General features: G+C 44.9%; 1 protein-coding gene across 2 annotated transcripts; it reads left to right on the top strand.

Annotated features, from left to right (window-relative positions):
• The first annotated feature begins 1,140 nt into the window (after nucleotides 1-1,140).
• ubr7 (ubiquitin protein ligase E3 component n-recognin 7) lies at nucleotides 1,141-36,491 on the top strand. 2 transcript variants are annotated; one of them, XM_038727028.1, is made up of 12 exons: nucleotides 1,141-1,248; nucleotides 28,567-28,692; nucleotides 30,985-31,118; nucleotides 31,332-31,392; nucleotides 32,869-32,964; nucleotides 33,066-33,119; nucleotides 33,285-33,390; nucleotides 34,579-34,658; nucleotides 34,746-34,910; nucleotides 35,157-35,322; nucleotides 36,056-36,117; nucleotides 36,211-36,491. In XM_038727028.1, exons 1-12 carry the CDS (start codon nucleotides 1,156-1,158, stop codon nucleotides 36,301-36,303), a joined length of 1,236 nt encoding a protein of 411 aa, XP_038582956.1. In that variant the 5' UTR covers nucleotides 1,141-1,155; the 3' UTR covers nucleotides 36,304-36,491. The 2 variants fall into 2 exon arrangements, with proteins under 2 accessions (XP_038582956.1, XP_038582957.1); XM_038727029.1 differs by lacking the exon at nucleotides 1,141-1,248 and adding an exon at nucleotides 1,786-1,945.
• The last annotated feature ends 35,598 nt before the right edge of the window (nucleotides 36,492-72,089 follow it).

Here is a 72,089-nt window from a genome sequence, read left to right on the forward strand (position 1 = left end):
TGGTCTCAGTGACCCCGCTAACAGGACCCACGTGGTCTCTGTAGTAGACTTTCTTCGCTCTGGCCCTCTATCGGCTTCACAGAAGTCCCGTTTGAAGCGGAGTTTCCAGACGGAATCACGGCGACATCTCCTGGCAAACTGGATGACGACCTGTCTCCCTTCTTCTGGTCTTCCGAGGCGGTGCACGGTATCGACCGCCGTGTTCGTTTCCCACAGCCTGGTTCAGCATGTTGGGTTAAAGGTCATTCGAGGGCCCAGCTTGTTCCTCACAGCCAAAACTCCACCGTACCATTTTAAATCGCTCGAAAGTTAACACAAAAGTTCAGGAGCTTACAAAGCGCAGCTTGCCCGGTCCGCCTTCTGGCCAGAACCCTGTCCTCCTCAAAGTCTGGATCCAGCACGTCGCAGCAGTTTCTGTTTCTGCAGCTGGACAGAGGAAACATTTACGAAGCTGACAGAGTTCCTGCTGAGTTTAGTTTAGTTTGTTGTCGTCCGAACACAAGAAGCTGGTTTGCTTTTGATGATCATAAAAAAAAAAAAAACTAATAAAGCCAGAGGTCCAGAGCAACGAGGGGTTAAGAGTCCAGCTCAGGGACACGTCACAGTGGGAATCAAACCCCGGTCTCTCACACCAGAGCCATGTGTCTCATCCACTGCACCATCGCCACCCCACAATAAATCCATCTAATAAATGGGCCAAATGTTTGTCTCTTACTTTTAGTCCAGGTCGGGCTGGTGGAGTCCCGGAGACCGCCGCGTTCAGAGCCTGCTCCTCTTTATGTAAAGAGGTTTAGAAGATGTCGTGGACTCTCCTGGTCCAGGTGTTCCGCAGATGTTCTGAACTTGTTGTCAGGGTAACCGTGTGGATCAGCTTTAGATGCTGCACTTCCTCATTTTTTCAGCGCTTTCAGCAGTACGAAGATGGCAAGACGGCGTTACTGTCCGTGATGCGTCGACACGTCAGCGTGACGCAGAGAAGCAGAGCTCCAACCGTCTGGATGAAATCTGGCGGTGATCAGCACGATGACCTGCTCGCTGTGGGTCTGCTGAAGGGTCTGTGTTGTTGTTGTTTGTTCTCCCTCTGTTGGTGGTCTGTGTGAACAACATGTCGTTCAGCTCCACTCTCGTGTTCGACCCTTCTGCCTGTAGAGAGCGATGAACTTCAGCCTGGGTGTCCTGGGGGGTCAGAGCGTTCTGCAGAGACCACGTTGTGATCAGCGGGACATGAGCTCGGTCGTTTGCATCAAGGTGTCAAAGAATTTCTTCAAAGTATGAGAAATTGCTTTTATGATTGTGACGAGATGATGATGACGTGGAACAATTTGTTTTCAGAGAAGTTTACCAAAGCGCTGTTTGTCTTCTTTTCCATTGTTGTTATTTATAAGTATTCATTATTGTTGTTGTTATCAGTACTACTAGCAGCAGGCTTATGGGGGGACACTCCATCTTTTCTGAGGCCGTTGAAAAGGATCTGACAGTTTGTGTTTCGGGTTGGATTTGACATGAAATGCAGCAACACAGTGGAGTGATCGCTGATCTGGGATCATCACACTGCGGAGGTGAGTTGTGATTTCCGGGGAGCACTTGAATGCACCACGGAGCCTGCTGCTGTACTTCGTCGCGTCGTTAAAGTTTGCTTTCATTAAATTTTCTTTTCGGCCGCTGTAAAACTCAGGGTATCTTCCTTCTGGCTCTGTAAAATGTTTGTGTTGATTTTGTTTCTCTTTTTTTAACCCCGTGACCTCTGACCCCCCCAGTGCCGCCAAATACAATCTGCGGAAGTAAAGCGGAAGTTGTCGTGAGAAGTGGCAGCAGCTAACGTTAGCCGCGGACCGACAACAAAGATCCGATCAGACTGTTATTATCGATCATCGGCCGCTTTCCTCTCAGGTCAGACGGCGTAAACAGAGCCGTTAAAGTCCCGCCGCGGTCCTTCTTTCACTCGGTAAGTGCGTGTTTTTATTCACGCAGCAAACACTGATAGCATTAGCACGGAGCGCATTTAACGTTCACTTCTACCGATAAGCTAATAATGCTAACTGACGCTAACGAATGCTAACTGAGGCGGATCAGACTGATGGCGCGTGATCAATACTGTCTGATAGTAGACCCGCAGTAGAGACAGGGACAGACAGTAACATCAGAAACCCGCAGTAGAGACAGGGACCCGCAGTAGAGACAGGGACAGACAGTAACATCAGAAACCCGCAGTAGAGACAGAGACTGGCAGTAGAGTCAGACAGACAGTAACATCAGAGACAGACAGTAACAGTAGAGACCCACAGTAGAGTCAGACAGACAGTAACAGTAGAGACAGACAGACAGACAGTAACATCAGAGACAGACAGTAGAGACAGAGACAGACAGTAACATCAGAAACCCGCAGTAGAGACAGGGACCCGCAGTAGAGACAGGGACAGACAGTAACATCAGAAACCCGCAGTAGAGACAGGGACCCGCAGTAGAGACAGGGACAGACAGTAACATCAGAAACCCGCAGTAGAGACAGGGACCCGCAGTAGAGACAGGGACAGACAGTAACATCAGAAACCCGCAGTAGAGACAGGGACCCGCAGTAGAGACAGGGACAGACAGTAACATCAGAGACCCGCAGTAGAGACAGGGACCCGCAGTAGAGACAGGGACAGACAGTAACATCAGAGACCCGCAGTAGAGACAGGGACAGACAGTAGAGACAGAGACCCACAGTAGAGACAGGGACAGACAGTAGAGACAGAGACCCACAGTAGAGACAGGGACAGACAGTAGAGACAGGGACAGACAGTAGAGTCATACAGTAACATCAGAGACCCACAGTAGAGACAGGGACAGACAGTAGAGACAGGGACAGACAGTAGAGACAGAGACAGGCAGTAACAGTAGAGTCAGACAGTAACAGTAGAATCAGACAGTAACATCAGAGACAGACAGTAGAGACAGACAGTAGAGACAGGGACAGACAGTAGAGACAGAGACAGTAACAGTAGAGACAGACAGTAACAGTAGAGACAGACAGTAACAGTAGAGACAGACAGTAACAGTAGAGACAGGCAGTAACATCAGAGACCCACAGTAGAGACAGAGACAGACAGTAGAGACAGACAGTAACAGTAGAGACAGACAGTAACAGTAGAGTAAGACAGTAACATCAGAGACCCACAGTAGAGACAGAGACAGACAGTAACATCAGAGACCCACACTAGAGACAGAGACAGACAGTAGAGACAGAGACAGGTAGTAACAGTAGAGACAGACAGTAACATCAGAGACCCACAGTAGAGACAGAAACAGGTAGTAACAGTAGAGTCAGACAGTAACATCAGAGACCCACAGTAGAGACAGAAACAGGTAGTAGAGACAGAAACAGGTAGTAGAGACAGAGACAGGCAGTAACATCAGAGACCCACAGTAACATCAAAGACCCACAGTAACATCAGAGACCCACAGTAACATCAGAGACCCACAGTAGAGACAGGGACAGACAGTAGACACAGGGACAGACAGTAGAGACAGGGACAGACAGTAGAGACAGACAGTAGAGACAGAGACAGGCAGTAACAGTAGAGTCAGACAGTAACATCAGAGACCCACAGTAACATCAGAGACCCACAGTAACATCAGAGACCCACAGTAGAGACAGGGACAGACAGTAACATCAGAGACCCACAGTAGAGACAGAGACCCACAGTAGAGACAGACAGTAACAGTAGAGACAGACAGTAACAGTAGAGTCAGACAGTAACATCAGAGACCCACAGTAGAGACAGAGACCCACAGTAACATCAGAGACCCACAGTAGAGACAGGGACAGACAGTAACATCAGAGACCCACAGTAGAGACAGAGACAGACAGTAGAGACAGAGACAGGCAGTAACAGTAGAGTCAGACAGTAACATCAGAGACCCACAGTAGAGACAGTAACAGTAGAGACAGAGACAGTAACAGTAGAGACAGACAGTAACAGTAGAGTCAGACAGTAACATCAGAGACCCGCAGTAGAGACAGAGACAGGCAGTAACATCAGAGACCCACACTAGAGACAGAGACAGACAGTAGAGACAGAGACAGGTAGTAACAGTAGAGACAGACAGTAACATCAGAGACCCACAGTAGAGACAGAAACAGGTAGTAACAGTAGAGTCAGACAGTAACATCAGAGACCCACAGTAGAGACAGAAACAGGTAGTAGAGACAGAAACAGGTAGTAGAGACAGAAACAGGTAGTAGAGACAGAGACGGGTAGTAGAGACAGAGACAGGCAGTAGAGACAGAGACAGGCAGTAACATCAGAGACCCACAGTAACATCAAAGACCCACAGTAGACACAGGGACAGACAGTAGACACAGGGACAGACAGTAGACACAGGGACAGACAGTAGAGACAGAGACAGACAGTAGAGACAGACAGTAGAGACAGAGACAGGCAGTAACAGTAGAGTCAGACAGTAACATCAGAGACCCACAGTAACATCAGAGACCCACAGTAGAGACAGGGACAGACAGTAACATCAGAGACCCACAGTAGAGACAGAGACCCACAGTAGAGTCAGACAGTAACAGTAGAGTCAGACAGTAACAGTAGAGTCAGACAGTAACATCAGAGACCCACAGTAGAGACAGAGACCCACAGTAACATCAGAGACCCACAGTAGAGACAGGGACAGACAGTAACATCAGAGACCCACAGTAACATCAGAGACCCACAGTAACATCAGAGACCCACAGTAGAGACAGGGACAGACAGTAGAGACAGACAGTAGAGACAGAGACAGGCAGTAACAGTAGAGTCAGACAGTAACATCAGAGACCGCAGTAGAGACAGAGACAGACAGTAGAGACAGAGACAGACAGTAGAGACAGAGACAGGGACAGACAGTAGAGACAGAGACAGGCAGTAACAGTAGAGTCAGACAGTAACATCAGAGACCCACAGTAGAGACAGACAGTAACAGTAGAGACAGACAGTAACATCAGAGACCCGCAGTAGAGACAGAGACAGGCAGTAACATCAGAGACCCACACTAGAGACAGAGACAGACAGTAACATCAGAGACCCACAGTAACATCAGAGACCCACAGTAACATCAGAGACCCACAGTAGAGACAGGGACAGACAGTAACATCAGAGACCCACAGTAACATCAGAGACCCACAGTAGAGACAGAAACAGGTAGTAACAGTAGAGTCAGACAGTAACATCAGAGACCCACAGTAGAGACAGAAACAGGTAGTAGAGACAGAAACAGGTAGTAGAGACAGAGACGGGTAGTAGAGACAGAGACAGGCAGTAGAGACAGAGACAGGCAGTAACATCAGAGACCCACAGTAACATCAAAGACCCACAGTAACATCAGAGACCCACAGTAACATCAGAGACCCACAGTAGAGACAGGGACAGACAGTAGAGACAGGGACAGACAGTAGAGACAGGGACAGACAGTAGAGACAGACAGTAGAGACAGAGACAGGCAGTAACAGTAGAGTCAGACAGTAACATCAGAGACCCACAGTAACATCAGAGACCCACAGTAACATCAGAGACCCACAGTAGAGACAGGGACAGACAGTAACATCAGAGACCCACAGTAACATCAGAGACCCACAGTAACATCAGAGACCCACAGTAGAGACAGAGACCCACAGTAGAGACAGAGACCCACAGTAGAGACAGAGACCCACAGTAGAGACAGACAGTAACAGTAGAGTCAGACAGTAACAGTAGAGTCAGACAGTAACATCAGAGACCCACAGTAGAGACAGAGACCCACAGTAACATCAGAGACCCACAGTAGAGACAGGGACAGACAGTAACATCAGAGACCCACAGTAACATCAGAGACCCACAGTAACATCAGAGACCCACAGTAACATCAGAGACCCACAGTAACATCAGAGACCCACAGTAGAGACAGGGACAGACAGTAGAGACAGACAGTAGAGACAGAGACAGGCAGTAACAGTAGAGTCAGACAGTAACATCAGAGACCCACAGTAGAATCAGACAGTAACAGTAGAGTCAGACAGTAACATCAGAGACCGCAGTAGAGACAGAGACAGACAGTAGAGACAGAGACAGGCAGTAACAGTAGAGTCAGACAGTAACAGTAGAGTCAGACAGTAACATCAGAGACCCACAGTAGAGACAGACAGTAACAGTAGAGACAGACAGTAACATCAGAGACCCGCAGTAGAGACAGAGACAGGCAGTAACATCAGAGACCCACACTAGAGACAGAGACAGACAGTAACATCAGAGACCCACAGTAACATCAGAGACCCACAGTAACATCAGAGACCCACAGTAGAGACAGGGACAGACAGTAACATCAGAGACCCACAGTAACATCAGAGACCCACAGTAACATCAGAGACCCACAGTAGAGACAGACAGTAACAGTAGAGACAGACAGTAACAGTAGAGACAGACAGTAACAGTAGAGTCAGACAGTAACATCAGAGACCCACAGTAACATCAGAGACCCACAGTAACATCAGAGACCCACAGTAGAGACAGAGACAGACAGTAGAGACAGACAGTAACAGTAGAGACAGACAGTAACAGTAGAGTCAGACAGTAACAGTAGAGTCAGACAGTAACATCAGAGACCCACAGTAGAGACAGAGACCCACAGTAACATCAGAGACCCACAGTAACATCAGAGACCCACAGTAACATCAGAGACCCACAGTAGAGACAGAGACCCACAGTAACATCAGAGACCCACAGTAGAGACAGACAGTAACAGTAGAGACAGACAGTAACAGTAGAGACAGACAGTAACAGTAGAGTCAGACAGTAACATCAGAGACCCGCAGTAGAGACAGAGACAGGCAGTAACATCAGAGACCCACAGTAGAGTCAGACAGTAACAGTAGAGTCAGACAGTAACAGTAGAGTCAGACAGTAACATCAGAGACCCGCAGTAGAGACAGAGACAGGCAGTAACATCAGAGACCCACAGTAGAGACAGACAGTAACAGTAGAGTCAGACAGTAACAGTAGAGTCAGACAGTAACATCAGAGACCCGCAGTAGAGACAGAGACAGGCAGTAACATCAGAGACCCACACTAGAGACAGAGACAGACAGTAGAGACAGAGACAGGCAGTAACATCAGAGACCCACAGTAGAGACAGAGACAGGTAGTAACAGTAGAGTCAGGCAGTAACATCAGAGACAGACAGTAGAGACAGAGACAGACAGTAGAGACAGAGACAGGTAGTAACAGTAGAGTCAGACAGTAACATCAGAGACAGACAGTAGAGACAGAGACAGACAGTAGAGACAGAGACAGGTAGTAACAGTAGAGTCAGACAGTAACATCAGAGACCCACAGTAGAGACAGAAACAGGTAGTAGAGACAGAAACAGGTAGTAGAGACAGAGACAGGCAGTAACATCAGAGACCCACAGTAGAGACAGAGACAGACAGTAGAGACAGAGACAGGTAGTAACAGTAGAGTCAGACAGTAACATCAGAGACCCACGGTAGAGACAGAGACAGGCAGTAGAGACAGAGGCAGGCAGTAACAGTAGAGTCAGACAGTAACATCAGAGACCCACAGTAGAGACAGAGACCCACGGTAGAGACAGGGACAGGCAGTAACATCAGAGACAGACAGTAGAGACAGGGACAGGTAGTAACAGTAGAGTCAGACAGTAACATCAGAGACCCACGGTAGAGACAGAGACAGGCAGTAGAGACAGAGGCAGGCAGTAACAGTAGAGTCAGACAGTAACATCAGAGACCCACAGTAGAGACAGAGACCTACAGTAGAGTCAGACAGTAACATCAGAGACAGGCAGTAGAGACAGGGACAGGTAGTAACAGTAGAGTCAGACAGTAACATCAGAGACCCACGGTAGAGACAGAGACCGGCAGTAGAGACAGAGAAAGGTAGTAACAGTAGAGTCAGACAGTAACATCAGAGACCCACAGTAGAGACAGAGACCCACAGTAGAGACAGAGACAGGCAGTAGAGACAGGGACAGGCAGTAACATCAGAGACCGGCAGTAGAGACAGAGACAGGTAGTAACAGTAGAGTCAGACAGTAACATCAGAGACCCACAGTAGAGACAGAGACTGGCAGTAGAGTCAGACAGACAGTAACATCAGAGACAGACAGTAACAGTAGAGACAGACAGACAGACAGTAACATCAGAGACCCACAGTAACATCAGAGACCCACAGTAGAGACAGAGACCCACAGTAGAGTCAGACAGTAACAGTAGAGTCAGACAGTAACAGTAGAGTCAGACAGTAACAGTAGAGTCAGACAGTAACATCAGAGACCCACAGTAGAGACAGAGACCCACAGTAACATCAGAGACCCACAGTAGAGACAGGGACAGACAGTAACATCAGAGACCCACAGTAACATCAGAGACCCACAGTAACATCAGAGACCCACAGTAGAGACAGGGACAGACAGTAGAGACAGACAGTAGAGACAGAGACAGGCAGTAACAGTAGAGTCAGACAGTAACATCAGAGACAGACAGTAGAGACAGAGACAGACAGTAGAGACAGAGACAGACAGTAGAGACAGAGACAGGGACAGACAGTAGAGACAGAGACAGGGACAGACAGTAGAGACAGAGACAGGCAGTAACAGTAGAGTCAGACAGTAACATCAGAGACCCACAGTAGAGACAGACAGTAACAGTAGAGACAGACAGTAACATCAGAGACCCGCAGTAGAGACAGAGACAGGCAGTAACATCAGAGACCCACACTAGAGACAGAGACAGACAGTAACATCAGAGACCCACAGTAGAGACAGAAACAGGTAGTAGAGACAGAAACAGGTAGTAGAGACAGAGACGGGTAGTAGAGACAGAGACAGGCAGTAGAGACAGAGACAGGCAGTAACATCAGAGACCCACAGTAACATCAAAGACCCACAGTAACATCAGAGACCCACAGTAACATCAGAGACCCACAGTAACATCAGAGACCCACAGTAGAGACAGGGACAGACAGTAGAGACAGGGACAGACAGTAGAGACAGGGACAGACAGTAGAGACAGGGACAGACAGTAGAGACAGAGACAGGCAGTAACAGTAGAGTCAGACAGTAACATCAGAGTCAGACAGTAACAGTAGAGTCAGACAGTAACATCAGAGACCCACAGTAGAGACAGAGACCCACAGTAACATCAGAGACCCACAGTAGAGACAGGGACAGACAGTAACATCAGAGACCCACAGTAACATCAGAGACCCACAGTAACATCAGAGACCCACAGTAACATCAGAGACCCACAGTAACATCAGAGACCCACAGTAGAGACAGGGACAGACAGTAGAGACAGACAGTAGAGACAGAGACAGGCAGTAACAGTAGAGTCAGACAGTAACAGTAGAGTCAGACAGTAACATCAGAGACAGACAGTAGAGACAGAGACAGACAGTAGAGACAGAGACAGACAGTAGAGACAGAGACAGGGACAGACAGTAGAGACAGAGACAGGCAGTAACAGTAGAGTCAGACAGTAACATCAGAGACCCACAGTAGAGACAGACAGTAACAGTAGAGACAGACAGTAACATCAGAGACCCGCAGTAGAGACAGAGACAGGCAGTAACATCAGAGACCCACACTAGAGACAGAGACAGACAGTAACATCAGAGACCCACAGTAACATCAGAGACCCACAGTAACATCAGAGACCCACAGTAGAGACAGGGACAGACAGTAACATCAGAGACCCACAGTAACATCAGAGACCCACAGTAGAGACAGAAACAGGTAGTAACAGTAGAGTCAGACAGTAACATCAGAGACCCACAGTAGAGACAGAAACAGGTAGTAGAGACAGAAACAGGTAGTAGAGACAGAGACGGGTAGTAGAGACAGAGACAGGCAGTAGAGACAGAGACAGGCAGTAACATCAGAGACCCACAGTAACATCAGAGACCCACAGTAACATCAGAGACCCACAGTAGAGACAGGGACAGACAGTAGAGACAGGGACAGACAGTAGAGACAGACAGTAGAGACAGAGACAGGCAGTAACAGTAGAGTCAGACAGTAACATCAGAGACCCACAGTAACATCAGAGACCCACAGTAACATCAGAGACCCACAGTAGAGACAGGGACAGACAGTAACATCAGAGACCCACAGTAACATCAGAGACCCACAGTAGAGACAGAGACCCACAGTAGAGACAGACAGTAACAGTAGAGTCAGACAGTAACAGTAGAGTCAGACAGTAACATCAGAGACCCACAGTAGAGACAGAGACCCACAGTAGAGACAGAGACCCACAGTAACATCAGAGACCCACAGTAACATCAGAGACCCACAGTAACATCAGAGACCCACAGTAACATCAGAGACCCACAGTAACATCAGAGACCCACAGTAACATCAGAGACCCACAGTAGAGACAGGGACAGACAGTAACATCAGAGACCCACAGTAACATCAGAGACCCACAGTAACATCAGAGACCCACAGTAACATCAGAGACCCACAGTAACATCAGAGACCCACAGTAACATCAGAGACCCACAGTAACATCAGAGACCCACAGTAACATCAGAGAAAGACAGTAGAGACAGACAGTAACAGTAGAGACAGACAGTAACATCAGAGACCCACAGTAACATCAGAGACCCACAGTAACATCAGAGACCCACAGTAACATCAGAGACCCACAGTAGAGACAGAGACAGACAGTAGAGACAGACAGTAACAGTAGAGACAGACAGTAACAGTAGAGTCAGACAGTAACAGTAGAGTCAGACAGTAACATCAGAGACCCACAGTAGAGACAGAGACCCACAGTAACATCAGAGACCCACAGTAACATCAGAGACCCACAGTAACATCAGAGACCCACAGTAACATCAGAGACCCACAGTAACATCAGAGACCCACAGTAGAGACAGAGACCCACAGTAACATCAGAGACCCACAGTAGAGACAGAGACAGACAGTAGAGACAGACAGTAACATCAGAGACCCACAGTAGAGACAGAGACAGACAGTAGAGACAGACAGTAACAGTAGAGACAGACAGTAACAGTAGAGTCAGACAGTAACATCAGAGACCCGCAGTAGAGACAGAGACAGGCAGTAACATCAGAGACCCACAGTAGAGTCAGACAGTAACAGTAGAGTCAGACAGTAACATCAGAGACCCGCAGTAGAGACAGGCAGTAACATCAGAGACCCACAGTAGAGTCAGACAGTAACAGTAGAGTCAGACAGTAACAGTAGAGTCAGACAGTAACATCAGAGACCCGCAGTAGAGACAGAGACAGGCAGTAACATCAGAGACCCACAGTAGAGACAGAGACAGGTAGTAACAGTAGAGTCAGGCAGTAACATCAGAGACAGACAGTAGAGACAGAGACAGACAGTAGAGACAGAGACAGGTAGTAACAGTAGAGTCAGACAGTAACATCAGAGACAGACAGTAGAGACAGAGACAGACAGTAGAGACAGAGACAGGTAGTAACAGTAGAGTCAGACAGTAACATCAGAGACCCACAGTAGAGACAGAAACAGGTAGTAGAGACAGAAACAGGTAGTAGAGACAGAGACAGGTAGTAGAGACAGAGACAGGCAGTAACATCAGAGACCCACAGTAGAGACAGAGACAGACAGTAGAGACAGAGACAGGTAGTAACAGTAGAGTCAGACAGTAACATCAGAGACCCACGGTAGAGACAGAGACAGGCAGTAGAGACAGAGGCAGGCAGTAACAGTAGAGTCAGACAGTAACATCAGAGACCCACAGTAGAGACAGAGACCCACGGTAGAGACAGGGACAGGCAGTAACATCAGAGACAGACAGTAGAGACAGGGACAGGTAGTAACAGTAGAGTCAGACAGTAACATCAGAGACCCACGGTAGAGACAGAGACAGGCAGTAGAGACAGAGGAAGGCAGTAACAGTAGAGTCAGACAGTAACATCAGAGACCCACAGTAGAGACAGAGACCTACAGTAGAGTCAGACAGTAACATCAGAGACAGGCAGTAGAGACAGGGACAGGTAGTAACAGTAGAGTCAGACAGTAACATCAGAGACCCACGGTAGAGACAGAGACCGGCAGTAGAGACAGAGAAAGGTAGTAACAGTAGAGTCAGACAGTAACATCAGAGACCCACAGTAGAGACAGAGACCCACAGTAGAGACAGAGACAGGCAGTAGAGACAGGGACAGGCAGTAACATCAGAGACCGGCAGTAGAGACAGAGACAGGTAGTAACAGTAGAGTCAGACAGTAACATCAGAGACCCACAGTAGAGACAGAGACTGGCAGTAGAGTCAGACAGACAGTAACATCAGAGACAGACAGTAACAGTAGAGACAGACAGACAGACAGTAACATCAGAGACCCACAGTAACATCAGAGACCCACAGTAGAGACAGACAGTAACAGTAGAGACAGACAGTAACAGTAGAGTCAGACAGTAACAGTAGAGTCAGACAGTAACATCAGAGACCCACAGTAGAGACAGAGACCCACAGTAACATCAGAGACCCACAGTAGAGACAGGGACAGACAGTAACATCAGAGACCCACAGTAACATCAGAGACCCACAGTAACATCAGAGACCCACAGTAGAGACAGGGACAGACAGTAGAGACAGACAGTAGAGACAGAGACAGGCAGTAACAGTAGAGACAGACAGTAACATCAGACACAGACAGTAGAGACAGAGACAGACAGTAGAGACAGAGACAGGGACAGACAGTAGAGACAGAGACAGGCAGTAACAGTAGAGTCAGACAGTAACATCAGAGACCCACAGTAGAGACAGACAGTAACAGTAGAGACAGACAGTAACATCAGAGACCCGCAGTAGAGACAGAGACAGGCAGTAACATCAGAGACCCACACTAGAGACAGAGACAGACAGTAACATCAGAGACCCACAGTAACATCAGAGACCCACAGTAACATCAGAGACCCACAGTAGAGACAGGGACAGACAGTAACATCAGAGACCCACAGTAACATCAGAGACCCACAGTAGAGACAGAAACAGGTAGTAACAGTAGAGTCAGACAGTAACATCAGAGACCCACAGTAGAGACAGAAACAGGTAGTAGAGACAGAAACAGGTAGTAGAGACAGAGACGGGTAGTAGAGACAGAGACAGGCAGTAGAGACAGAGACAGGCAGTAGAGACAGAGACAGGCAGTAACATCAGAGACCCACAGTAACATCAAAGACCCACAGTAACATCAGAGACCCACAGTAGAGACAGGGACAGACAGTAGAGACAGGGACAGACAGTAGAGACAGGGACAGACAGTAGAGACAGACAGTAGAGACAAAGACAGGCAGTAACAGTAGAGACAGACAGTAACAGTAGAGACAGACAGTAACATCAGAGACCCACAGTAACATCAGAGACCCACAGTAGAGACAGGGACAGACAGTAACATCAGAGACCCACAGTAACATCAGAGACCCACAGTAACATCAGAGACCCACAGTAACATCAGAGACCCACAGTAACATCAGAGACCCACAGTAACATCAGAGACCCACAGTAACATCAGAGACCCACAGTAACATCAGAGACCCACAGTAGAGACAGAGACAGACAGTAGAGACAGACAGTAACAGTAGAGACAGACAGTAACAGTAGAGACAGACAGTAACAGTAGAGACAGACAGTAACAGTAGAGACAGACAGTAACATCAGAGACCCGCAGTAGAGACAGAGACAGGCAGTAACATCAGAGACCCACAGTAGAGTCAGACAGTAACAGTAGAGTCAGACAGTAACAGTAGAGTCAGACAGTAACATCAGAGACCCGCAGTAGAGACAGAGACAGGCAGTAACATCAGAGACCCACAGTAGAGTCAGACAGTAACAGTAGAGTCAGACAGTAACAGTAGAGTCAGACAGTAACATCAGAGACCCGCAGTAGAGACAGAGACAGGCAGTAACATCAGAGACCCACACTAGAGACAGAGACAGACAGTAGAGACAGAGACAGGCAGTAACATCAGAGACCCACAGTAGAGACAGAGACAGGTAGTAACAGTAGAGTCAGGCAGTAACATCAGAGACAGACAGTAGAGACAGAGACAGACAGTAGAGACAGAGACAGGTAGTAACAGTAGAGTCAGACAGTAACATCAGAGACAGACAGTAGAGACAGAGACAGACAGTAGAGACAGAGACAGGTAGTAACAGTAGAGTCAGACAGTAACATCAGAGACCCACAGTAGAGACAGAAACAGGTAGTAGAGACAGAAACAGGTAGTAGAGACAGAGACAGGTAGTAGAGACAGAGACAGGCAGTAACATCAGAGACCCACAGTAGAGACAGAGACAGACAGTAGAGACAGAGACAGGTAGTAACAGTAGAGTCAGACAGTAACATCAGAGACCCACGGTAGAGACAGAGACAGGCAGTAGAGACAGAGGCAGGCAGTAACAGTAGAGTCAGACAGTAACATCAGAGACCCACAGTAGAGACAGAGACCCACGGTAGAGACAGGGACAGGCAGTAACATCAGAGACAGACAGTAGAGACAGGGACAGGTAGTAACAGTAGAGTCAGACAGTAACATCAGAGACCCACGGTAGAGACAGAGACAGGCAGTAGAGACAGAGGCAGGCAGTAACAGTAGAGTCAGACAGTAACATCAGAGACCCACAGTAGAGACAGAGACCTACAGTAGAGTCAGACAGTAACATCAGAGACAGGCAGTAGAGACAGGGACAGGTAGTAACAGTAGAGTCAGACAGTAACATCAGAGACCCACGGTAGAGACAGAGACCGGCAGTAGAGACAGAGAAAGGTAGTAACAGTAGAGTCAGACAGTAACATCAGAGACCCACAGTAGAGACAGAGACCCACAGTAGAGACAGAGACAGGCAGTAGAGACAGGGACAGGCAGTAACATCAGAGACCGGCAGTAGAGACAGAGACAGGTAGTAACAGTAGAGTCAGACAGTAACATCAGAGACCCACAGTAGAGACAGAGACTGGCAGTAGAGTCAGACAGACAGTAACATCAGAGACAGACAGTAACAGTAGAGACAGACAGACAGACAGTAACATCAGAGACCCACAGTAACATCAGAGACCCACAGTAGAGACAGAGACCCACAGTAGAGACAGACAGTAACAGTAGAGACAGACAGTAACAGTAGAGTCAGACAGTAACAGTAGAGTCAGACAGTAACATCAGAGACCCACAGTAGAGACAGAGACCCACAGTAACATCAGAGACCCACAGTAGAGACAGGGACAGACAGTAACATCAGAGACCCACAGTAACATCAGAGACCCACAGTAACATCAGAGACCCACAGTAACATCAGAGACCCACAGTAGAGACAGGGACAGACAGTAGAGACAGACAGTAGAGACAGAGACAGGCAGTAACAGTAGAGTCAGACAGTAACATCAGAGACCGCAGTAGAGACAGAGACAGACAGTAGAGACAGAGACAGACAGTAGAGACAGAGACAGGGACAGACAGTAGAGACAGAGACAGGCAGTAACAGTAGAGTCAGACAGTAACATCAGAGACCCACAGTAGAGACAGACAGTAACATCAGAGACCCGCAGTAGAGACAGAGACAGGCAGTAACATCAGAGACCCACACTAGAGACAGAGACCCACAGTAACATCAGAGACCCACAGTTACATCAGAGACCCACAGTAACATCAGAGACCCACAGTAGAGACAGGGACAGACAGTAACATCAGAGACCCACAGTAACATCAGAGACCCACAGTAACATCAGAGACCCACAGTAACATCAGAGACCCACAGTAACATCAGAGACCCACAGTAGAGACAGAGACAGACAGTAGAGACAGACAGTAACAGTAGAGACAGACAGTAACAGTAGAGTCAGACAGTAACATCAGAGACCCACAGTAACATCAGAGACCCACAGTAGAGACAGAGACAGACAGTAGAGACAGACAGTAACAGTAGAGACAGACAGTAACAGTAGAGTCAGACAGTAACAGTAGAGTCAGACAGTAACATCAGAGACCCACAGTAACATCAGAGACCCACAGTAACATCAGAGACCCACAGTAACATCAGAGACCCACAGTAGAGACAGAGACCCACAGTAACATCAGAGACCCACAGTAGAGACAGAGACAGACAGTAGAGACAGACAGTAACATCAGAGACAGACAGTAACATCAGAGACCCACAGTAGAGACAGAGACAGACAGTAGAGACAGACAGTAACAGTAGAGACAGACAGTAACAGTAGAGACAGACAGTAACAGTAGAGACAGACAGTAACAGTAGAGTCAGACAGTAACATCAGAGACCCGCAGTAGAGACAGAGACAGGCAGTAACATCAGAGACCCACAGTAGAGTCAGACAGTAACAGTAGAGTCAGACAGTAACATCAGAGACCCGCAGTAGAGACAGAGACAGGCAGTAACATCAGAGACCCACAGTAGAGTCAGACAGTAACAGTAGAGTCAGACAGTAACAGTAGAGTCAGACAGTAACATCAGAGACCCGCAGTAGAGACAGAGACAGGCAGTAACATCAGAGACCCACACTAGAGACAGAGACAGACAGTAGAGACAGAGACAGGCAGTAACATCAGAGACCCACAGTAGAGACAGAGACAGGTAGTAACAGTAGAGTCAGGCAGTAACATCAGAGACAGACAGTAGAGACAGAGACAGACAGTAGAGACAGAGACAGGTAGTAACAGTAGAGTCAGACAGTAACATCAGAGACAGACAGTAGAGACAGAGACAGACAGTAGAGACAGAGACAGGTAGTAACAGTAGAGTCAGACAGTAACATCAGAGACCCACAGTAGAGACAGAAACAGGTAGTAGAGACAGAAACAGGTAGTAGAGACAGAAACAGGTAGTAGAGACAGAGACAGGTAGTAGAGACAGAGACAGGCAGTAACATCAGAGACCCACAGTAGAGACAGAGACAGACAGTAGAGACAGAGACAGGTAGTAACAGTAGAGTCAGACAGTAACATCAGAGACCCACGGTAGAGACAGAGGCAGGCAGTAACAGTAGAGTCAGACAGTAACATCAGAGACCCACAGTAGAGACAGAGACCCACGGTAGAGACAGGGACAGGCAGTAACATCAGAGACAGACAGTAGAGACAGGGACAGGTAGTAACAGTAGAGTCAGACAGTAACATCAGAGACCCACGGTAGAGACAGAGACAGGCAGTAGAGACAGAGGAAGGCAGTAACAGTAGAGTCAGACAGTAACATCAGAGACCCACAGTAGAGACAGAGACCTACAGTAGAGTCAGACAGTAACATCAGAGACAGGCAGTAGAGACAGGGACAGGTAGTAACAGTAGAGTCAGACAGTAACATCAGAGACCCACGGTAGAGACAGAGACCGGCAGTAGAGACAGAGAAAGGTAGTAACAGTAGAGTCAGACAGTAACATCAGAGACCCACAGTAGAGACAGAGACCCACAGTAGAGACAGAGACAGGCAGTAGAGACAGGGACAGGCAGTAACATCAGAGACCGGCAGTAGAGACAGAGACAGGTAGTAACAGTAGAGTCAGACAGTAACATCAGAGACCCACAGTAGAGACAGAGACTGGCAGTAGAGTCAGACAGACAGTAACATCAGAGACAGACAGTAACAGTAGAGACAGACAGACAGACAGTAACATCAGAGACCCACAGTAACATCAGAGACCCACAGTAGAGACAGAGACCCACAGTAGAGACAGACAGTAACAGTAGAGACAGACAGTAACAGTAGAGTCAGACAGTAACAGTAGAGTCAGACAGTAACATCAGAGACCCACAGTAACATCAGAGACCCACAGTAGAGACAGGGACAGACAGTAACATCAGAGACCCACAGTAACATCAGAGACCCACAGTAACATCAGAGACCCACAGTAGAGACAGGGACAGACAGTAGAGACAGACAGTAGAGACAGAGACAGGCAGTAACAGTAGAGTCAGACAGTAACATCAGAGACAGACAGTAGAGACAGAGACAGACAGTAGAGACAGAGACAGACAGTAGAGACAGAGACAGGGACAGACAGTAGAGACAGAGACAGGCAGTAACAGTAGAGTCAGACAGTAACATCAGAGACCCACAGTAGAGACAGACAGTAACAGTAGAGACAGACAGTAACATCAGAGACCCGCAGTAGAGACAGAGACAGGCAGTAACATCAGAGACCCACACTAGAGACAGAGACAGACAGTAACATCAGAGACCCACAGTAACATCAGAGACCCACAGTAACATCAGAGACCCACAGTAACATCAGAGACCCACAGTAGAGACAGGGACAGACAGTAACATCAGAGACCCACAGTAACATCAGAGACCCACAGTAGAGACAGAAACAGGTAGTAACAGTAGAGTCAGACAGTAACATCAGAGACCCACAGTAGAGACAGAAACAGGTAGTAGAGACAGAAACAGGTAGTAGAGACAGAGACGGGTAGTAGAGACAGAGACAGGCAGTAGAGACAGAGACAGGCAGTAACATCAGAGACCCACAGTAACATCAAAGACCCACAGTAACATCAGAGACCCACAGTAACATCAGAGACCCACAGTAGAGACAGGGACAGACAGTAGAGACAGGGACAGACAGTAGAGACAGGGACAGACAGTAGAGACAGAGACAGGCAGTAACAGTAGAGTCAGACAGTAACATCAGAGACCCACAGTAACATCAGAGACCCACAGTAACATCAGAGACCCACAGTAGAGACAGGGACAGACAGTAACATCAGAGACCCACAGTAACATCAGAGACCCACAGTAACATCAGAGACCCACAGTAGAGACAGAGACCCACAGTAGAGACAGACAGTAACAGTAGAGTCAGACAGTAACAGTAGAGTCAGACAGTAACATCAGAGACCCACAGTAGAGACAGAGACCCACAGTAACATCAGAGACCCACAGTAGAGACAGGGACAGACAGTAACATCAGAGACCCACAGTAACATCAGAGACCCACAGTAACATCAGAGACCCACAGTAACATCAGAGACCCACAGTAACATCAGAGACCCACAGTAGAGACAGGGACAGACAGTAGAGACAGACAGTAGAGACAGAGACAGGCAGTAACAGTAGAGTCAGACAGTAACATCAGAGACCCACAGTAGAATCAGACAGTAACAGTAGAGTCAGACAGTAACATCAGAGACCGCAGTAGAGACAGAGACAGACAGTAGAGACAGAGACAGGCAGTAACAGTAGAGTCAGACAGTAACATCAGAGACCCACAGTAGAGACAGACAGTAACAGTAGAGACAGACAGTAACATCAGAGACCCGCAGTAGAGACAGAGACAGGCAGTAACATCAGAGACCCACACTAGAGACAGAGACAGACAGTAACATCAGAGACCCACAGTAACATCAGAGACCCACAGTAACATCAGAGACCCACAGTAGAGACAGGGACAGACAGTAACATCAGAGACCCACAGTAACATCAGAGACCCACAGTAACATCAGAGACCCACAGTAGAGACAGAGACAGACAGTAGAGACAGACAGTAACAGTAGAGACAGACAGTAACAGTAGAGTCAGACAGTAACATCAGAGACCCACAGTAACATCAGAGACCCACAGTAGAGACAGAGACAGACAGTAGAGACAGACAGTAACAGTAGAGACAGACAGTAACAGTAGAGTCAGACAGTAACAGTAGAGTCAGACAGTAACATCAGAGACCCACAGTAGAGACAGAGACCCACAGTAACATCAGAGACCCACAGTAACATCAGAGACCCACAGTAACATCAGAGACCCACAGTAACATCAGAGACCCACAGTAACATCAGAGACCCACAGTAACATCAGAGACCCACAGTAACATCAGAGACCCACAGTAGAGACAGAGACCCACAGTAACATCAGAGACCCACAGTAGAGACAGAGACAGACAGTAGAGACAGACAGTAACAGTAGAGACAGACAGTAACATCAGAGACCCACAGTAGAGACAGAGACAGACAGTAGAGACAGACAGTAACAGTAGAGACAGACAGTAACAGTAGAGACAGACAGTAACAGTAGAGTCAGACAGTAACAGTAGAGTCAGACAGTAACAGTAGAGTCAGACAGTAACATCAGAGACCCGCAGTAGAGACAGAGACAGGCAGTAACATCAGAGACCCACAGTAGAGTCAGACAGTAACAGTAGAGTCAGACAGTAACAGTAGAGTCAGACAGTAACATCAGAGACCCGCAGTAGAGACAGAGACAGGCAGTAACATCAGAGACCCACACTAGAGACAGAGACAGACAGTAGAGACAGAGACAGGCAGTAACATCAGAGACCCACAGTAGAGACAGAGACAGGTAGTAACAGTAGAGTCAGGCAGTAACATCAGAGACAGACAGTAGAGACAGAGACAGACAGTAGAGACAGAGACAGGTAGTAACAGTAGAGACAGACAGTAACATCAGAGACAGACAGTAGAGACAGAGACAGACAGTAGAGACAGAGACAGGTAGTAACAGTAGAGTCAGACAGTAACATCAGAGACCCACAGTAGAGACAGAAACAGGTAGTAGAGACAGAAACAGGTAGTAGAGACAGAGACAGGTAGTAGAGACAGAGACAGGCAGTAACATCAGAGACCCACAGTAGAGACAGAGACAGACAGTAGAGACAGAGACAGGTAGTAACAGTAGAGTCAGACAGTAACATCAGAGACCCACGGTAGAGACAGAGACAGGCAGTAGAGACAGAGGCAGGCAGTAACAGTAGAGTCAGACAGTAACATCAGAGACCCACAGTAGAGACAGAGACCCACGGTAGAGACAGGGACAGGCAGTAACATCAGAGACAGACAGTAGAGACAGGGACAGGTAGTAACAGTAGAGTCAGACAGTAACATCAGAGACCCACGGTAGAGACAGAGACAGGCAGTAGAGACAGAGGCAGGCAGTAACAGTAGAGTCAGACAGTAACATCAGAGACCCACAGTAGAGACAGAGACCTACAGTAGAGTCAGACAGTAACATCAGAGACAGGCAGTAGAGACAGGGACAGGTAGTAACAGTAGAGTCAGACAGTAACATCAGAGACCCACGGTAGAGACAGAGACCGGCAGTAGAGACAGAGAAAGGTAGTAACAGTAGAGTCAGACAGTAACATCAGAGACCCACAGTAGAGACAGAGACCCACAGTAGAGACAGAGACAGGCAGTAGAGACAGGGACAGGCAGTAACATCAGAGACCGGCAGTAGAGACAGAGACAGGTAGTAACAGTAGAGTCAGACAGTAACATCAGAGACCCACAGTAGAGACAGAGACTGGCAGTAGAGTCAGACAGACAGTAACATCAGAGACAGACAGTAACAGTAGAGACAGACAGACAGACAGTAACATCAGAGACCCACAGTAACATCAGAGACCCACAGTAGAGACAGAGACCCACAGTAGAGACAGACAGTAACAGTAGAGACAGACAGTAACAGTAGAGTCAGACAGTAACAGTAGAGTCAGACAGTAACATCAGAGACCCACAGTAACATCAGAGACCCACAGTAACATCAGAGACCCACAGTAGAGACAGGGACAGACAGTAACATCAGAGACCCACAGTAACATCAGAGACCCACAGTAACATCAGAGACCCACAGTAACATCAGAGACCCACAGTAGAGACAGGGACAGACAGTAGAGACAGACAGTAGAGACAGAGACAGGCAGTAACAGTAGAGTCAGACAGTAACATCAGAGACCGCAGTAGAGACAGAGACAGACAGTAGAGACAGAGACAGACAGTAGAGACAGAGACAGGGACAGACAGTAGAGACAGAGACAGGCAGTAACAGTAGAGTCAGACAGTAACATCAGAGACCCACAGTAGAGACAGACAGTAACAGTAGAGACAGACAGTAACATCAGAGACCCGCAGTAGAGACAGAGACAGGCAGTAACATCAGAGACCCACACTAGAGACAGAGACAGACAGTAACATCAGAGACCCACAGTAACATCAGAGACCCACAGTAACATCAGAGACCCACAGTAGAGACAGGGACAGACAGTAACATCAGAGACCCACAGTAACATCAGAGACCCACAGTAGAGACAGAAACAGGTAGTAACAGTAGAGTCAGACAGTAACATCAGAGACCCACAGTAGAGACAGAAACAGGTAGTAGAGACAGAAACAGGTAGTAGAGACAGAGACGGGTAGTAGAGACAGAGACGGGTAGTAGAGACAGAGACAGGCAGTAGAGACAGAGACAGGCAGTAACATCAGAGACCCACAGTAACATCAAAGACCCACAGTAACATCAGAGACCCACAGTAACATCAGAGACCCACAGTAGAGACAGGGACAGACAGTAGAGACAGGGACAGACAGTAGAGACAGGGACAGACAGTAGAGACAGGGACAGACAGTAGAGACAGACAGTAGAGACAGAGACAGGCAGTAACAGTAGAGTCAGACAGTAACATCAGAGACCCACAGTAACATCAGAGACCCACAGTAACATCAGAGACCCACAGTAGAGACAGGGACAGACAGTAACATCAGAGACCCACAGTAACATCAGAGACCCACAGTAACATCAGAGACCCACAGTAGAGACAGAGACCCACAGTAGAGACAGAGACCCACAGTAGAGACAGACAGTAACAGTAGAGTCAGACAGTAACAGTAGAGTCAGACAGTAACATCAGAGACCCACAGTAGAGACAGAGACCCACAGTAACATCAGAGACCCACAGTAGAGACAGGGACAGACAGTAACATCAGAGACCCACAGTAACATCAGAGACCCACAGTAACATCAGAGACCCACAGTAGAGACAGGGACAGACAGTAGAGACAGACAGTAGAGACAGAGACAGGCAGTAACAGTAGAGTCAGACAGTAACATCAGAGACCCACAGTAGAATCAGACAGTAACAGTAGAGTCAGACAGTAACATCAGAGACCGCAGTAGAGACAGAGACAGACAGTAGAGACAGAGACAGGCAGTAACAGTAGAGTCAGACAGTAACATCAGAGACCCACAGTAGAGACAGACAGTAACAGTAGAGACAGACAGTAACATCAGAGACCCGCAGTAGAGACAGAGACAGGCAGTAACATCAGAGACCCACACTAGAGACAGAGACAGACAGTAACATCAGAGACCCACAGTAACATCAGAGACCCACAGTAACATCAGAGACCCACAGTAGAGACAGGGACAGACAGTAACATCAGAGACCCACAGTAACATCAGAGACCCACAGTAACATCAGAGACCCACAGTAACATCAGAGACCCACAGTAACATCAGAGACCCACAGTAACATCAGAGACCCACAGTAACATCAGAGACCCACAGTAGAGACAGAGACAGACAGTAGAGACAGACAGTAACAGTAGAGACAGACAGTAACAGTAGAGACAGACAGTAACAGTAGAGTCAGACAGTAACATCAGAGACCCACAGTAACATCAGAGACCCACAGTAGAGACAGAGACAGACAGTAGAGACAGACAGTAACAGTAGAGTCAGACAGTAACAGTAGAGTCAGACAGTAACAGTAGAGTCAGACAGTAACATCAGAGACCCACAGTAGAGACAGAGACCCACAGTAGAGACAGAGACCCACAGTAACATCAGAGACCCACAGTAACATCAGAGACCCACAGTAACATCAGAGACCCACAGTAACATCAGAGACCCACAGTAACATCAGAGACCCACAGTAACATCAGAGACCCACAGTAACATCAGAGACCCACAGTAGAGACAGAGACCCACAGTAACATCAGAGACCCACAGTAGAGACAGAGACAGACAGTAGAGACAGACAGTAACAGTAGAGACAGACAGTAACATCAGAGACCCACAGTAGAGACAGAGACAGACAGTAGAGACAGACAGTAACAGTAGAGACAGACAGTAACAGTAGAGTCAGACAGTAACATCAGAGACCCGCAGTAGAGACAGAGACAGGCAGTAACATCAGAGACCCACAGTAGAGTCAGACAGTAACAGTAGAGTCAGACAGTAACAGTAGAGTCAGACAGTAACATCAGAGACCCGCAGTAGAGACAGAGACAGGCAGTAACATCAGAGACCCACAGTAGAGACAGACAGTAACAGTAGAGTCAGACAGTAACAGTAGTGTCAGACAGTAACATCAGAGACCCGCAGTAGAGACAGAGACAGGCAGTAACATCAGAGACCCACACTAGAGACAGAGACAGACAGTAGAGACAGAGACAGGCAGTAACATCAGAGACCCACAGTAGAGACAGAGACAGGTAGTAACAGTAGAGTCAGGCAGTAACATCAGAGACAGACAGTAGAGACAGAGACAGACAGTAGAGACAGAGACAGGTAGTAACAGTAGAGTCAGACAGTAACATCAGAGACAGACAGTAGAGACAGAGACAGACAGTAGAGACAGAGACAGGTAGTAACAGTAGAGTCAGACAGTAACATCAGAGACCCACAGTAGAGACAGAAACAGGTAGTAGAGACAGAAACAGGTAGTAGAGACAGAGACAGGTAGTAGAGACAGAGACAGGCAGTAACATCAGAGACCCACAGTAGAGACAGAGACAGACAGTAGAGACAGAGACAGGTAGTAACAGTAGAGTCAGACAGTAACATCAGAGACCCACGGTAGAGACAGAGACAGGCAGTAGAGACAGAGGCAGGCAGTAACAGTAGAGTCAGACAGTAACATCAGAGACCCACAGTAGAGACAGAGACCCACGGTAGAGACAGGGACAGGCAGTAACATCAGAGACAGACAGTAGAGACAGGGACAGACAGTAGAGACAGAGACAGGCAGTAACATCAGAGACCCACAGTAGAGACAGAGACAGGTAGTAACAGTAGAGTCAGGCAGTAACATCAGAGACAGACAGTAGAGACAGAGACAGACAGTAGAGACAGAGACAGGTAGTAACAGTAGAGTCAGACAGTAACATCAGAGACAGACAGTAGAGACAGAGACAGACAGTAGAGACAGAGACAGGTAGTAACAGTAGAGTCAGACAGTAACATCAGAGACCCACGGTAGAGACAGAGACAGGCAGTAGAGACAGAGGCAGGCAGTAACAGTAGAGTCAGACAGTAACATCAGAGACCCACAGTAGAGACAGAGACCTACAGTAGAGTCAGACAGTAACATCAGAGACAGGCAGTAGAGACAGGGACAGGTAGTAACAGTAGAGTCAGACAGTAACATCAGAGACCCACGGTAGAGACAGAGACCGGCAGTAGAGACAGAGAAAGGTAGTAACAGTAGAGTCAGACAGTAACATCAGAGACCCACAGTAGAGACAGAGACCCACAGTAGAGACAGAGACAGGCAGTAGAGACAGGGACAGGCAGTAACATCAGAGACCGGCAGTAGAGACAGAGACAGGTAGTAACAGTAGAGTCAGACAGTAACATCAGAGACCCACAGTAGAGACAGAGACTGGCAGTAGAGTCAGACAGACAGTAACATCAGAGACAGACAGTAACAGTAGAGACAGACAGACAGACAGTAACATCAGAGACAGACAGTAGAGACAGACAGTAACGGTAGAGTCCGACAGACAGTAACATCAGAGACAGACAGTAGAGACAGAGACAGACAGTAACATCAGAGACAGACAGTATCTCTTAAGATCTCAGTCTGGTTACCAATTCTCATCAGAAAGCGGAGGAGCCCACGGTGTCTCTGCTGGTCTCTAACTAGACTTCCTGTCCTGTGCTGGTTTGTAGTCTCTGAGGATGTCGGAGGAGCCCACGGTGTCTCTGCTGGTCTCTAACCAGACTTCCTGTCCTGTGCTGGTTTGTAGTGTCTGAGGATGTCGGAGGAGCCCACGGTGTCTCTGCTGGTCTCTAACTAGACTTCCTGTCCTGTGCTGGTTTGTAGTCTCTGAGGATGTCGGAGGAGCCCACGGTGTCTCTGCTGGTCTCTAACTAGACTTCCTGTCCTGTGCTGGTTTGTAGTCTCTGAGGATGTCGGAGGAGCCCACGGTGTCTCTGCTGGTCTCTAACCAGACTTCCTGTCCTGTGCTGGTTTGTAGTGTCTGAGGATGTCGGAGGAGCCCACGGTGTCTCTGCTGGTCTCTAACCAGACTTCCTGTCCTGTGCTGGTTTGTAGTCTCTGAGGATGTCGGAGGAGCCCACGGTGTCTCTGCTGGTCTCTAACCAGACTTCCTGTCCTGTGCTGGTTTGTAGTCTCTGAGGATGTCGGAGGAGCCCACGGTGTCTCTGCTGGTCTCTAACCAGACTTCCTGTCCTGTGCTGGTTTGTAGTCTCTGAAGATGTCGGAGGAGCCCACGGTGTCTCTGCTGGTCTCTAACTAGACTTCCTGTCCTGTGGTGGTTTGTAGTCTCTGAAGATGTCAGAGGAGCCCACGGTGTCTCTGCTGGTCTCTAACCAGACTTCCTGTCCTGTGCTGGTTTGTAGTCTCTGAGGATGTCAGAGGAGCCCACGGTGTCTCTGCTGGTCTCTAACTAGACTTCCTGTCCTGTGCTGGTTTGTAGTCTCTGAGGACGTCAGAGGAGCCCACGGTGTCTCTGCTGGTCTCTGTGTTCTTTAGCCAGACTTCCTGTCCTGTGCTGGTTTGTAGTCTCTGAGGATGTCAGAGGAGCCCACGGTGTCTCTGCTGGTCTCTAACTAGACTTCCTGTCCTGTGCTGGTTTGTAGTCTCTGAGGATGTCAGAGGAGCCCACGGTGTCTCTGCTGGTCTCTAACCAGACTTCCTGTCCTGTGCTGGTTTGTAGTCTCTGAGGATGTCAGAGGAGCCCACGGTGTCTCTGCTGGTCTCTAACTAGACTTCCTGTCCTGTGCTGGTTTGTAGTCTCTGAGGATGTCGGAGGAGCCCACGGTGTCTCTGCTGGTCTCTAACTAGACTTCCTGTCCTGTGCTGGTTTGTAGTCTCTGAGGGTGTCAGAGGAGCCCACGGTGTCTCTGCTGGTCTCTAACCAGACTTCCTGTCCTGTGGTGGTTTGTAGTCTCTGAAGATGTCAGAGGAGCCCACGGTGTCTCTGCTGGTCTCTAACTAGACTTCCTGTCCTGTGCTGGTTTGTAGTCTCTGAGGGTGTCAGAGGAGCCCACGGTGTCTCTGCTGGTCTCTAACTAGACTTCCTGTCCTGTGCTGGTTTGTAGTCTCTGAGGATGTCAGAGGAGCCCACGGTGTCTCTGCTGGTCTCTAACTAGACTTCCTGTCCTGTGCTGGTTTGTAGTCTCTGAGGATGTCAGAGGAGCCCACGGTGTCTCTGCTGGTCTCTAACTAGACTTCCTGTCCTGTGCTGGTTTGTAGTCTCTGAGGATGTCGGAGGAGCCCACGGTGTCTCTGCTGGTCTCTAACTAGACTTCCTGTCCTGTGCTGGTTTGTAGTCTCTGAGGGTGTCAGAGGAGCCCACGGTGTCTCTGCTGGTCTCTAACCAGACTTCCTGTCCTGTGCTGGTTTGTAGTCTCTGAGGATGTCGGAGGAGCCCACGGTGTCTCTGCTGGTCTCTAACTAGACTTCCTGTCCTGTGCTGGTTTGTAGTCTCTGAGGGTGTCAGAGGAGCCCACGGTGTCTCTGCTGGTCTCTAACTAGACTTCCTGTCCTGTGCTGGTTTGTAGTCTCTGAGGATGTCGGAGGAGCCCACGGTGTCTCTGCTGGTCTCTAACTAGACTTCCTGTCCTGTGCTGGTTTGTAGTCTCTGAGGATGTCAGAGGAGCCCACGGTGTCTCTGCTGGTCTCTAACCAGACTTCCTGTCCTGTGCTGGTTTGTAGTCTCTGAGGATGTCAGAGGAGCCCACGGTGTCTCTGCTGGTCTCTAACCAGACTTCCTGTCCTGTGCTGGTTTGTAGTCTCTGAGGATGTCAGAGGAGCCCACGGTGTCTCTGCTGGTCTCTAACCAGACTTCCTGTCCTGTGCTGGTTTGTAGTCTCTGAGGATGTCGGAGGAGCCCACGGTGTCTCTGCTGGTCTCTAACTAGACTTCCTGTCCTGTGCTGGTTTGTAGTCTCTGAGGATGTCAGAGGAGCCCACGGTGTCTCTGCTGGTCTCTAACTAGACTTCCTGTCCTGTGCTGGTTTGTAGTCTCTGAAGATGTCAGAGGAGCCCACGGTGTCTCTGCTGGTCTCTAACCAGACTTCCTGTCCTGTGCTGGTTTGTAGTCTCTGAGGATGTCGGAGGAGCCCACGGTGTCTCTGCTGGTCTCTAACTAGACTTCCTGTCCTGTGCTGGTTTGTAGTCTCTGAAGATGTCGGAGGAGCCCACGGTGTCTCTGCTGGTCTCTAACCAGACTTCCTGTCCTGTGCTGGTTTGTAGTCTCTGAAGATGTCAGAGGAGCCCACGGTGTCTCTGCTGGTCTCTAACCAGACTTCCTGTCCTGTGCTGGTTTGTAGTCTCTGAGGATGTCGGAGGAGCCCACGGTGTCTCTGCTGGTCTCTAACCAGACTTCCTGTCCTGTGCTGGTTTGTAGTCTCTGAAGATGTCAGAGGAGCCCACGGTGTCTCTGCTGGTCTCTAACCAGACTTCCTGTCCTGTGCTGGTTTGTAGTCTCTGAGGATGTCGGAGGAGCCCACGGTGTCTCTGCTGGTCTCTAACCAGACTTCCTGTCCTGTGCTGGTTTGTAGTCTCTGAGGATGTCGGAGGAGCCCACGGTGTCTCTGGTTGATGTTCTGGAGGAAGATGAAGAGTTGGAGGAAGAAGCTTCAGCCGTGTTGGCAGGAAGTGACTCTGACCACTGCTCCTATCCTCAGGTTAGTACTTTTGTACTTTCACACTTAACGGTTCTCCAGATCCACGACCCACCTGCGTTTTATTAACTCTCCCAAGAGTCACAGTCGTCCAACTGCAGATCAGGACCGGACCAAAAACATCAGGTGACACAATAAATCAGGTGCACCACATCCAGCCTCAGCTGGCTTCACGTAAACACTGTTTCCCATGTAGAGTTCGCTTGGGCCCCTCGCCCAGGGCCGTTAACGGCGGCCCAGGTGGACTAACGGCGGCCCAGGTGGACTAATGGCGGCCCAGGTGGACTAACGGCGGCCCAGGGCCCCAGGACATAACAATTTCAGTGCAAGATAATTTGAGTTATGGCATTAAATAAAATCATGTAACATCATCAGGTAGGCGACAGGAAACAGGGACGCAGCCAAATGAAAAACTTTCCTCAACACCCAACAAGTACATTCACATTTATTTCTTTAACCGCTGCATAAATGAAACCATCAGAATGAGCTGTTTCCTCAGTGTTTCTATGGTGGGGGGTCCGGGGCCCGAGAGGGTCCGGTAAAGTACATGAGCCCGTTTCCTTTTAATGGACACATGTGTTTCCTCCTCGCGCTAAATTCATCCAGTCCGACCCGGTTTTAAAAATAATGTTGTAACATGAAGACTTCACAGCCTGTCTTCATACTAAAGAGACAAACTGACAGGATAAAGTCTCTAACCTGCCTGGCAGCTCGCTCTGGGCCGCTTCACTTACCGTAAAGGCTGGAATACGTGTGCACTCGGAGTGTAGGCGCGGCTAGCTTAATCTCCTTCTCACAGACGAGAGACGGAAACACTCAAAGCGGTTCTTTTCAGCCACAGATAGAGCAGATGTGCTGGAGACAGTTCAGCAGAACAGCGTCTGCAAACGGCTCGGACTCTTTAAAATGCTTCCACACTGCCAACATGTTAAAACGTAGCTGTTCCTTAAAATGTATTCGGACTTTTGACGTATTAGGCTGTCCGATTAATCTCGGTGGCCGAACGTTCAGTGCATCCAACAGAAAGGGCTCAAACGCACAGTCCAACCACCAATGAACGAGTCCTTATCTCAGTTCTCATCTCCACAAGAGTCAAAAACCTCCTTTTCTGGATCCTAGCAAGCAAACAGAAGAACCACCCGGGCTGTCACTCAGGACAGACTGGGCCTCTTCTGTGTGAAGCGCCGTCACACGAACTCCCTGAGCTGACTGCTGGCTGTCGTCGATCACCACAATACGCTAACCGTACTACCTGTGTCTTTCTGTGGTGCATTTGTCTGTCCGCCAATGTGGCGGATGGCCTGACGATTTCACCCGCGACCGCAAAGGCTTGACCCGCATTTGGCGGGTGCAAGTTAGATTTACATTCAGTCCTTTAGCGGACGCTTTTACCCAGAGCGACCTACAGCTGCTGTAAATGTCCGAGGTCGCACCCCTCTGCAGCAGCGACGGGTTAAGGTTAAGGCACGTGTCTCATCCACTGCGCCACCATGCAGAGCATTTTCTAATTTAAGAATTTAAAAGAAACCCACAGAAATGAAACAGCTGTCTTGTCCTACTTACTAACATTTTACTTTATTATTTAATGTTATAATTTTCTCTTACTTACCAACTCTCCCACCTTCCACAGTTTCTGTATCCACTTTAGTTAGCTGGGTTTAATTTATTCAAGCGAGATACATTTAGTTTATCAAACAATCAGAAGTAGATAAAGTAATTTTACCGTCCGTGTTACTGCAGTGACGTGTGACTGCAGTAACCGGACGCTGACCAGCAGAAAGCGGCAGGGTTGTTATTGGTCATGACCAGGCTCAAAGGCCGTGACAAAAAGTGGGAAAAGACACGGCGCTTCAATTAACGAGGTTCATTGTAACATAAGATAACATTTAAATTATGGGATGGGTTAGTCAGCAAGATGTCTGTGAAGGTTCTCAGTCATCCAGGTCAGAGTTATCCAACGAAGGTTCAGGTCAAGGACAACAGGACTTGGTTGAAGATAGTAGAAGTCAGCAACATCAGTAGTGTAAGTGTGGATGGGTGATTGTGGTGTGAAGCGTTGTGGTGTCCAAATAATGCCAACGTGGAACAAAAACCCAAAAGCACTGGCAGGGAGGATGAGAGAGAGAGACATGATCTTGGAGGTGGAGCACTGGGACCAGGTGTTCCCGATCCGGGAGGGACCACTGCAATCAGCTCCTCAAACAGAAATCACCGCTGCAGTACAGACAGACATACACAGTCAAGCCACACAGGTGTGTCTCACATATTATTACAGCGTGTGTTTCTGTGTTTCAGGGCTACGTGAAGCGGCAGGCTCTGTACGCCTGCAGCACCTGCACACCGAAGGGCGGCGAGGCAGCAGGAGTGTGCTTGGCCTGTTCATACAAATGTCACGAAGGTCACGACCTCTTCGAACTCTACACCAAGAGGTCAGCCCTCACTGTAAACATACCGATTATCCAAGATGTTAATAAATGTATAAAGGCTATATTATACAGACCCTGATGGATCAATCAGCCTCTATCAACAGTCCACCGATTTATAGAGATTATTAATAAAAGTGATCATTTGATCAGGATCTAATGATCTGATATTAAACATTCCTGTAACTCTTGTTGACAAGACTATTGTGTTTTCTGCAGGAACTTCCGCTGTGACTGTGGAAATGGGAAGTTCACAGATCTGCAATGTAAACTCTACCCTGTGAGTCCACCACATATTATCTGCCTGTTATCCGCCTGTTCACTGCTTGTTCACCACACGTTCACTGCCTGTTCGTCACATGTTCACCACATGTTCGTCACATGTTCACTACCTGTACACCGCCTGTTCACCAAATGTTCACATGTTCACCACACATTCACCTCTTGTTGACCGCCTGTTCCCCAACTTGTTCACCGCCTGTTCACCATCTGTTCACCACCTGTTGAGCACCTCTTCACCAAATGTTCACATGTTCACCACACATTCACCGCTTGTTGACCGCCTGTTCACCACACGTTCACCACATATTTGTCACATGTTCACTATATGTACGTCACATGTTCACTACCTGTATACCACCTGTTCACCAAATGTTCACATGTTCACCATTTGTTCACATGTTTGTCACATGTTCACCACTTGTTCACCGCCCCTTCACCACACGTTCACTACATGTACGTCACATGTTCACTACCTGTACACCGCCTGTTCACCAAATGTTCACATGTTCACCAATTGTTCACATGTTCGTCACTTGTTCACCACTTGTTCACCGCCCCTTCACCACTCGTTCACTACATGTACGTCACATGTTCACCACCTGTACACCGCCTGTTCACCATCTGTTCACCACCTGTTGAGCACCTCTTCACCAAATGTTCACATGTTCACCACACATTCACCTCTTGTTCACTGCCCGTTCACCAATTGTTCACCACATGTTTTATAAAAAATTATGTTTATTTAACAAAAAACTCTGTAGCACATATTAAAATAAGTTTTATGTGAAATTTGAAAACTAGTGCTGGGCAACGATTTTCTGCGATGAATCGCAATTATCCGCAAGATTGAATAATGAATTCTAAAGTAGTGTATTGTGCACTTTTGATTTAAATGTACTGCTATATACACAAACGTACAATAACGTGGTTTGCAAACACTTACCACTTACCAGCAGTATTCCCTTTACACAATAGCAATAAAATATTTCTTGTAAATCTCAACTTCATCATTAATGTAATTAAATCAAATATTAAACCAAAGCTGTTTGCCGCTGCCAGGCCGTTACCTTTTTATCCAGAGTCCAGAGCCACGATCAGAACATCGGAACAGGCTCCTACTGAGCAACAGGTGAACAGATAGAAATCTGTCTCCAGGGAGCAGCAGAAATGGTCTGTGTTCAGCAGCAGGTGTCCCTGTTAGAGTGAGGGGAAGTGCTCGGAGCAGTTTAGAGATGCAGCCTAAATCACCATGGCAACAGCCCTCGAGTAACAGCTATCCACCTTTCGTAGTACGGGTTAATCAGTAAGTTACTCCTAAAGATACCTGGATAAGCCAGGTGTACCTCACTTTGTAGTAAAGGCCTCTGGTCCTGTAGAGTCACTGCAGGTGTTTCTGATGAGGTCATGTTCAGGCCAGGTGTCCTCGCCGTGTCATAAAGGTGTGTGTTAGATTCACGCTGTCTGTGTGTTTCAGGAGAAGGAGGAGGTCAACAGTCTGAACAAATACAGTCATAACTTCTTTGGAGTGTATTGTACTTGCAGCCGGCCTTACCCAGACCCAGACGACCAGGTGAGACACACACCTGAACCTCACCTGAACCGTGTCCACCAAGTGTGCTCTGATTCCTTTTAAACTTGATTCTTACTGTGATTGGCCGGTTTTCTGTGCAGGTGGAGGATGAGATGATTCAGTGTGTGGTATGTGAGGACTGGCTGCATGGCAGGGTGAGTCCCAGAGAAGAACTTGACACAGGTGACACTGACACAGGTAGGGCCGGTCCACCTGGCACAGGTAGGGCCGGTCCACCTGGCACCGGTGGCGCAGGTAGCGCCTGTTGAGGCGCCCCCTGCAGGCTGACCGTCACTGAACTCACCTGTATGTGTTTGCAGCACCTGGGCTGTGGGGTTCCAGACTGTGTGGAGCTGCAGGAGATGATCTGTGAGTCCTGTATGAACAGAAACCCTTTCCTCTGGACCTACGCCGCTCACCTGGCAGGTAAGCACTCCTGTCCATCAGCCAGCTCAGATTTATTTATGTAGCCCAGGATCACACATTCATTCTGAGTTTTACAATTTAAGCACATTTAATCATCAGTGTGTAACCATCTGGTGGAGAAAATGTTGAAATGTAATCAATGTCTATGAATCTGTGCATATAGATGTGTGTTCAGATGGATGTAAATTATTGGGGACAGTTCACAATGAATGTGTTGTTGCTTCGTACCGTACATGTCCCCTTTTAAATGGCTTATTACTTCATCACTGATCATTTCTTCTCCTGGATTTGGCTCCACAGCCTCAACATAGCTTTTATAATGCAATATCTGACTCCGCCCACACAGACACGAAGTCTTCAACAAGCTTGTGTCTCGCATCTGCCGATGTGGTTTAGGGTTGGGCTAAATTTCCATCAGATGATTTCTACACTGAAACATCGGGATGGACGATGGCACTGGGGGAGGGGGGGATAACGGTCGTCTTATGTGCGTGTGTTCACTCGCACAGACTTCACTCGGTTAAAAACTAGTCTACGACGCGGTGGAAATTTTCCCAGCACGGAGCAGGGGAAGCAGCAGTGAAGCAGATGGTGGTTTCGGTTGTTTGATAGGCTGCGTCATTAACAAGCAGCTCACCTGCTGCCCTGATAACGGATCGTGGGTGGAAAAAAGACGAGTTCTGAGTCTTTTAGGCGACTTTATAAAACGTACTGCCGATGGAGAAAGTGGAGCGGAGGGCGAGGGGGGAGACAGAGAGAGGCGGGGCCATCCTGAGCTGTAGGCCTCCTGTGTGTCTGAGTGTGGCGAGAAGAGAATTCAGAGGAAGGTGCAAAGCATATTTAAAATGTATAATAACGTTTGTGGGGATCAACCAATGACCATCTGTCAGCCGGACGATGGCGTCGTCTGTCGGCCCAACCCTAATGTGGTTTCACTTTCTCTAGCTAGCACGCTGACTTTCTTCAGTATAACGGCGAAAAAATTACCAGAATGCAGAAAATGAACTGTTTAATACTCAAAATGTTCGATTTCTTAAAATTAGTGTTAAATGCTTGACTTGTGAGCTGAGTGTCTCGTCTCACCTTTACTTATTACCATCAGAACATTTCACCACGGTGTAAAGTAACCTGTACCTGTTCTCCAGTTCATCTCATACTTCCTGTCTCTGTGACGCACTTCCTGTTCAGTTCCGGGTGCAGCAGTGCAGGTGAAGGAGGAAACGGGAGCCGACGAGTCAAACGCAAACCCTTCTAACAAAGAAGAAAAGGTCAGAGGGTTTAACTGATTAGTTTACATCTGCACCATGAATTCACTCTGATCAATGTGATTGGCTAATAAATCAATGATCTGTCAGGGTGATGATGTCATCCAGCCCAGCTGTAAGCGGAGCCGTGAGGAGGAGGAGCCAAGCTGCAGGCTGAAGGAGCTGCAGATCATTGGTCAGAAAAGACTCCAATCGGGAGCCGTGTTCTGGCCGTCAGGGTGGCGCTCCAAACTCTGCTCCTGCAACACCTGCCAGGTAAAATTCACCTGTCACTGATGATGCAACTGTGAGGTCATGTGTTTGTTCAATATCTGATGTCTAATCCCCCTTAACTCCTAAAACGAGTCTGTCAAAGACCAGGGAGAACCGCGGAGTCTGTCAAAGACCAGGGAGAACCGCGGAGTCTGTCAAAGACCAGGGAGAACCGCGGAGTCTGTCAAAGACCAGGGAGAACCGCGGAGTCTGTCAAAGACCAAGACTGACGAGTCTTTGTGTCCTCAGGAGCGTCTCTATGGAGCCAGTCTCTCCTTCCTGTTGGACGAGTCGGACACCGTCCTCGCCTACGAGAACAAAGGAAAGAGCAGCGAGCAGAGACAGCAAGGACACGACCCTCTGATGTCAGCGCTGGACAACCTGAACCGAGTGCAGCAGCTGGAGATCATTCACGGTACACACACCTTCAAGTACTACACAAGAATTACAAAAAGTACTACACGTAGAACCACACAAGTGCTACACGTAGAACCACACAAGTGCTACACGTAGAACCACACAAGTGCTACACGTAGAACCACACAAGTGCTACACGTAGAACCACACGTAGAACCACACAAGTGCTACACGTAGAACCACACAAGTGCTACACGTAGAACCACACAAGTGCTACACGTAGAACCACACAAGTGCTACACGTAGAACCACACAAGTGCTACACGTAGAACCACACGTAGAACCACACAAGTGCTACACGTAGAACCACACGTAGAACCACACAAGTGCTACACGTAGAACCACACGTAGAACCACACAAGTGCTACACGTAGAACCACACGTAGAACCACACAAGTGCTACACGTAGAACTACACGTAGAACCACACAAGTGCTACGCGTAGAACCACACAAGTGCTACGCGTAGAACCACAAAAGTGCTACGCGTAGAACTACAAAAGCACTACGCGTAGAACTACAAAAGCACTACGCGTAGAACCACACAAGTGCTACGCGTAGAACCACACGTAGAACCACACAAGTGCTACACGTAGAACTACACGTAGAACCACACAAGTGCTACACGTAGAACCACACAAGTGCTACACGTAGAACTACACGTAGAACCACACAAGTGCTACGCGTAGAACCACAGTTGTAGCTTGTTGTCTGACGCCAGTTTTTCTTTCAGGATACAACGACATGAAAACGGAACTGAAGGACTTCCTGCAGACGTTCGCAGCAGAGGGGAAGGTGAGTGAGGCCTGAAGACGGCCTTTGACCTTTGACCTGACGTGTAGTACACGAGTACAGAATTAAAACGCGCCGCTGTCTGGCCTCTGATAGGTTGTGACTCCTGATGACATTCGTCAGTTCTTCGAGCAGCAGAAGAGTCGAAAGAGAAGACGAGACGACGCCGGGCCCTTCTACTGCACCTGATGACCTTTGATCTGCCGCGACCTCGGAATGACCTTTGACTTTTCTTCCCGGGACGATCCATCTGTATCTCCTTCCTGTTTTTATCTGCTGTGTTTTAAAGCGCTCCCGTGTTCAGTGGTTCAGAGCTCGCCATCGTTAACGTGTTTCCTTTGTAATGAAAACTAATAAAGCTGAATCAGCAACAGTCAGTCTGCTCGTATTCCTCGACCAATCAGAGGTGAATATTGAAGATCAGATCACAGTGACTGATTTGAATGAAAGCCTGTCTGAAGGAGTCAGAGCTTAGAGAGGTCCTGATCAATACAGACCCCTCCTGGAGGCCCCGTGTCACCTGTTGCCTTGGATACGACACCTCAGTGGGCTGTAGGCCGGATCACCATCATCAGGACTAAACCCAGAATCCTCCCGAACGGGCCGAGGCGTTCCTCCTGTTCACTGGTCCTGCAGCGTTATCCCGCCCACACTGTGTGTGTGCACGTTTACCAGCTGCTGGAAAGTGAAGCGGGTCATTGGGTTGTGGTCGATGAGGACGCACGCTACAATACATCAGCTTGAAGCCTAATTTATACTTCTGCGTCTAATCGATGGCATAGCCTCTGCGTAGCCCTGTAGCCTACGCCTGAGTGCACCTCATCAAAAATCTACCAACACGTGGATCTGAACCCGTCCCCCCTCATGTTTGTCCTGATGTGGATCTGAACCCGTCCCCCCTCATGTTTGTCCTGATGTGGATCTGAACCCGCCCCCCCTCATGTTTGTCCTGATGTGGATCTGAACCATTTGTGACCACTGTCTGATGGCAAAAATTTCTATACAAGATGTCTGTCTGATAGTGCTGTAGCTAAATTTAAGGATGCGATTCCATCAGCTCTAAATTCATTATCAAGTCACAAAGTAACGGAGGACTCCTATGCTAATTTCAGTCCCTCCCAAATCGATCATCTTGTTGATAGTGCTGCAGGCTCGCTGCGAATGACACTCGACTCTGTAGCCCCTCTAAAAAAGAAAATACTAAAACAAAGACGGTTAGCTCCATGGTATAATACTGAAACTCGCAAATTAAAGCAAATATCGTGGAAACTTGAGAGGAATTGGCGTTCCACCAAAGTGGAAAATTCTCGTTTAATCTGGCAAGATAGTCTTAAAACTTATAGGAAGGCCCTCCGTAATGCCAGAGCAGCGTACTACTCGTCATTAATAGAGGAAAATAGGAACAAGCCCAGGTTTCTTTTCAGCACTGTAGCCAGGCTGACAGAGAGTCACAGCTCTATTGAGCCAAGTATTCCCATAGCTCTCAGTAGTTACGACTTCATGAGCTTCTTTAATGATAAAATTCTAGCTATTAGAGACAAAATTCACCAAGACCTGCCCTCAATTGGCACCGACTTATCTCTAAACTCAGGAACCTTAGAAACAGCTGTAGAACCAGATACATGTTTAGACTGTTTTGCTTCCCTCAATCTTTACCAACTAACTTCAATAATTTCTTCATCCAAACCATCAACCTGCCTCTTAGACCCCATCCCGACTAGGCTGAAAATATTTTTTTTCCTAATCATATTTTTTTGTGATTTCATACCTGTTCAGGGTTAAAAAACATCCTACAATCCACACATTTTTTTTATTTTTTATTTTTATTTTACAGCATGTCCACTGTAGTAGACGACGGGATCATTTGAGTACGAAAACAGACACATTTGGTAGATACAAATTTTACCAGATTATAGAGGTTTTTTTTAACTAAGAATACATACATTTTGGGCTGTAAATTGACTATTATACAAGAATGCAGACATTTTGATTATAAAATAGACACATTTATCATTCTTGAACACTATCTTTACTATTCAATCCTTTTATTGGTCCCCTTTAATCCTTGAGTTATTTGAACAATGAACATAGAACTAATGTGAAACTGATTTTTTGGGGGATTTATTTCTTCTGTCAAACTGAATCCAATCTAGTTTTTCTTCACTCTTCATTTTGTTCTTAGTATGTTCTTTGTTAGTGGTGATAGTCCTGGAAGCAATTTCTCTTTTTGGTAATGCAGAGGAACATCTTGCATTTGGTACATCTCATGTACGTCTTGCTCTTGCAGCCCTTATTTCTGCATCTTTCTGCATGCTTGGTATCCATCATCTCAGGCATGTGCGTGGCTCCTAGTCTGCGCACAGATGGCTCTGGTTGTGGGATCCTCATTTTAGATGGTGGCTCATACTCATCCTCACTCTCTTCACAGCTGTTATCCAGTTCCGGACTCTCCAACAGCTCTTCAGCTAGGACTAATTTGAAGTCCAGGTACTGATGTGTGTTCTTGGATGCTCTGTGCAGAGCTTTGCTGTCAGACTTGTATTGTATCCAGGAGTTTGTGATGGCAACATCAAAGAAGTGACTGATCACACGCGATGTCCATTTCTTGGTCCTGCTTGACATACGATAGAAGCTAAGCATGCGATCACAAAGATCCACGCCACCCATGTTGTCATTATACTGCTTAATTACTGCTGGTCTTTTAACCTGGACCATGTGCTTTTCTTTCTTGGACCATCTGGTACAGATGTCTTCTGGGTCTTTCCCATGTACAGTGGATGCCATGAGCACTGGTTTGTTGTCGAACCATTTTGTGATGGCCAGCTCAGGACTCTTTCTGGCCACTGACACTGATGTTCCTCTCCCCTCTTTTTTCAACTGTTTGTCTTCTGGCAGCTGGCACAGCTTTGGGACACGGTTCTTCATTATAGTTCCAGTTGCAGGAAGGCCCTTTGCCAGCAATGCATCCAATAGATCTATGGTTGTGAAGTACCTGTCGAAGAATATGTGGCTTCCTTTTGGAACAGATTCAACCATGCGTAGAACTGCTGCAGCTCCAACTCCTAACCTTTGGACTGTAAAGGTATTCTACCCTTGGTAGACTTCAAAATCAAGCATCAGACCATTTGGGGATGCGAGGACAAAGACCTTTAGGCCAGTAGGGTTTGGCTTGCCGGGAACATATTGCCTGACTGGACAACGGCCTGTGAATGGGATGATTTGCTCATCAATGCAGACCCTCTCTGGTTTTGCAAGGCTGAGACAGCCTTGCCGTACACGATCGAGTATTGGCCTAACTTTCCAAAGAGATTTTGCTACTTATGACTGGCACTTTAGTTTTTCTGGCCCAAAACATTTTAATTCTGGGATAGCCAAGGCAGGCCATGTGGACTGAAATGCCAAAGAAGATTTTTATTTCTTGTGGCGTAGTGTTCATACACACTCCTCTGCTTTGCAGCTCTCTTAGATTTGTGTATGTTGCCAAATCTTCAAAGACCTTGTTGTCAATGTACTGTGAAAAGTATTCAATTGGACTCCAGTCTGCACGTGTTGTAGGGTCATCTTGACACACAGGAAGCCCAGGTAACACAGGTGCAAATCTGATATGAAGGGAAAAAAAGATTAATAAATGATAAATAAAAACAGTTTATATACTCAATGCAGCTAAATTTAAAATTGTGGAACTGCATCAAACATACATATTACTCCTGGCCCACAGGGGGCGTCGAGTTTCCTGCTCATCCCTGTCTGTGTCTGACTCTGTGTCTGCATCTGTCCCTTCAACTGAGCCTTCTGCATCATCTTCATCTTCTTCATCACAGTCTTCTCTCACTGGTTGAAACTCATTCTCATCTCTCTCATCATCTGACAACTCTAAATCTGAATCTCCCTCGACTATTTTGTAAAGAATTCTTTCTGCTTCAGTTCTGTTTCCTATAAAAATGTGGAGTCATTATTTACATGAAGATAGTCCTGATGTCCACTATAGTTGACATTCTTAAAATGGCAAATTTTTCAAAAGATACATAATGTATTTGCTATCAGAACTAAATATATGATTCCTAACACCTTAATGAACAAGAAAATATAAACAAAACCATAGACAAACAATATTTGACTCACCTCTTATCTTTCCATAAAATGTGCTTGTTCCTATGCCGTCCATTTTGGATTGAAAGATAGCGGGGGTTCCCGGCCTCCCAGCCAATCAAATAACATATCAATGAAAAGCCCAGGATGTCCTCTGTACAGTACAGCAGGAATTAAGAGACTAGCACAAAAGATTTAAAGGAGAGGGATGAAACTCAAATGTCCACTACGGTGGACATAAGTCAATGGGCTGGGTCTCAGGACCCTTAGTCAGCACTTCTATACTAGATATGATCAATCTATCTTTATCAACAGGCTATGAACCACAGTACTTTAAAGTAGCTGTAATTAAACCTCTTCTGAAAAAGCCCAAACCGGATGTTTTAGCCAACTATAGACCTATATCTAACCTTCCATTTCTCTCTAAGGTTCTGCAGAAAGCAGTTGCTAAACAGCTGTGTGACTTTCTACAGAGCAATAGTTTATTTGAGGATTTTCAGTCATGATTTAGAGCTCATCATAGCACAGAGACAGCACTGGTAAAAATTACTAACGACCTCCTTATTGCATCAGACAAAGGACTTGTCTCTGTACTGGTTTTATTAGATCTTAGTGCTGCATTTGATACCATTGACCATCAGATCCTATTGCAGAGACTGGAACATTTCATTGGCATTAAAGGAACCGCTCTAAGCTGGTTTAAGTCCTATTTATCAGATCGATTTCAGTTTGTACATGTTAACGATGAGTCCTCCATGCACACCAAAGTTACTCCTGGAGTTCCTCAAGGATCTGTCCTTGGACCAATCCTCTTCACTTTATATATGCTTCCTTTAGTCAATATTATCAGGAAACATTCCATAAGCTTTCATTGTTATGCAGATGATACTCAGTTATATCTATCGATCAAGCCAGATGAAACTCATCAATTAGCTAAACTTCAAATGTGCCTTCAGGATGTTAAAACCTGGATGACCTGTAATTTTCTCATGTTAAACTCAGATAAAACTGAAGTTATTGCTCTGGGGCCTAAGCACCTCCGTGACGCATTATCTAAAGATATAGTTTCCCTTGATGGCATCGCCCTGGCCTCCAGCACCACTGTGAGGAATCTTGGAGTTATCTTTGATCAGGACATGTTGTTTCATTCTCACATTAAGCAAATTTCAAGGACCGCCTTTTTTCACCTACGTAATATTGCGAAAATCAGGAACATCCTGTCTAAAAATGATGCAGAAAAACTAGTCCATGCATTTGTTACTTCTAGGCTGGATTACTGCAATTCCTTATTATCCGGCTGCTCGAAAAAGTCCATTAAGACTCTTCAGCTGATCCAGAATGCTGCAGCACGTGTTCTGACAGGAACCAGGAAAAGAGATCACATTTCTCCTGTTTTAGCTTCTTTGCATTGGCTTCCAGTAAAATCCAGAATAGAATTTAAAATCATTCTTCTTACCTACAAAGCTCTTAATGGTCAGGCACCATCTTATCTTAAAGAGCTCATAGTACCTTACTACCCCACCAGAGCACTGCGCTCCCAGAATGCAGGGTTACTTGTGGTTCCTAGAGTCTCCAAAAGTAGACTAGGAGCCAGAGCGTTCAGCTATCAAGCTCCTCTCCTGTGGAACCAGGTTCCAGTTTGGGTTCAGGAGGCAGACACCATCTCCACATTTAAGAGTAGGCTTAAGACTTTCCTCTTTGATAAAGCTTATAGTTAGGGCTGGCTCAGGTAGTCCTGAACCATCCCTTAGTTATGCTGCTATAGGCCTAGACTGCCGGGGGATTTCCCATGATGCACTGAGCTCCTCTCTCCTCAACTTTCTATCCCTCTGTATGCAACCTCATCCCATTATTGCATGTTACTAACACAACTTCTCCCCTTTCTGGTAGTCTTGTGCTTTCTCGTCCCTCTCCTCTCTCCTATCACTTCCTGCAGGTGTTTCTGGCTCTGGAGCTGTGGAGTCTGGATCTGTGGTTGCGGGTCACCTGCTGCCCCCGTGTTCCTGCACCATACCCTCTGCTACAACAACTATTGTTACTAGTCCTATTGTTATTATTGTTATTATAATCGTTAACATTATGATTTATCAGTAACACTACTATACATACCATATCTGTGTGTATATTGTGTAGGCTGCCTCCCCCCCCACCCCCCATCCCTCTCTTCCTCTTTCTGGTATGTGTCCTGATGTGGTGCAGATCTGATCCTGCAGGACTGTTTCTGCACTTCAAACGTCTCACTTATCCTCCATCACATCACTCATCCTCCGTCAGCTGTTTGTTCTGCACAGGAAATCTAATCAGCTGGATTGTTGAGCCAAACCCTAACCCTAACCCCTAACCCTAACCCTTTCTGAAGCAGGCGACTTGCTGTCTCTCTAAATTGTACATATAAAAATCTTTATTTTTGCTTATTTAAAGTACTTTCTTTAAAATAATGTTTCTATTTCTTAGTTAATCATTTCTGCATGTTTGATTAGAAACGAACGGATTCTGTTTCTGTGTACAGATTGCTGGTTTGCAAAGGGCCATTCTTGGATTCTTTGCATTATTTAAGAACACGTGCATTAATAGGTAGTAATAGGGATATAAGCAGGAAACTTCACTTTAGCGTTTCTCAGACTGCAGTACGTTAATACAGAGTTTAAATCACTGTTTCATGAAGAATCCAGGTGGGATAGTCGTGTTATTGGTGCGTGGCACTTACTTTAATTAATGAAGAGGCTTTACTTCACAAATTTGGCCACCAGAGGGAGACAACAGACTTCATAAAGACACATTGTGACACCTGGGAATCTAAGGTGGCGCTGACGGGACAGCTTTGGCCTGTGTGTAGCCGTCAGCAGCAGACAGCCTGTTGTTTCCTGGGTTTACAGTTTCACTAGAACAACTGGAAGTGACAGTAAGTGCACTCTGGATCTGGGCCAGATTCAACTTAAACTAGAAGCAGGGAGGGAACAGGTGAAGCACGTTAGGAAACCAAGCTAAACAAACACACATCAAACTGATCGCTACAAAATAAGACAGGAAGTCAAGCACGAGACAACACAACAGGACGGATTTAACAAAGTAAAACAGAGAACACGAGCTGGAACTCAGAACCAGAGTCAGGAAAACATCAGAACCACAGGAAAGGGTATTTGTGGACTGCTGCTCCTAAGTTATACAGCTTGGGGTTAGGGTTACAGAACCTGACACCTCTGGCTGTGACAGTCTAGAACACGAGGAAAGACCCCCGAGACAGTTTCCCACTTTGTGTGTCAGCTGAAAAAACAGCTGTAAACTGAGGCTTTCGTTTAGATTTGTCTTACTTTTCCTCCAGATGAGCAGTGAAACTCAGATGTGAAGTTATTCTAAAGCTTTCACCAACAGATTTGTTTGACCAACAGATGAGAAAGTTAGTGTTTGTTTTATTTAACTTTTAACACGTTTGTTTCAGCAGCGCTTCGTTAATGAAAAACTCTGTTTCTTTACTTTTAGTGTCAGTGATGGAGATGAAAGGATGAAGACTCGCCACATTTTCTCTAACGTTCTCTAACAAACTGATTAAAACCTGGAGCTCTGACTGAAGCTTTTCATGCCGTTCTGCTGTGAGAACTTTAATGTCATCAGATCTTCGCTGATGAACAGTTCGCTTTCTGTTAAGGCTGCTTTCTCTTTGCTTACAAAGTTTCTTTTCTAAAGAGCCACAGGATCACTGCTGTTTATTTCATTTCAGTTATTTATTTGCTTTACCTCCACGGAGAGAAGCCAAACCAAATGATTTCATCATGAGTTTAATGAGAAGATCAGTCATCCCTGCTGCACTGAAAAGGAACCTGGATGCAGGTGAGACGTTCATTAGAAGATGATGAAGATGATGAAGATGTCCTCTCAGCTCAGGCTTTAGATCGTGTCGTCTCTCTGGGAACCGATGTTCTCAAACAGGAAGTGATTAAGTCAAAGTAAACAGAGACGTTTCCTGCTCAAACACAAACACACAAACTGCAGCTTTATTTTCTCTTCAGACACACAAACACTTCCTGTTTACACAAACATCATAACAACTGAATGTTTTCAACCAGCGAGAGCAGAGAGGATAAAAACACTCGCCCAGGGTTTTTAACAAAATAAAGGACCATGAGGAGAGAGACAATGCTCTTAGTTTTGACAGCTTTCTTCTACAGGTGTCACATTGAATGTTAAGATGTCATAATGATGTCATGATTATTTATGAGGTCATAATAAATATTAATAATGATGTCAAATATGCATGAAGCAATACAAAACGCTTCAGTCTAATTCAAACTAAATCATTTGATTAATATTTTGGATTAAATGTGGTTATAACATATTGATGAGCGAGCTTCCTCCAGGTCCAGGGTGAGGAAGAGGAGGAGGTCTTCAGTCAGGTCCTCTGCCACGTGATGAGGCACTGGGTCGCCTGATGAAGGCTGTCTGATGCTGTAGCCTGATGAAGAAGAGGATGAAGATTAGGTCAGTGTCTGGGACCCTGTTTGGACCTGGTCCTATACTCTGGCAGGTGATGAAGGATCCAGGCAGCTGGAGTCAGCAGCGCCACAGCAAACACCGACATGACGAAGAAACTTTGCTGTTGGAGACAAAAACAGAGCTTTTTGTTTTGAACCAATCACAGCACACATGACATCATCAGGACAATGACTTCACTTCATAGGTAGCAAATACGTTAATCTAGCGTTTAGTCTGGATCATTAAAGAAAAAGATCCTGCTGGTTCTTCAGACGAAGCCTCTAAATCTAAAGAGCACAAAATAAAGACTTCAAACTTCACAGCAGCATTTCAATCAGCAAAACTTTATTGATCCAGAGAGAAAAACTAATGAAAGAGACTGACGTTTCCTGACAATCGTCTGAAACTGAACTGATTGGTCGTCTGTTATTGATAGTCTGTTGTTGGTCGTCTGTTATGGGTCGTCTGTTATTGAGAGTCTGTTATTGAGAGTCTGTTATGGTCGTGTGTTATTGAGAGTCTGTTATGGGTCGTCTGTTGTTGGTCGTCTGTTATTGATAGTCTGTTGTTGGTCGTCTGTTATGGGTCGTCTGTTGTTGGTCGTCTGTTATTGATAGTCTGTTGTTGGTCGTCTGTTATTGATAGTCTGTTATGGTCGTCTGTTATTGAGAGTCTGTTATGGGTCGTCTGTTGTTGGTCGTCTGTTATTGATATTCTGTTGTTGGTCGTCTGTTATTGATAGTCTGTTGTTGGTCGTCTGTTATTGATAGTCTGTTGTTGGTCGTCTGTTATGGGTCGTCTGTTATTGATAGTCTGTTATGGGTCGTCTGTTATGGGTCGTCTGTTGTTGGTCGTCTGTTATTGATAGTCTGTTATGGGTCATCTGTTGTTGGTCGTCTGTTATTGATAGTCTGTTGGTCGTCTGTTGTTGGTCGTCTGTTGTTGGTCGTCTTTTATGGGTCGTCTGTTGTTGGTTGTCTGTTATGGATAGTCTGTTGTTGATAGTCTGTTGTTGGTCGTCTTTTATGGGTCGTCTGTTATGGATAGTCTGTTGGTCGTCTGTTGTTGGTCGTCTTTTATGGGTGGTCTGTTGTTGGTCGTCTGTTGTTGGTCATCTGTTGTGGGTCGTCTGTTGTGGGTCGTCTGTTGGTCGTCTGTTGTTGGTCGTCTTTTATGGGTCGACTGTTGTTGGTTGTCTGTTATTGATAGTCTGTTGTTGATAGTCTGTTATGGGTCGTCTGTTATTGATAGTCTGTTATGGGTCGTCTGTTGTGGGTCGTCTGTTATTGATAGTCTGTTGTTGGTCGTCTGTTATTGATAGTCTGTTATGGGTCGTCTGTTGTTGGTCGTCTGTTATTGATAGTCTGTTGTTGGTCGTCTGTTATTGATAGTCTGTTGTGGGTCGTCTGTTATTGATAGTCTGTTGTGGGTCGTCTGTTATTGATAGTCTGTTGTGGGTCGTCTGTTATGGGTCGTCTGTTGTTGGTCGTCTGTTATTGATAGTCTGTTATGGGTCGTCTGTTGTTGGTCGTCTGTTATTGATAGTCTGTTGTTGGTCGTCTGTTATTGATAGTCTGTTGTGGGTCGTCTGTTGTTGGTCGTCTGTTGTTGGTCGTCTGTTGTTGGTCGTCTGTTGTTGGTCGTCTGTTATGGGTCGTCTGTTGTTGGTCGTCTGTTATTGATAGTCTGTTGTGGGTCGTCTGTTATTGATAGTCTGTTGTGGGTCGTCTGTTATGGGTCGTCTGTTGTTGGTCGTCTGTTATTGATAGTCTGTTATGGGTCGTCTGTTGTTGGTCGTCTGTTATTGATAGTCTGTTGTTGGTCGTCTGTTATTGATAGTCTGTTGTGGGTCGTCTGTTATGGGTCGTCTGTTGTTGGTCGTCTGTTGTTGGTCGTCTGTTGTTGGTCGTCTGTTGTTGGTCGTCTGTTGTTGGTCGTCTGTTGTTGGTCGTCTGTTGTTGGTCGTCTGTTATGGGTCGTCTGTTATGGGTCGTCTGTTATGGGTCGTCTGTTGTTGGTCGTCTGTTGTTGGTCGTCTGTTGTGGGTCGTCTGTTGGTCGTCTGTTGTTGGTCGTCTTTTATGGGTCGTCTGTTGTTGGTTGTCTGTTATGGATAGTCTGTTGTTGATAGTCTGTTGTTGGTCGTCTTTTATGGGTCGTCTGTTATGGATAGTCTGTTGGTCGTCTGTTGTTGGTCGTCTTTTATGGGTGGTCTGTTGTTGGTCGTCTGTTGTTGGTCGTCTTTTATGGGTCGTCTGTTGTTGGTTGTCTGTTATGGATAGTCTGTTGTTGATAGTCTGTTGTTGGTCGTCTTTTATGGGTCGTCTGTTATGGATAGTCTGTTGGTCGTCTGTTGTTGGTCGTCTTTTATGGGTGGTCTGTTGTTGGTCGTCTGTTGTTGGTCATCTGTTGTGGGTCGTCTGTTGTGGGTCGTCTGTTGTGGGTCGTCTGTTGTGGGTCGTCTGTTGTTGGTCGTCTTTTATGGGTCGACTGTTGTTGGTTGTCTGTTATTGATAGTCTGTTGTTGATAGTCTGTTGTTGGTCGTCTTTTATGGGTCAGCTGTTGTTGGTCGTCTGTTGTTGGTCGTCTGTTGGTCGTCTGTTATGGGTCGTCTGTTGTTGGTCGTCTGTTATGGGTCGTCTGTTGTTGGTCGTCTGTTATTGAGAGTCTGTTATGGTCGTGTGTTATTGAGAGTCTGTTGTTGGTCGTCTGTTGTTGGTCGTCTGTTATGGGTCGTCTGTTATGGATAGTCTGTTGGTCGTCTGTTGTTGGTCGTCTGTTGTTGGTCGTCTGTTGTTGGTCGTCTGTTGTTGGTCGTCTGTTATTGATAGTCTGTTGTTGATAGTCTGTTGTTGATAGTCTGTTGTTGGTCGTCTTTTATGGGTCGTCTGTTGTTGGTCGTCTGTTGTTGGTCGTCTGTTGGTCGTCTGTTATGGGTCGTCTGTTGTTGGTCGTCTGTTATGGGTCGTCTGTTGTTGGTCGTCTGTTATTGAGAGTCTGTTATGGTCGTGTGTTATTGAGAGTCTGTTATGGGTCGTCTGTTGTTGGTCGTCTGTTATTGATAGTCTGTTGTTGGTCGTCTGTTATTGATAGTCTGTTGTTGGTCGTCTGTTATGGGTCGTCTGTTGTTGGTCGTCTGTTATTGATAGTCTGTTGTTGGTCGTCTGTTATTGATAGTCTGTTATGGTCGTCTGTTGTTGGTCGTCTGTTATTGATATTCTGTTGTTGGTCGTCTGTTATTGATAGTCTGTTGGTCGTCTGTTATTGATAGTCTGTTGTTGGTCGTCTGTTATGGGTCGTCTGTTATTGATAGTCTGTTATGGGTCGTCTGTTATGGGTCGTCTGTTGTTGGTCGTCTGTTATTGATAGTCTGTTATGGGTCATCTGTTGTTTGTCGTCTGTTATTGATAGTCTGTTGGTCGTCTGTTGTGGGTCGTCTGTTGTGGGTCGTCTGTGGGTTGTCTGTTATTGATAGTCTGTTGGTCGTCTGTTGTTGGTCGTCTTTTATGGGTCGTCTGTTGTTGGTTGTCTGTTATGGATAGTCTGTTGTTGATAGTCTGTTGTTGGTCGTCTTTTATGGGTCGTCTGTTATGGATAGTCTGTTATTGATAGTCTGTTGGTCGTCTGTTGTTGGTCGTCTTTTATGGGTCGTCTGTTGTTGGTCGTCTGTTGTTGGTCGTCTGTTGTGGGTCGTCTGTTGTGGGTCGTCTGTTGGTCGTCTGTTGTTGGTCGTCTGTTGTTGGTCGTCTGTTATTGATAGTCTGTTGTTGGTCGTCTGTTATGGGTCGTCTGTTGTTGGTCGTCTGTTATTGATAGTCTGTTGTTGGTCGTCTGTTATTGATAGTCTGTTATGGTCGTCTGTTGTTGGTCGTCTGTTATTGATATTCTGTTGTTGGTCGTCTGTTATTGATAGTCTGTTGTTGGTCGTCTGTTATTGATAGTCTGTTGTTGGTCGTCTGTTATGGGTCGTCTGTTATTGATAGTCTGTTATGGGTCGTCTGTTATTGATAGTCTGTTGTTGGTCGTCTGTTGTTGGTCGTCTGTTATGGGTCGTCTGTTATTGGTCGTCTGTTATTGAGAGTCTGTTATGGTCGTGTGTTATTGAGAGTCTGTTATGGGTCGTCTGTTGTTGGTCGTCTGTTATTGATAGTCTGTTGTTGGTCGTCTGTTATTGATAGTCTGTTATGGGTCGTCTGTTGTTGGTCGTCTGTTATTGATAGTCTGTTGTTGGTCGTCTGTTATTGATAGTCTGTTGTTGGTCGTCTGTTATGGGTCGTCTGTTGTTGGTCGTCTGTTATTGATAGTCTGTTATGGTCGTCTGTTATTGAGAGTCTGTTATGGGTCGTCTGTTGTTGGTCGTCTGTTATTGATATTCTGTTGTTGGTCGTCTGTTATTGATAGTCTGTTGTTGGTCGTCTGTTATGGGTCGTCTGTTATTGATAGTCTGTTATGGGTCGTCTGTTATGGGTCGTCTGTTGTTGGTCGTCTGTTATTGATAGTCTGTTATGGGTCATCTGTTGTTGGTCGTCTGTTATTGATAGTCTGTTGGTCGTCTGTTGTTGGTCGTCTGTTGTGGGTCGTCTGTTGGTCGTCTGTTGTTGGTCGTCTTTTATGGGTCGTCTGTTGTTGGTTGTCTGTTATGGATAGTCTGTTGTTGATAGTCTGTTGTTGGTCGTCTTTTATGGGTCGTCTGTTATGGATAGTCTGTTGGTCGTCTGTTGTTGGTCGTCTTTTATGGGTCGTCTGTTGTTGGTTGTCTGTTATGGATAGTCTGTTGTTGGTCGTCTTTTATGGGTCGTCTGTTATGGATAGTCTGTTGGTCGTCTGTTGTTGGTCGTCTTTTATGGGTGGTCTGTTGTTGGTCGTCTGTTGTTGGTCATCTGTTGTGGGTCGTCTGTTGTGGGTCGTCTGTTGTGGGTCGTCTGTTGTGGGTCGTCTGTTGTTGGTCGTCTTTTATGGGTCGACTGTTGTTGGTTGTCTGTTATTGATAGTCTGTTGTTGATAGTCTGTTGTTGGTCGTCTTTTATGGGTCGTCTGTTGTTGGTCGTCTGTTGTTGGTCGTCTGTTGGTCGTCTGTTATGGGTCGTCTGTTGTTGGTCGTCTGTTATGGGTCGTCTGTTGTTGGTCGTCTGTTATTGAGAGTCTGTTATGGTCGTGTGTTATTGAGAGTCTGTTGTTGGTCGTCTGTTGTTGGTCGTCTGTTATTGATAGTCTGTTGTTGGTCGTCTGTTGTTGGTCGTCTGTTATGGATAGTCTGTTGGTCGTCTGTTGTTGGTCGTCTGTTGTTGGTCGTCTGTTGTTGGTCGTCTGTTGTTGGTCGTCTGTTATTGATAGTCTGTTGTTGATAGTCTGTTGTTGATAGTCTGTTGTTGGTCGTCTTTTATGGGTCGTCTGTTGTTGGTCGTCTGTTGTTGGTCGTCTGTTGGTCGTCTGTTATGGGTCGTCTGTTGTTGGTCGTCTGTTATGGGTCGTCTGTTATGGTCGTGTGTTATTGAGAGTCTGTTATGGGTCGTCTGTTGTTGGTCGTCTGTTATTGATAGTCTGTTGTTGGTCGTCTGTTATTGATAGTCTGTTGTTGGTCGTCTGTTATGGGTCGTCTGTTGTTGGTCGTCTGTTATTGATAGTCTGTTGTTGGTCGTCTGTTATTGATAGTCTGTTATGGTCGTCTGTTGTTGGTCGTCTGTTATTGATATTCTGTTGTTGGTCGTCTGTTATTGATAGTCTGTTGTTGGTCGTCTGTTATTGATAGTCTGTTGTTGGTCGTCTGTTATGGGTCGTCTGTTATTGATAGTCTGTTATGGGTCGTCTGTTATGGGTCGTCTGTTGTTGGTCGTCTGTTATTGATAGTCTGTTATGGGTCATCTGTTGTTTGTCGTCTGTTATTGATAGTCTGTTGGTCGTCTGTTGTGGGTCGTCTGTTGTGGGTCGTCTGTGGGTTGTCTGTTATTGATAGTCTGTTGGTCGTCTGTTGTTGGTCGTCTTTTATGGGTCGTCTGTTGTTGGTTGTCTGTTATGGATAGTCTGTTGTTGATAGTCTGTTGTTGGTCGTCTTTTATGGGTCGTCTGTTATGGATAGTCTGTTATTGATAGTCTGTTGGTCGTCTGTTGTTGGTCGTCTTTTGTGGGTCTTCTGTTGTTGGTCGTCTGTTGTTGGTCGTCTGTTGTTGGTCGTCTGTTGTTGGTCGTCTGTTGTTGGTCGTCTGTTGTGGGTCTTCTGTTGTGGGTCGTCTGTTGGTCGTCTGTTGTTGGTCGTCTGTTGTTGGTCGTCTTTTATGGGTCGTCTGTTGTTGGTTGTCTGTTATTGATAGTCTGTTGTTGGTCGTCTGTTGTTGGTCGTCTTTTATGGGTTGTCTGTTGTTGATAGTCTGTTGTTGGTCGTCTGTTGTTGGTCGTCTTTTATGGGTCGTCTGTTATGGATAGTCTGTTGTTGGTCGTCTTTTATGGGTCGTCTGTTGTTGGTCGTCTGTTGTTGGTCGTCTGTTATTGATAGTCTGTTGTTGATAGTCTGTTGTTGGTCGTCTTTTATGGGTCGTCTGTTATGGATAGTCTGTGTTTGGTCGTCTTTTATGGGTCGTCTGTTATTGATAGTCTGTTATTGGTCGTCTGTTGTGGGTCGTCTGTTGTGGGTCGTCTGTTGTGGGTCGTCTGTTTGTTGACAAAGTAAAGACGACCTCAGTTATTAAAGACTAAACATTCTGATCTGAGCAGATAAAAACATCACAGTTCAGAGCCTCAACAGAAACACTATGTAAAACCGGGCTGAGTCTCTGAGCTTGTTCCATTAAGATGTTAAACTACTGGTCCTGGTCCTGGACCTGGACCTAGATCTCTTAGTGGACTCTGGACTCTGTCGTCTGTTATGGATAGTCTGTGTTTGGTCGTCTTTTATGGGTCGTCTGTTATTGATCGTCTGTTATTGGTCGTCTGTTGTGGGTCGTCTGTTGGTCGTCTGTTGTTGACAAAGTAAAGACGACCTCAGTTATTAAAGACTAAACATTCTGATCTGAGCAGATAAAAACATCACAGTTCAGAGCCTCAACAGAAACACTATGTAAAACCGGGCTGGGTCTCTGAGCTGGTTCCATTAAGATGTTAAACTACTGGTCCTGGTCCTGGACCTGGACCTAGATCTCTTAGTGGACTCTGGACTCTTGTGGGTGTTGTCAGACTCACCGCGGCTCCGATCTTGTTCCGGGGAGGTTTGCTGTAGATCATCCTCTTTGCCTCCTTCATGATTTCTTTTGGACGAATCAGAGTTGACACAGAAACATTTCCCATCATCCTCAGGACGGTGCTCACCATTGTCACGGCAACCAACACCTGCTCAGCGAGCAGCACCTGCTGAACTCTGATTGGCTTCTGAATTAGCTTGTTCTCTGCTGATGAAGACGGAGATGTGTTCCCTCTGAGCTGCTCAGGCACACTGAACCTGAAGTCTGAACTGGAGGGGGAGCAACCGGAGGGAAAGTGGGAGGGAGAGAGGGAGGAACTGGGGGGGGGGCTCAACAATCCAGCTGATTAGATTTCCTGTGCAGAACAAACAGCTGACGGAGGATGAGTGATGTGATGGAGGATAAGTGAGACGTTTGAAGTGCAGAAACAGTCCTGCAGGATCAGATCTGCACCACATCAGGACACATACCAGAAAGAGGAAGAGAGGGATGGGGGGTGGGGGGGGAGGCAGCCTACACAATATACACACAGATATGGTATGTATAGTAGTGTTACTGATAAATCATAATGTTAACGATTATAATAACAATAATAACAATAGGACTAGTAACAATAGTTGTTGTAGCAGAGGGTATGGTGCAGGAACACGGGGGCAGCAGGTGACCCGCAACCACAGATCCAGACTCCACAGCTCCAGAGCCAGAAACACCTGCAGGAAGTGATAGGAGAGAGGAGAGGGACGAGAAAGCACAAGACTACCAGAAAGGGGAGAAGTTGTGTTAGTAACATGCAATAATGGGATGAGGTTGCATACAGAGGGATAGAAAGTTGAGGAGAGAGGAGCTCAGTGCATCATGGGAAATCCCCCGGCAGTCTAGGCCTATAGCAGCATAACTAAGGGATGGTTCAGGACTACCTGAGCCAGCCCTAACTATAAGCTTTATCAAAGAGGAAAGTCTTAAGCCTACTCTTAAATGTGGAGATGGTGTCTGCCTCCTGAACCCAAACTGGAACCTGGTTCCACAGGAGAGGAGCTTGATAGCTGAACGCTCTGGCTCCTAGTCTACTTTTGGAGACTCTAGGAACCACAAGTAACCCTGCATTCTGGGAGCGCAGTGCTCTGGTGGGGTAGTAAGGTACTATGAGCTCTTTAAGATAAGATGGTGCCTGACCATTAAGAGCTTTGTAGGTAAGAAGAATGATTTTAAATTCTATTCTGGATTTTACTGGAAGCCAATGCAAAGAAGCTAAAACAGGAGAAATGTGATCTCTTTTCCTGGTTCCTGTCAGAACACGTGCTGCAGCATTCTGGATCAGCTGAAGAGTCTTAATGGACTTTTTCGAGCAGCCTGATAATAAGGAATTGCAGTAATCCAGCCTAGAAGTAACAAATGCATGGACTAGTTTTTCTGCATCATTTTTAGACAGGATGTTCCTGATTTTCGCAATATTACGTAGGTGAAAAAAGGCGGTCGAAATTTGCTTAATGTGAGAATGAAACAACATGTCCTGATCAAAGATAACTCCAAGATTCCTCACAGTGGTGCTGGAGGCCAAGGCGATGCCATCCAGGGAAACTATATCTTTAGATAATGCGTCACGGAGGTGCTTAGGCCCCAGAACAATAACTTCAGTTTTATCTGAGTTTAACATTAAAAAATTACAGGTCATCCAGGTTTTAACATCCTGAAGGCACATTTGAAGTTTAGCTAACTGATGAGTTTCATCTGGCTTGATCGATATAACTGAGTATCATCTGCATAACAATGAAAGCTTATGGAATGTTTCCTGATAATATTGCCTAAAGGAAGCATATATAAAGTGAAGAGGATTGGTCCAAGGACAGATCCTTGAGGAACTCCATGAGTAACTTTGGCGTGCATGGAGGACTCATCGTTAACATGTACAAACTGAAATCGATCTGATAAATAGGACTTAAACCAGCTTAGAGCGGTTCCTTTAATGCCAATGAAATATTCCAGTCTCTGCAATAGGATCTGATGGTCAATGGTATCAAATGCAGCACTAAGATCTAATAAAACCAGTACAGAGACAAGTCCTTTGTCTGATGCAATAAGGAGGTCATTAGTAATTTTCACCAGTGCTGTCTCTGTGCTATGATGAGCTCTAAATCCTGACTGAAAATCCTCAAATAAACTATTGCTCTGTAGAAAGTCACACAGCTGTTTAGCAACTGCTTTCTCCAGAACCTTAGAGAGAAATGGAAGGTTAGATATAGGTCTATAGTTGGCTAAAACATCCGGATCAAGTTTGGGCTTTTTCAGAAGAGGTTTAATTACAGCTACTTTAAAGTACTGTGGTACATAGCCTGTTGATAAGATAGATTGATCATATCTAGTATAGAGGTGCTGACTAAGGGTAGAACATCTTTAAGCAGCCTAGTCGGGATGGGGTCTAAGAGGCAGGTTGATGGTTTAGATGAAGAAATTATTGAAGTTAGTTGGTAAAGATTGAGGGAAGCAAAACAGTCTAAACATGTATCTGGTTCTACAGCTGTTTCTAAGGTTCCTGAGTTAAGAGATAAGTCGGTGCCAATTGAGGGCAGGTCTTGGTGAATTTTGTCTCTAATAGCTAGAATTTTATATTAAAGAAGCTCATGAAATCGTAACTACTGTGAGCTATGGGAATACTTGGCTCAATAGAGCTGTGACTCTCTGTCAGCCTGGCTACAGTGCTGAAAAGAAACTTGGGGTTGTTCCTATTTTCCTCTATTAATGACGAGTAGTACGCTGCTCTGGCATTACGGAGGGCCTTCCTATAAGTTTTAAGACTATCTTGCCAAATTAAACGAGAATTTTCCACTTTGGTGGAACGCCAATTCCTCTCAAGTTTCCGTGATATTTGCTTTAATTTGCGAGTTTCAGTATTATACCATGGAGCTAACCGTCTTTGTTTTAGTATTTTCTTTTTTAGAGGGGCTACAGAGTCGAGTGTCATTCGCAGCGAGCCTGCAGCACTATCAACAAGATGATCGATTTGGGAGGGACTGAAATTAGCATAGGAGTCCTCCGTTACTTTGTGACTAGATAATGTATTTAGAGCTGATGGAATCGCATCCTTAAATTTAGCTATAGCACTATCAGACAGACATCTTGTATAGAAATTTTTGCCCAATGGCGAGTAGTTCAGCAATACAAACTCAAAAGTTATCAAACAGTGGTCGGATAAAGAGGGATTCTGTGGGAACACCACTAAATGTTCAATTTCAATACCATACACCAAAACAAGGTCGAGGGTGTGGTTAAAACAGTGAGTCGGTTCATGAACACTCTGAGAGAAGCCGATGGAATCTAACAGAGAGATAAACGCAGTACTAAAGCTGTCATTCTCAACATCCACATGAATATTAAAATCCCCTACAATAATAACTTTGTCCGTTTTAAGGACTAAAGTTGACAAAAACTCTGCAAATTCAGATAAGAATTCAGAGTACGGGCCAGGTGCTCGGTACACTATAACAAAAAGAATTGGTTGCAGTGATTTCCAACTTGGGTGCGAAAGACTAAGAACAAGACTTTCAAATGAGTTATAGTTTAGTTTAGGTTTAGAGCTGATCAGTAGGCTAGAGTCGAAGATAGCTGCAACTCCACCTCCTCGGCCTGTGCCTCGAGGAATGTGAGTATTAATATGACTGGGAGGGGTGGATTCATTTAGGCTAACATATTCTCCATCACCCAGCCAGGTTTCAGTAAGACCAAATAAATCAATATCATAATCTGATATTAGTTCATTTACTAGTACACCTTTAGAAGAGAGAGATCTGATGTTTAAGAGTCCACATTTAACTCTCCTATTCGTTTGCACTATTGCTCTTGTGGTTTTAATTTTTATGAGGTTTTTATGCACAGCTCCTCTTCTGTTTACCTTTTTAAATAATTTCGATGGTCGGGGGACAGACACCGTCACTATAGGATTTTCACTAAGTAACTCCTGAAATGGAGGAGCAGAGAAGTGTGTTAGACTGCGACTCTGCGTAGGGTTTTGGGTGGGTAACTGCTGAAAAAGAAGGGCAGAGAAGTGTGTTAAACTGCAACTCTGCCTCCTGGTCTCAACTCTGGGTTGTCATGGATTTGGTCCACTAATAAACTTGGCCAGATTTCTAGAAATGAGAGCTGCTCCTTCCCAAGTGGGATGGATGCCGTCTCTCCGATTCAGACCAGGTCTTCCCCAGAAAGTCTACCAATGATCAACAAAGCCCACATCATTTGCTGGACACCACCTCGACAACCAGCGGCGGAATGACGACATGCGGCTATACATGTCATCACTGGTCAGATTTGGCAGGGGGTCCAGAGAAAACTACGGTGTCCGACATTGTTTTTGCATATGTACACACCGACTCAACATTAATCTTAGTGACCTCCGATTGGCGTAACCGGGAGTCATTACCGCCGACGTGAATAACAATCTTACTGTATTTACGTTTATCCTTAGCCAGCAGTTTCAAATAAGACTCAACGTCGCCCGCTCTGGCCCCAGGGATGCACTTAACTATGGCCGCTGGCTTCGCTAACTTCACGTTTCTCAAAATGGAGCTGCCAATGATCAGAGTTGGTTTCTCAGCGGGTGTGTCGCTGAGTAGGGAAAATCTGTTAGAAACGTGAACAGGTTGATGATGCCCCGTGGACTTTGAATGCTTACGACTATTCCTCCTTCGGACAGTCACCCAGCCCCCCTTTCCTGGCTGCACAGGGGATGCCGGAGGACGGCTACCAGAGGCTAACTCAGGCCGTTCCGCACCGACTACCGGGGACTGGCTAGCTACAGTAGCTAAAGACTGATCTACCAAGGAGCGGAGCTGGACTTCTAAATCACTGAGCCTCGCCTCCATGTCTATAAATAAACTACACTTATTACATGTACCATTACCGCTAAAGGAGGCAGAGGAGTAACTGAACATCTGACACACCGAGCAGGAGAAAGTAGGAGAGAGAGAGGGAGAAGAAGAAGCCATCGCTAGCTGCTAAGCTAAAGTCGCTAACGGCTAAGCTAAAGTACTGTAGTGTTAGCTACCAAAACTTTAGAACAACTATGAGATTGAACAGCAGTCACTAAAAGATGGAAAGAACTGTGAGTGCTTAGGCAAAATTACTGTAAAGAATAAGTGTTTAGCGAACAGTTGGCCGCTGTAATCAAACAAATGTAACTGTTATTTAGCGAGAGCAACAACACGGTACCAACACACAAGCACCGGAAACGGAAATGAGTCGACACGCTTACCGCAATACGTCAGCCACTCATCACCCAGAATCCAGAAGCAGACCGGCGATAAAGGAAAAAGATACAGCTGTAATAATGCTTTGATAACACTGTGATAACTAATTACTCTGTAATAATGCTGTAATAAGTAATAATGTTGTAATAACGCTGTAATAACTAATACAGCTGTAATAATGCTTTGATAACACTGTGATAACTAATTACTCTATAATAACGCTGTAATAAGTAATAATGTTGTAATAACGCTGTCATAACACTGTCATAACGCTGTCATAACACTGTAATAACGCTGTAATAACTAATACAGCTGTAATAATGCTTTAATAACACTGTAATAACTAATTATTCTGTAATAACGTTGGAATAACACTGTAATAACGCTGTAATAACACTGTAATAACGCTGTAATAACTAATACAGCTTTAATAATGCTTTGATAACACTGTGATAACTAATTACTCTGTAATAATGCTGTAATAAGTAATAATGTTGTAATAACGCTTTCATAACGCTGTCATAACACTGTAATAACGCTGTAATAATGCTGTAATAACTTAATAATGCTGTCATAATGCTTTAATAACGCTGTAATAACTAATCATACTGTAATAACGCTGTCATAACACTGTAATAACGCTGTAATAACTAATAACACTGTAATAACGCTGTCATAACTCTGTCAAATTAATAACGCAGTAATAACACTGTAATAACATTGCAATAAAACTAATAACTATGTCATAACTAATAATGCTGTAATAATGCTGTAATAACGCTGTAATAACTAATAATGCTGTAATAACTCTGCAATAACGCTGTCATAACAATATCATAACGCTGTATTAACGCTATAATAAATTTGTAATAACGCTGTAATAACTAATAACGCTGTAATAACGCTGTAATAACGCTGTCATAATGCTGTAATAACGCTGTAATAACTAATACAGCTGTAATAATGCTTTAATAACACTGTAAAAACTAATTACTCTGTAATAACGCTGTAATAAGTAATAACGTTGTAATAACGCTGTCATAACGCTGTCATAACACTGTAATAACTCTGTCAAATTAATAACACTGTAATAACTATGTCATAACTATGTCATAACTAATAACGCTGTCATAATGCTGTATTAACGCTGTAATAACACTGTAAAGACTAATAACATTGTAATAACTGTCATAAGTAATAACACTGTGATAATGCTGTGATAATGCTTTGATAACGCTGTGATAACGCTGTAATAACACTGTAAAGACTAATAACACTGTAATAACTGTCATAACTAATAACGCTGTAATAACTAATAACGCTGTAATAACGCTGTAATAATTCTGTCATAACGCTGTCATAACGCTGTCATAACTAATAACACTGTAATAACGCTGTCATAACGCTGTAATAACTAATAACGCTGTAATAACGCTGTAATAACGCTGTCATAACGCTGTAATAACTAATAACGCTGTAATAACGCTGTAATAACTAATAACGCTGTAATAATGCTTTAATAACACTGTCATAACTAATAACACTGTGATAACGCTGTCATAATGCTGTATTAACGCTGTAAAAACACTGTCGCACTCCTGCTCACCTGATTGCACTTGCATCATCTTGTCACAAGATCTCTGACGTAATTGCTGACGTAATCTGCACTCTGCGCATGCGTTGGCGTCTGTAGCCACCTGTCGGAAGCTCCGTCTTGAACCGGACTCTTATCCAGTTTTAATCCACTTTTTTCGTTACATTTTTTATATCCTTTTATTTAACTTAACTTTATTTAAGTTTTACTTGGGTTAAGGATTTTAGTCATCCGACATGGATTTTAAGATAGATGACCGTAAAAACGCGATCAACGCTACTGATCGCAACAAAGCTCCGGTGACTATGCTAGCCGAGATAACTCTGCCCCATGAGGACTGCTCACTCCTTAAGAAAGCGAACAAGAAGATTGCTGACCTTATGGAAGACATCTGACGACTTTCAGAGGAACTCAAAGAGAAAGATTCCCTGCTGACTGGCTTTATGGATGTAGCTTCAGTACAAGCCAAACAGATTGTTTCTCTTAGCGCAACCGCTAACATCCAGGACACCGTGTTTTGGGACCCCTCTAGTCTTCCCAGGCTTTCATCCTGCTCGACTCCGAAGCATCAGTCAACCTGGGCTGAAGTGGTGGTCCGTGGCTGCAAGAGAGGCTCGGATGGGGCTGCCTCTCCTCCGGACATCAGCCTCTCCAACCGCTATGCAGCCTTGTCTAACGACACTCCGGTCCATCCAGCGGATTCACCTGCGGCTTCGAGTCTCCCTGATACGGATCTCTTTCGGCGCACAGTGCCTGCCGACACTGTTGCATCTCCGCCACCGGCTACATCTCCTGCACTGGGCCGCCGGTCTGCCGCCGGACCTGATCAGCGGCCGTCATCCCGGTCAAAAACCTCCGCTTCCCGACGTAGGATCCTGAAGGAGGCTGTGCTCAGACGCTCCGGAGGCCGTCTCCACCCTGCACCGTCAGGTAGCCCTTCTCTCAGGTCTGTTACTGCTACTCCAACACAACACTCAACAGCTCACACACTCCATCCTCAGTCCGCACGCAGTGTTGAAGCAGATTCTGCTCAGTCCTGCTCTGGATCCCAACAACCAGCATCTCCTCGTCCTCTTTTCTCCCCAACCACACTAATAATTGGTGACTCCATAACCAGAAACCTCCGTTTCTTTAACGCTACCACTCGCTGCTTCCCCGGTGCCACCACGGCTGACATTTTAAAAAAACTCCAGGACCTGATGCCGTCGCTCCCGTCCTCCATCACAAGAGTGATAGTCCATGTCGGAACAAATGATACAGCTTTCGGCAGTCTGAGCTGACAAAATTAGATTTTAACCGTCTTCTTAACTTTTTAAAGCAGTGTGGAAAGTCCGTTTTTATCTCTGGTCCCATTCCCACAGTCGGTCGCGGTGCTGGCCGCTTCAGTAGACTCCTTGGCCTCCACGACTGGCTCCAGTCCGCCTGCAGGGCTCACCGTGTGTTTTATGTGGATAATTTTAATATTTTCTGGCAAAGAATGTCTCTTTTTAAGACAGACGGACTTCACCCAAACAAACGGGGCTCAGAAATGTTAGCTGCGCACATGCAGCATGTGGTGCGGTCCACACATGACTTACCTGAATGACTAATCATTCATGCAGCACACCTGGACACACCACCGCTCACTGAACAGATCTCTGCCTCACTGCCACAAACAACTGTCTCCACCTGCTGGCATGTAAAGCCGTCTGCTGCCAGCGCTGTTCCACAGACTTCTATTCCTGTCATCATCACGCATAGACCAGTAAACCGAAATGTGCACATCCCACACAGAAATCATAGTAATCTCTTAAGGATTAGGACAACTGCACCAACTCCAGCACCCAGAACAAACTCATTTAAAATGGCTCTCATCAATGTGAGATCACTTTCAAGTAAGACTTTTATCTTAAATGATTTTATCTTGTCTGCGAATCTAGATTTTATGTTTTTAACTGAATCCTGGTTGCAAATGAATGACTATACCCAGCTAGCCGAACTGTGTCCGCCTCAATATGATTGTTTTAGTCAACCGAGGGTCAGTGGTCGTGGTGGTGGGCTAGTGAGCGTGTATAGGAAAAATTTTAAATGTCATCAAGTACGCTGTGATGAATTTAGCTCCTTTGAAGTTCTCACTCTTAAAGTTGGAGGGCTGCAACCTGTCATATTTGTTATAATTTATCGCCCCCCAAAACCGCCTGGAGGATTTTTATCAGAACTTCCTGAATTTTTATCTACTCTGGTTTTAAATTATGACAGAATTGTTCTTTGTGGCGATTTTAATATTCATGTTGATGACCCCAACAATGTTAATGCAACTGACTTTTTAAATATGGCCACTTCTTTTAACTTCAAACAACATGTCAAAGGGCAAACACATAACCGTGGTCATACACTGGACTTGGTTTTTACCCTGGGTGTCAGCATTTCCTCTGTGGAATTAGTGGACATGACCATATCTGACCACAGATGTATTGTTTTTAGCTGCGATTCGCCTGTTACTCATGCCGCCTCACCAAGCTCCGTGTGTTGTCGCATCTTTAATGAACAAAGTGTTTCAAAGTTTTGCGCATTCTTTCAGAGCCAAAGCCAACACCTGTCTGATTCCAACACCAACAATCTGGTTGATCACTTCAATCATATCTGCTTGTCGTCACTAAATATTACTGCTCCTCTAAAGGTTAGGCCTACGTCTAAAGCTAGTAAGCAACCCTGGATAAATGACAGCATTCGCAGCCTCAAAAGGGAATGCAGGAAAGCAGAGCGCAGATGGAAAAAATCCAATCTCCAAGTCCATTACCTCAGTCTGAAGGATTTATTAATTAACTACAATAACATGGTTAAGGATGCGAGAACACACTATTTTTCTGAACTCATTACTACACATAAACACAATCCCAGGTTTCTGTTTAAGACTGTGGATCAGCTGGTAAACCCAACCCCTCCTTGTGCCTCAGCTGGAAGTAATGATGACTGTGAATTGTTTTTATCTTATTTTACCAATAAGGTGGTGTCAATCAGAGCCTCTATTACCCCCGTGGCCTCTTACTCAGAGGTTCCTCACCAGCAACAACAGAGTTTTAACCAGTTTTATCCCATCGTCTTGTCTGAGCTTTTAAAAACAGTATCACAAATGAGAGTGTCCTCCGGCCCACTTGATATAATACCTACAAAATTTTTACTAAAAGTAATAGATTCTGTTGGCCCCATTTGATCTCTGTTTTCAACAGCTCCCTATCTACTGGTTGTGTCCCTGATTATTTTAAAACGGCTTGCGTGAACCCACTTTTAAAGAAACCTGGTTTAGATCCCTCCCTCCCACAAAATTTTAGACCAATTTCAAAACTGCCTTTTATTGCAAAGATTCTAGAAAGAATTGTGTCCAAACAGCTGCTCACTGTACTGGAAAATAACAAAATATTTGAAAAGTTTCAGTCTGGTTTTAGGAAGTACCACAGCACTGAGACTGCCCTGCTTAAAGTCACCAATGACCTTTTAATGTCTGCTGATGAAGGTATGTGCTCAGTCCTTGTACTCCTGGACCTTAGCGCTGCTTTTGACACCATTGATCACAACATCATGTTAGACAGACTGAGGCACTGGGTGGGGATCTCTGGTACTGCTCTAGAATGGTTTTCATCCTACCTGTCAAATAGGAAGTTTTGCGTGTCTGTAAACAACTATGTCTCTTCATTCTGTCCAGTTAAATATGGTGTGCCTCAGGGGTCGGTCTTAGGACCCATTTTGTTTTCCTTGTATCTGCTTCCCCTTGGACATATTATCCATAAACATGGCATTTCTTTTCATATTTATGCTGATGACACACAAATATACTTGCCCGTCAGATCCACAGACCCTGGAATGCTGAGTTCACTTAACAACTGCCTTTGTGAAGTTAAAAAATGGATGTCAAATAATTTCCTCCAGCTGAACTCAGACAAAACAGAAATCCTGGTCATTGGGTCCCAGCAGATGGCAAATCAAATACTGCCATCTGCTGGTTCCCTAGTAAATCACATTAAGCCTGTGGCAAAGAACCTTGGTGTTTGGTTTGATAGTAATTTAAATTTCGAGCAGCACACCACAAAGCTTGTTCAATCATGTTTTTATCAACTTAGAAATATAGCTAAAATTCGATCTATGTTAACTTTTAAGGACACCGAGACCATTTTACACGCCTTCATCTCATCACGCCTGGATTATTGCAACAGCCTTTTCACCTGTTTAACCCAAAAATCTATTGATGGACTCCAGACTGTCCAGAACTCAGCTGCCAGGCTTTTAACCAGAACAAAGAAATATGACCACATTACTCCTATTTTAGCTTCATTACACTGGCTCCCAGTATGTTTTAGAATTGACTTTAAAATTCTATTGATCACTTTTAAAGCTCTTCATGGCCTCTCGCCTTGTTATATTTCTGACCTTTTAGTCCATACGCACCAGCACGTACCTTGAGATCCTCGGGCAGAGGTCTGTTGTCTGTTCCAGAGTCTCGACTGAAAACTAAAGGGGACAGAGCGTTTGCTGTCAGGGCCCCGAGGCTCTGGAACAGCCTGCCCGAGGAAATCAGGTCGGCTGAGTCAGTGAACTCTTTTAAGGCCCTTCTTAAAACATACTTTTATAGGAGAGCTTTTCCCGATCTTATATGACTTTATTTTATCCCTTTTATTTTATTGTATTTTACTAATTTTATATTAAATTTTCATGCTCTTATCTTTTTTTGTATTATTCTTTACACTTGTTAAAGCACTTTGTAACTTGTTTTTGAAAAGTGCTCTACAAATAAGGATTATTATTATTATTATAAAGACTAATAACATTGTAATAACTGTCATAAGTAATAACACTGTGATAATGCTGTGATAATGCTGTGATAATGCTTTGATAACGCTGTGATAACGCTGTAATAACACTGTAAAGACTAATAACACTGTAATAACTGTCATAACTAATAACGCTGTCATAACACTGTCATAATGCTGTCATAACGCTGTAATAACTAATAACGCTGTAATAACTAATAACGCTGTAATAACGCTGTAATAAGTAATAATGTTGTAATAACTCTGTCATAACACTGTAATAACTCTGTCATAATGCTGTCATAACACTGTAATAACGCTGTAATAACTAATAATGTTGTAATAACGCTGTCATAACACTGTAATAACGCTGTAATAACTAATAACGCTGTCATAACACTGTAATTATGCTGTAAAAACTAACAACGTTGTAATAACGCTGTCATAACGTTATAAAAAATTTGTAATAACGCTGTAATAACGCTGTCATAACACTGTAATATCGCTGTAATAATGCTGTAATAACATTGTAATAATGCTGTAATAACATTGTAATAATGCTGTAATAACATTGTAATAATGCTGTCATAATGCTGTAATAACGCTGTAATAACTAATACAGCTGTAATAACTAATACAGCTCTAATAATGCTTTAATAACACTGTGATAACTAATTACTCTGTAATAACACTGTATAAATTTCAATTCAATTCAATTCAATTTTATTTATATAGCGCCAAATCACAACAACAGTTATCTCACAGCGCTTTTCATAAAAGAGCAGGTCTAGACCGTACTCTGTGATGATATTTACAGAAGCCCAACAGTTCCCACCAAGAGCAAGCACTAGGCGACAGAGGCAAGGAAAAACTTCCTTTTAAGAGGCAGAAACCTCGAGCAGAACCATGGCTCAGGGTGGGCGGCCATCTGCCTCGACCGGTTGGGGTGAGAGAGAGAGAGAGAGAAAGAGAGAGAGAAAGAGAGTGAGAGAGAGAGAGAGAGAAAGAGAGAGAGAGAGAGAGAGAGGGATGTAAGGAGAGAGAGAGGGAGGGAGGCAGCCTACACAATATACACACAGAGGTACAGACAGCGAAGGTAATGTTGCTATAAACTAAATGAAAAATGGTACAGATATTTATAATAGTGTTAATGGTAACCATCGTAATGTTAATGATTATAATAACAATAATAACAATAAGACTAGCAACAATAGTCGTTGCAGCAGAGGGTGTCGAGCAGGAACACGGGGGCAGCAGGCGACCCGCAGCCACAGATCCAGACTCCACAGCTCCAGAGCCAGAAAACCTGCAGGAAGTGATAGGAGGAGAGAGGAGAGGGACGAGAAAGCACAAGACTACCAGAAAGGGGAGAAGTTGTGTTAGTAACATGCAATAATGGGATAAGGTTGCATACAGAGGGAGAGAAAGTAGAGGAGAGAGGAGCTCAGTGCATCATGGGAAATCCCCCGGCAGTCTAGGCCTATAGCAGCATAACTAAGGGATGGTTCAGGACTACCTGAGCCAGCCCTAACTATAAGCTTTATCAAAGAGGAAAGTCTTAAGCCTACTCTTAAATGTGGAGATGGTGTCTGCCTCCTGAACCCAAACTGGAACCTGGTTCCACAGGAGAGGAGCTTGATAGCTGAACGCTCTGGCTCCTAGTCTACTTTTGGAGACTCTAGGAACCACAAGTAACCCTGCATTCTGGGAGCGCAGTGCTCTGGTGGGGTAGTAAGGTACTATGAGCTCTTTAAGATAAGATGGTGCCTGACCATTAAGAGCTTTGTAGGTAAGAAGAATGATTTTAAATTCTATTCTGGATTTTACTGGAAGCCAATGCAAAGAAGCTAAAACAGGAGAAATGTGATCTCTTTTCCTGGTTCCTGTCAGAACACGTGCTGCAGCATTCTGGATCAGCTGAAGAGTCTTAATGGACTTTTTCGAGCAGCCTGATAATAAGGAATTGCAGTAATCCAGCCTAGAAGTAACAAATGCATGGACTAGTTTTTCTGCATCATTTTTAGACAGGATGTTCCTGATTTTCGCAATATTACGTAGGTGAAAAAAGGCGGTCCTTGAAATTTGCTTAATGTGGACTTAAACGACATGTCCTGATCAAAGATAACTCCAAGATTCCTCACAGTGGTGCTGGAGGCCAAGGCGATGCCATCCAGGGAAACTATATCTTTAGATAATGCGTCACGGAGGTGCTTAGGCCCCAGAGCAATAACTTCAGTTTTATCTGAGTTTAACATAAGAAAATTACAGTCATCCAGGTTTTAACATCCTGAAGGCACATTTGAAGTTTAGCTAACTGATGAGTTTCATCTGGCTTGATCGATAGATATAACTGAGTATCATCTGCATAACAATGAAAGCTTATGGAATGTTTCCTGATAATATTGCCTAAAGGAAGCATATATAAAGTGAAGAGGATTGGTCCAAGGACAGATCCTTGAGGAACTCCATGAGTAACTTTGGCGTGCATGGAGGACTCATCGTTAACATGTACAAACTGAAATCGATCTGATAAATAGGACTTAAACCAGCTTAGAGCGGTTCCTTTAATGCCAATGAAATATTCCAGTCTCTGCAATAGGATCTGATGGTCAATGGTATCAAATGCAGCACTAAGATCTAATAAAACCAGTACAGAGACAAGTCCTTTGTCTGATGCAATAAGGAGGTCATTAGTAATTTTCACCAGTGCTGTCTCTGTGCTATGATGAGCTCTAAATCCTGACTGAAAATCCTCAAATAAACTATTGCTCTGTAGAAAGTCACACAGCTGTTTAGCAACTGCTTTCTCCAGAACCTTAGAGAGAAATGGAAGGTTAGATATAGGTCTATAGTTTGATAAAACATCCGGATCAAGTTTGGGCTTTTTCAGAAGAGGTTTAATTACAGCTACTTTAAAGTACTGTGGTACATAGCCTGTTGATAAAGATAGATTGATCATATCTAGTATAGAGGTGCTGACTAAGGGTAAAACATCTTTAAGCAGCCTAGTCGGGATGGGGTCTAAGAGGCAGGTTGATGGTTTAGATGAAGAAATTATTGAAGTTAGTTGGTAAAGATTGAGGGAAGCAAAACAGTCTAAACATGTATCTGGTTCTACAGCTGTTTCTAAGGTTCCTGAGTTAGAGATAAGTCGGTGCCAGTTGAGGGCAGGTCTTGGTGAATTTTGTCTCTAATAGCTAGAATTTTATCATTAAAGAAGCTCATGAAGTCGTAACTACTGAGAGCTATGGGAATACTTGGCTCAATAGAGCTGTGACTCTCTGTCAGCCTGGCTACAGTGCTGAAAAGAAACCTGGGGTTGTTCCTATTTTCCTCTATTAATGACGAGTAGTACGCTGCTCTGGCATTACGGAGGGCCTTCCTATAAGTTTTAAGACTATCTTGCCAAATTAAACGAGAATTTTCCACTTTGGTGGAACGCCAATTCCTCTCAAGTTTCCGTGATATTTGCTTTAATTTGCGAGTTTCAGTATTATACCATGGAGCTAACCGTCTTTGTTTTAGTATTTTCTTTTTTAGAGGGGCTACAGAGTCGAGTGTCATTCGCAGCGAGCCAGCAGCACTATCAACAAGATGATCGATTTGGGAGGGACTGAAATTAGCATAGGAGTCCTCCGTTACTTTGTGACTAGATAATGTATTTAGAGCTGATGGAATCGCATCCTTAAATTTAGCTATAGCACTATCAGACAGACATCTTGTATAGAAATTTTTGCCCAATGGCGAGTAGTTCAGCAATACAAACTCAAAAGTTATCAAACAGTGGTCGGATAAAGAGGGATTCTGTGGGAACACCACTAAATGTTCAATTTCAATACCATACACCAAAACAAGGTCAAGGGTGTGGTTAAAACAGTGAGTCGGTTCATGAACACTCTGAGAGAAGCCGATGGAATCTAACAAAGAGATAAACGCAGTACTGAAGCTGTCATTCTCAACATCTACATGAATATTAAAATCCCCTACAATAATAACTTTGTCCGTTTTAAGGACTAAAGTTGACAAAAACTCTGCAAATTCAGATAAGAATTCAGAATACGGGCCAGGTGCTCGGTACACTATAACAAAAAGAATTGGTTGCAGTGATTTCCAACTTGGGTGCGAAAGACTAAGAACAAGACTTTCAAATGAGTTATAGTTTAGTTTAGGTTTAGAGCTGATTAATAGGCTAGAGTCGAAGATAGCTGCAACTCCACCTCCTCGGCCTGTGCCTCGAGGAATGTGAGTATTAATATGACTGGGAGGGGTGGATTCATTTAGGCTAACATATTCTCCATCACCCAGCCAGGTTTCAGTAAGACCAAATAAATCAATATCATAATCTGATATTAGTTCATTTACTAGTACACCTTTAGAAGAGAGAGATCTGATGTTTAAGAGTCCACATTTAACTCTCCTATTTGTTTGCACTATTGCTCTTGTGGTTTTAATTTTTATAAGGTTTTTATGCACAGCTCCTCTTCTGTTTACCTTTTTAAATAATTTCGATGGTCGGGGGACAGACACCGTCACTATAGGGTTTTCACTAAGTAACTCCTGAAATGGAGGAGCAGAGAAGTGTGTTAGACTGCGACTCTGCGTAGGGTTTTGGGTGGGTAACTGCTGAAAAAGAAGGGCAGAGAAGTGTGTTAAACTGCGACTCTGCCTCCTGGTCTCAACTCTGGGTTGTCATGGATTTGGTCCACTAATAAACTTGGCCAGATTTCTAGAAATGAGAGCTGCTCCTTCCCAAGTGGGATGGATGCCGTCTCTCCGATCAGACCAGGTCTTCCCCAGAAAGTCTGCCAATGATCAACAAAGCCCACATCGTTTGCTGGACACCACCTCGACAACCAGCGGCGGAATGACGACATGCGGCTATACATGTCATCACTGGTCAGATTTGGCAGGGGTCCAGAGAAAACTACGGTGTCCGACATTGTTTTTGCATATGTACACACCGACTCAACATTAATCTTAGTGACCTCCGATTGGCGTAACCGGGAGTCATTACCGCCGACGTGAATAACAATCTTACTGTATTTACGTTTATCCTTAGCCAGCAGTTTCAAATAAGACTCAATGTCGCCCGCTCTGGCCCCAGGGATGCACTTAACTATGGCCGCTGGCTTCGCTAAATTCACGTTTCTCAAAATGGAGCTGCCAATGATCAGAGTTGGTTTCTCAGCGGGTGTGTCGCTGAGTGGGGAAAATCTGTTAGAAACGTGAACAGGTTGATGATGCCCCGTGGACTTTGAATGCTTACTATTCCTCACCCAGCCCCCCTTTCCTGGCTGCACAGGGGATGCCGGAGGACGGCTACCAGAGGCTAACTCAGGCCGTTCCGCACCGACTACCGGGGACTGGCTAGCTACAGTAGCTAAAGACTGATCTACCAGGGTGCGGAGCCGGACTTCTAAATCACTGAGCCTCGCCTCCATGTCTATAAATAAACTACACTTATTACATGTACCATTACCGCTAAAGGAGGCAGAGGAGTAACTAAACATCTGACACACCGAGCAGGAGAAAGTAGGAGAGAGAGAGGGAGAAGGAGAAGCCATCGCTAGCTGCTAAGCTAAAGTCGCTAACGGCTAAGCTAAAGTACTGTAGCGTCAGTTACCAAAACTTTAGAACAACTATGAGATTGAACAGCAGTCACTAAAAGATGGAAAGAACTGTGAGTGCTTAGGCAAAATTACTGTAAAGAATAAGTGTTTAGCGAACAGTTGGCCGCTGTAATCAAACAAATGTAACTGTTATTTAGCGAGAGCAGCACAACACGGTACCAACACACAAGCACCGGAAACGGAAATGAGTTGACACGCTTACCGCAATACGTCAGCACGCCAATAATATGGCTTTGAAGGCCCTTATTACAGCTTTATTAAAAGCTGTAATAAGTAATAACGTTGTAATAACTCTGTCATAACACTGTAATAACTCTGTCAAAATGCTGTCATAACACTGTAATAACGCTGTAATAACTAATAACACTGTCATAACGCTGTAATAACGCTGTAATAACGCTGTAATAACGCTGTCATAACTCTGTCAAATTAATAACGCAGTAATAACACTGTAATAACATTGTAATAAAAATAATAACTATGTCATAACTATGTCATAACTAATAATGCTGTAATAATGCTGTAATAACATTGTAAAAATGCTGTCATAATGCTGTAATAAATAATAATACTGTAATAACGCTGTCATAACACTGTAATAACGCTGTAATAACTAATAACGCTGTCATAACACTGTAATTATGCTGTAATAACTAATAACGTTGTAATAACGTTGCAATAACTTTGTAATAACGTTGTAATAATGCTGTCATAACACTGTTACAACGCTCTAATAACCAACACAGCTGTAATAATGCTTTAATAACACTGTCATAACTAATTACTCTTTAATAATGCTGTAATAAGTAATAACGTTATAACGCTGTCGTAATAATGCATAACTAATACAGCTGTAATAATGCTTTAATAACACTGTCATAACTAATAACACTGATAATGCTGTCATAACGCTGTCATAACGATGTCATAACACTGTATTAACTCTGTCATAACTAATAACACTGTAATAATGCTGTAATAACTGATAACGCTGTCATAACACTGTAATAACGCTGTAATAACTAATAACGCTGTCATAACACTGTAATTACGCTGTAATAACTAATAACGTTGTAATAACGCTGTCATAACGCTGTCATAACACTGTAATAACCCTGTAATAACTAATAGTGTTGTAATAACGTTGTAATAACGTAATAACGTTGTAATAATGCTGTCATAACACTGTTATAACGCTGTAATAACCAACACAGCTGTAATAATGCTTTAATGACACTGTCATAACTAATTACTCTGTAATAATGCTGTAATAAGTAATAACGTAATAACGCTGTCATAACGCTTTCATAATGCTGTCAAATTAATAAAGCAGTAATAACACTGTAATAACATTGTAATATAACTAATAACTATGTCATAACTATGTCATAACTAATAACACTGTAATAACGCTGTCATAACTAATAACACTGTAATAACTGTCATAACTAATAACACTGTAATAACGCTGTCATAACTAATAACACTGTAATAACTGTCATAACTAATAACACTGTAATAACTCTGTCATAACTAATAACACTGTAATAACGCTGTCATAACTAATAACACTGTAATAACTGTCATAACTAATAACACTGTAATAACGCTGTCATAACTAATAACACTGTAATAACTCTGTAATAATGCTGTCATAATGCTGTAATAACGCTGTAATAACTAATACAGCTATAATAATGCTTTAACAACACTGTCATAACTAATGACACTGATAACGCTGTAATAACGCTGTAATGACGCTGTAATAACTAATAATGTTGTAATAACGCTGTCATAACACTGTAATAACGCTGTAATAACTAATAACGCTGTAATAACGCTGTAATAACTAATAACGCTGTCATAACACTGTAATATCGCTGTAATAACATTGTAATAATGCTGTAATAACATTGTAATAATGCTGTCATAATGCTGTAATAACGCTGTAATAACGCTGTAATAACGCTGTAATAACTAATACAGCTGTAATAACTAATACAGCTGTAATAATGCTTTAATAACACTGTGATAACTAATTACTCTGTCATAACACTGTGATAACTCTGTCATAACGCTGTCATAACGCAGTAATAACACTGTAATAACATTGTAATATCACTAATAACTATGTCATAACTATGTCATAACTAATAACACTGTAATAACGCTGTCATAACTAATAACACTGTAATAGCTCTGTCATAACTAATAACACTGTAATAACACTGTAATAACACTGTAATAACGCTGTAATAACTAATAACATTGTAATAACGCTGTCATAACGCTGTCATAACACTGTCATATCACTGTAATATCACTGTAATAACTAATAACGTTGTAATAACGCTGTCATAACGCTGTCATAACACTGTAATATCACTGTAATAACTAATAACGCTGTCATAACGCTGTAAAAACGCTGTAATAACTAATAACATTGTAATAATGTTGTAATAACATTATAATAACGCTGTAATAACGCTGTAATAACTAATAACGCTGTCATAACACTGTAATAACTAATAACGTTGTAATAACGTTGTAATAACGCTGTCATAACACTGTAATATCACTGTAATAACTAATAACGCTGTCATAATGCTGTAAAAACACTGTAATAACTAATAACATTGTAATAACGCTGTCATAACGCTGTATTAACACTGTAATAACACTGTAAAGACTAATAACACTGTAATAATTGTCATAACTAATAATACCGTAATAACTCTGTCATAAGAGAAATACAAGGAGAGAAGGAAGAACGCCACATTACTCTGACAGTAGCTAAAGATTCTGAGGCACTGAAGCAGCGAGTAGAAGGAGAAGAAGAAGAAGAAGAAGACAAGAAACTGGATGAAACAGCAAGGGAGGTTGTACAAAACTTGCCGGCTCGCTCAAAGTACATCATAAAGAAATTAACCAAGAGCCGAGTTGGGTGGAGAGTTTGTGTATAACGGAGATGTTGTGAAAGGTTCACACCTGTTTGACTT

This window comes from Micropterus salmoides, unplaced genomic scaffold, assembly GCF_014851395.1.
Source record: "Micropterus salmoides isolate LMB-PRFRI ecotype aquatic unplaced genomic scaffold, ASM1485139v1 Ms_hic_scaffold_18, whole genome shotgun sequence".
NCBI classification, from domain to species: Eukaryota; Metazoa; Chordata; class Actinopteri; order Centrarchiformes; family Centrarchidae; genus Micropterus; species Micropterus salmoides.

Bases quoted from the DNA above. Each gene is read 5' to 3' on its own strand.
- ubr7 (XM_038727028.1), top strand. From the start codon at position 1,156: ATGAACTTCAGCCTGGGTGTCCTGGGGGGTCAGAGCGTTCTGCAGAGA. The intron at 31,393-32,868 runs GTGAGTCCACCA...TGTGTGTTTCAG, and splicing joins TGCAATGTAAACTCTACCCT to GAGAAGGAGGAGGTCAACAG. The intron at 32,965-33,065 runs GTGAGACACACA...TTTTCTGTGCAG, and splicing joins ACCCAGACCCAGACGACCAG to GTGGAGGATGAGATGATTCA.